General features: G+C 47.9%; 3 protein-coding genes across 8 annotated transcripts in view; all 3 read right to left on the bottom strand.

Annotated features, from left to right (window-relative positions):
* The window catches only part of RMND5B (required for meiotic nuclear division 5 homolog B), a 12,033-nt gene extending 9,427 nt beyond the window's left edge, over positions 1 to 2,606 (bottom strand). For 2 of the 6 annotated variants that reach the window (XM_063087054.1, XM_063087057.1), the window contains exon 1: positions 1,737 to 2,118. In XM_063087054.1, coding sequence (XP_062943124.1) covers positions 1,737 to 1,739 — 3 coding nt within the window. In that variant the 5' untranslated portion in view covers positions 1,740 to 2,118. Of the gene's footprint in view, positions 1 to 1,736; positions 2,119 to 2,551 lie in introns of those variants that run through there. The other 4 variants (XM_063087056.1, XM_063087058.1, XM_063087060.1 and 1 more) reach the window with 3 other exon arrangements.
* Positions 2,607 to 10,935: 8,329 nt separating this feature from the next.
* On the bottom strand, positions 10,936 to 19,321 carry N4BP3 (NEDD4 binding protein 3). Its single transcript, XM_063087269.1, has 5 exons — positions 19,116 to 19,321; positions 13,413 to 13,757; positions 12,656 to 13,177; positions 11,950 to 12,204; positions 10,936 to 11,822 (listed from the first exon to the last, which is right to left on the bottom strand). Exons 2-5 carry the CDS (start codon positions 13,725 to 13,727, stop codon positions 11,295 to 11,297), a joined length of 1,620 nt encoding a protein of 539 aa, XP_062943339.1. The 5' UTR covers positions 13,728 to 13,757; positions 19,116 to 19,321; the 3' UTR covers positions 10,936 to 11,294.
* A 40,804-nt stretch (positions 19,322 to 60,125) lies between these two features.
* Positions 60,126 to 60,467, bottom strand: LOC134366740 (pancreatic progenitor cell differentiation and proliferation factor-like). The gene has a single exon (XM_063083136.1). It carries the CDS (start codon positions 60,465 to 60,467, stop codon positions 60,126 to 60,128), a length of 342 nt encoding a protein of 113 aa, XP_062939206.1.
* Positions 60,468 to 70,933: the final 10,466 nt, after the last annotated feature.

Raw genomic sequence — 70,933 nt, 5'->3', positions numbered from 1 at the left:
GGCCTTACTATCTTTGCCTCCCTGTGGCCACTGTCTCCTTACTAAACAGGGAACAAGTGACAGGGAACTGGCACCCAGGGCCGAGGGATGTGTTTATGCCCTCACTCCTTATAGCTGATGCTATTACACTAGAATTTGTAATTACGGTGTCCAGAAGATGTGCTCTCCCTGCCATCCCCCCACTCGAACAAACATCCTATAACTGGATATGACACATGGGCAAAATATAACATGGATACCTGTCTAAAATGATACTGTAATTGTTATTGCTATTATTAATAGCTAACATTTCACAGAGGCTTATTATGTGCCAGGCACTGTTCTAATGACTTTGCATGCATTAATTCATTTACTTAATTCTCACGAAAACACTACAAGGTAAGCACAATTTTTTTTTTTTTTTTTTTGCAGTTGACCCGTGCAGGTCAACCCCTTGACCTTGATGCTATAACATTATGCTCTAACCAACTGAGCTAACTGGCCTGCCCTGGCACAATTATTAGACCCACTCTGCAGAAGAGAAAATGAGAAAAAGAAAGATTAAATAAGTTGCCCCAGGTCACGCAGCTGGGAAGTGGAGGAGCTGAGAACTGAAGCCAAGCAAGCAGTCTGGATCTAGGCTTCAGAGCCCTTATTAAGTACATTGCATTACAAGTACTCTCAAGACCAGCTTAACAGGCCACTATTTCACCAGGAAAGGAAAGCAGCAAATTTCTGTCGTTGGGATAAGTGTACAGCAACCAGTAGTCATGACAAGAAACACGAAATTGACCACAGGTTCTGTGAGAAGGATCAAATGGGGAAGATAGCAGCACAAAAGAATGTTTGCAAGAGTGTCTGGAAACCAGATCACAATTTACCAAAAATAAACATGGCTCAAGAAAGATCAGGACCTCAACAAGGTCAAATAGTCTAGCCCTCTCAGACACCAACAGATACCAGGATTATGAAAGGGAAATGCGAGTCAGCATCTTGATATCATATTTAAAAAGCTGAGGAAGGAGATGGGTGCAAGATTTTCACCCCAGTACTGTTTGTTGTGGCAAGGAGTTGGAAACAATCTGGGGACCTACACAGAGGAATCAATAAGTCAAGTAAGCACAATGTGGGGGATGCACCTATGGAAACCTGTGTAGAATTTTAGAAACTGTGTTCCAAATATAGCCACACAACATCAGTAAGATCCCAAAACATGGTATGGAAGAGGAAAAAAAGAAAGAAAATGAAGTCTACGCAGAATGTGAATCAAAATTATATGCATAAAAAGAAAGAAAAAAGAAACAAAAAATATGCATACAACCAAGGCAAATAATAGAGATACCCCAAATAAAAGGACATATATCAAACACATCAGAGAGGTTTCCCATGATGGAGAGGAGGAACGGGGAGAAAAGGGAATACGTAAATAAATACAAAGGAGAAATAAACAAACACAAAGGCCTTGTGTGGACCAAATAAAGGTACCAAAGCTGAGGAGTATGACTAACTCAAAAAATGTAAAAATAAAATAAATGAACTGGAAAAATAGAAATGTTTGTGGTTATTTAACCCAGAAAACCCAGGAGGCTATTCAGAGAAGCTCTTCCAGACCACAGTATTTAACACTGATCCCTCTGTCCCTCCCTCACACCAGTCATCCTATCATATCACCCTGTTCCTTTCCTTCACTGCACATCCCTATGTGAAATTTGACATCTTTTCTCATTAACCAAAACTGGAGGAAGGAAAAAACCCACCATTTTCCCTAGACAGTGGTCTCTACTGGGAGTTTCATCTGCATTAACATGCAAACGACTGGCAAACTCCTACTCATCCTTCAAAAAGATTTATATCCTTCGCTTATAAATGAAGAAAACTGCTCAAATGCCATGCCGGGCCCGGGTCAGCACCTGGTTACCTCCGACCCAGCCGCGTCGAACTAGGATGAGACTTCTTAGTCCGAGCGACGCCCCCGGCTGAGGCGGCTGTTCGAGGGCGGGACCCGGGTCCTATGAGTCTGTGGGACTCCAGCTCCTGGCCCGGGGCCGACGACTACGAAGAGAACAAGCCCAGGGGCGGCTCGGTGTGAGGGAGCCCACCCGCTCCCACCTAGTCCAGCAACCGCGGCCGCGGCTTCCGGAGCCGCCGTCGTCGGAACCGGAAGTCGCGGCGCTTGTAGCACCAGTACGGACTCGCCCACTCGCGGTTTCGCGGAGGGGTGGCCGTCCCGCGAGCCCGTGTCTTTCTGCCTGAGCGCCGAGCCCTTCCCCTCCCGCGCGCGCCAAGAGTGGAGTCGCCTACAGGAGTGGGGAGGTGACGGAGGGAGCTGTGCCTCCAGCAATCTGTGGGTTCTGCCCGAACGACCCTCAGGCGCCCAGTGCAGCCTGCCGGGCCCGAGCCTGCCGGGCCCGAGCCTCCCAGTTGGCGGGAAGGAATCGGATCGAACCATTCGCTCGCAGGCTGAGGCGCACCTCGGTGCCATCGCTGCGACTCCCCACTCTGAAGCCCCAAACCGCAAATGCTGATGCCTGCCTGCCCCGCACCCCGCCCTAATTCAAAGTAAAGACTATACCGCACAGGACTGTGCATGTAAGGGGTCCAACAGTTAGGCTTCTTCCGCCACGGGTCCGCGATGCTCTTTTCAAATACCAAGTGATGCTTAAAAGTCCTTTTTTTTTTTGTATACTCTAGCCTTGCTGGTCCCCTAAGCCCCTACTTAATCTTTTCACTGGGTAGGAGAATTAGATTCTGCTGGGGGTCGGGGGAACACACAGTCCCTGCCCTGCCACCCTCCATTGGTCGCTCTTCTTGGCGGGGGGTGGGGGGGTAAGGACGGTTGCATATCTGCCCTAAAGAGGAAGGGTGAGGATTAGAAAGGAGAGTGGAGGCGGTGACCCCAAGCCCAAGCCCGGACTGAATTTACGATCTTTACAGGCTCCCTTGCTCCGGAGGAAAGGGGTAGAGAAGCCCCTATACTTCCCTCCACAGGCCTCAGAGACTTGGACTAGAAACAACCCAAGAGAAAAGGCTCAGTTTCAGTTTCCCGACTTCCTGCTCCCTTTTCGGGCGGTCTCAATCCAGGGCACCCTCCCCTCGAACCCTCCACGCCTTTCCTCCCCCCACTCCACCCACAACACCCTTGCACAATCTTGTTTTGTTTTCTTTACAGCACTTGCACAATCCAGCTTTGTTTTTTTAATAGCATTTGACTTGAAATTATATTGCGTGTTTATTTTTATGTCTCCTGGCCCCTAACTCCGCTTCCCTCACTTTTGGGATAAAAGCTCCATTGGGGAGATTTTGGAACACAGTTGGTGCTCAAAGATGCTCTGAGAAGCCGGCGTCCCGGAGGAACCAGTCCCTGCGCCGGAAGCCTGGGTGGTCCCGCCCCACGCGCAAGCCGCGGGGGCGGACAGCTGCATGAACCTTGCCTGGGGACAAGCCAAGCGGACAGGACCTCACAGGCTTTCGAGAACGCCCCAACCTTCCCCACTTCCTCTCCAGGAGCACCAGCCTTCCTCACAGAGAACAACTGGTCATGAACAAAGCCCGGCTTCTCCAAAAACTTTGAACGCGCCGCTCACTCATCAGTCCTTTTCACCTTTGTCTATCATTCTTTTCCCCAGTATGGGGCTATCTTTGCATTACTCTAGGTACTGTTACTTTTCAGTGTGCGCAAAGTTTTATTACATATTTGATTTTGTCAGTCTTTCCTCATTGGGATTGTGTTTTTGTTTTGTTTTTTTGTTGGGGATGGGGATTACTTCAAAGCAGAGAAGTTTAGCTGTTCTCCACTAATTCAGTAATAATCTATGTAACTTGTTGCCATTGTGGGGGAGTTTTGAATTTTCCCTCTATTCTCTTAAAGTTAGATAATGAGTGTTTGGAATAAATTTAACAGTAGACAGATTAACAGGAGGAAAGGCATACAAATTTATCACATCCATGTGCACAGAAGTCCCACAAAATATGAGGCTCAAAGAAGGGCCTGGGCTAGCTGGTTAGCTCAGTTGGTTAGAGGGCAGTATTCTAACACCCAGGTCAAGGGTTCGGATGCCCACTCCGGCAAGCCGCCAATATCTATATATATCTATATATATCTTCAACCATCTTGCCGTGTGTGTGTGTGTGTGTGTGTGTGTGTGTGTGTGTGTGTGTGTGTGTATTTTTTTAAATTTTATGTATATATACACATACAGGGCAAGATGGTTGAAGCCTGTTAAATAAAAATTATAGGATGCCATTGTTTTGGACTAACTTCCTGCACTAGGTCCCAAAAGACCGTACTAAAGATCAAAATGGAGTCATTTCTGCTAAATTCTCTGTTACTTAGGCTGTGGTCTGACCTTCCCAGGGAGTCAGGAAGAAGATAACAGCAATTTCCCAAACAGGCCAGTTTAAATCTTCAGTAGGTATGATAATGAAGTTCCCTCTGCTTTAGTCCTTACACAAGAGATAGCCTAAAGTAACCTGATGTTTTTCTATTGTTCTGTGGTCCTGTCCCCACTTTACAAGGAAACTAATTTTGAAATAACCAACCCACTTTTTGTTCTTTGTTTCTGTTTTCTTTAGCCTTTTTCCTATCTATAAAACCAACCTCCTGAGCTGGCCGCTTAGCTCAGTAGGTTAGACCACAGCCTTACCATCTTATTATCTTATGGGTTCAGATCCTCAAACCAGCCCCCTCTCCCAGCTGCGCCCCCCAACCTCCTCTGCTTGGCTCATGTGAGCACTTATTCTATTTTATAGAATAAACTGCTGCCCTATTCAAGAATAGTAATAAAGCCAATTGAGATCGTCAACTAAATATGTTGTAATTTTGTTCTTTGACAAGCCAAAATAGCATTTTGAGCTACAAAGAGATATAGGGACTTGGAGTTTCTGGGCGGAAGTGTTGACTGGTTAAGGGAGGTTTGGGGGAGGGAAAAAAAAAAAAAGGTTGTCTTGTTATGCAGATAGTTTCTCAGGTAGAAGTCCTCAGAATAGGGTATCGACCTTTAGTCTCCTTCCCTATGAATCTGATGGGATTACAGGGACGGGGCTCCAGACAACTGTGTTCCTTCTTCGAACTTCCCTTAGTCACATAAAGGAACTTCAGAGAAGGAGGAGGTCAGAAAGACCTGATTCTCTAGTTTGAAGCACTCAGCTTGCCAAATTCTCATACTTTGGGGTATCGTCTTCTGGACGCCAGCATCAATTTCTCAGGATATGATTTTTAAACTTTAACTCAATAAATGTCCATTTTATTTTGGCAGGGGTGGTACAAAGTATGACATTTTTTCCACAAATTTTTGTCCAGTTATCCCACCACCTCTTGTTAAATAATCCTTCCTTACTCTTTCATTTTGAAGCTCTTTATACTGTAAGATTTTCTATGGAATGGAATCTATTTCTGGCTTTTCATTCTTTCCATCGAGATGTATATTTATTTTTACACCAATGTCATATTGTTTCTCTTGCTACTTGGTAATATGTTCTAATATTACATATTAGAGTGAAAGGACTAAACACTGCTTACCAAAAGGAAAAAAAAGAAAAAACACAAGGTTATTGAGGAAGCAGATCAAGAGGGGTTGACTTCTGAGGCGCACAGGGGAATTTTGGGAAAATATGGGGCTGTATTCTATATCTTGATTGTAGGGTTGGTTATACAATCCTGCATTTGTCAGAACTCTAAAAACTGTACCGTAGAATGGGTACAGTATGTAATATATGTAGAGTATATCTTAAAAATGGGGGAGGGGGGGACAGGCACACTAAGCGCACTATATATCTTAAAATAGCAAAATGAGGTTCTTGAACAGAGAGGACAAGTCCTCCAAAGTCAAGTGCTCACCTGAAAATACAACTTTCTGGGCTGGCCTGTGGCTCACTCGGGAAAGTGCAGTGTTGATAACACCAAGGCCACAGATTTGGATCCTATATAGGCAGGGCCCGTTAACTCACTGGCTGAGCATGGTGCTGATAACACCAAGTCAAGTAAGATCCCCTTACCGGTCATCTTTAAAAAAAAAAAAGAAAAAGAAAATACAACTTTCATCACCTCCCAGAGCAGGTCCTGGAGGGCTGAACTGAAAAAGATGGACCATCCTTGATAGCTGGTGGGGATGGGGGCTACAGTACTGCCTGCCCTCCCAAGAGCACCAGGGCTCTCCCCATCCAGGCCCAGGACCTGTTCAGGCTCTAATATCTTCCTTCCCCACTGCAGGTGACTCTAGAACAGTTCCCTGTCTCCTCTTGTTGGAGTGAGCAGGACTGAAACAATGTTGGGATCTAAAACCACCTGGGCTGCAGGAGATGTTAAAAGACACGTTTTTTCTTAGCATGCATTTCTCTGAGTTCCCTCTTTTCCCATGGTTATGATACTTTGAACCTTGGTTACGGGGCAAGATGACACTATTTGTGTAAATGTAAAGTTGTTTTCCAGTTAGCTTGGAGCTGCAGACTTACAATGACTATCTAGATCTTGAGAAACCAAGGAAGACATCAGTAAAGCTGTGCTGATTGCACCCCTCCAGCAGGACCCTAAGAAAACACCAAGAACAGGAACAGAAACCAGACTTGGTGAGACCTTGCACCTGGCTCCTTGCACGGAGCCCCCACAGCTCACGTCCCCCTCCCTCCTGCTTTTCACTTTCTATGTTCCATTCCCTCAATTTCCTCTTTAAGAAACCCTCAGTAGGCTGGCTGGTTAGCTCAGTTGGTTAGAGTACCACCTTCTAACATGAAGGTCTAGGGTTCGGATCCCCATACTGGCCAGCTGCTTTAAAAAAAAAAAAGAAGAAGAAGAAAAAGAAAACCCTTAGTAAATCTGAGTCTTTGAAATGGTTTTAGTCTGGCCATTCTCCGGTATTTCTGAATTAAAGCTGACTTCCATTTTCACCAACATGTGACTTTTGAGTTGTTTGTTTTTGTTTGGGGAAGGCAGCCAGACTTGGGCCCAGGAACAGTCTCCCTGTTCCTGTCCCTCCTTGCAAGTCTTTGGGTCAGGCCAGGACCACCTACATATTTTGCAGGGCCCAGAGCAAAATGAAAATGTAAGGCCACTTGTTCAGATATTCTTAAGAAATTCGAGATGGTGACAGCAGAGTATTACATCAAGTGCGGGGCCCTGGTGAGCGTGGGACCCTGTGTGATCACACAGGTTATGTACACATAAGCTGGTCCTAGTTCTGACCCTTCCCCTTTGCTGCTTCATGGACTCCTCTGCCAACTTACCAGGCTGTGCAGGATCTTCCTTGCCCCACTTTCAGCGAGGACTGTCCCTGGGAACTGCGCCACGCTTCCCTGTGTCCAAGTCTAGATCCATCTGAAATGCCTTCAGCCCACACTGTGGGCAGTTCCACCATCCCCTCCTCAGGGAAGCTTACCCCCTCACCCCACCACCTCTATTGACACATGAGCCAGCTCGCCTCTGAACTCCCACGACACTCGAGCCTCACCTGTTGTGACATACATCACTTTTGTTTTTGTTGCAAGAAACATCCCATTCTTTTCTTTTTGGAATCCAATATAAGGGGCCGGCCCATGGCTCACTCGGGAGAGTGCGGTACTGATAACACCAAGGCCACGGGTTTGGATCCTATATAGGGATGGCCGGTTAGCTCACTGGCTGAACGTGGTGCTGACACCACCAAGCCGAGGGTTAAGATCCCTTTACCAGTCATCTTCAAAAAAATAAAATAAAAAGGAATCCAATATAGAAGGCTAAGCCTCCACCCACTAGGATGGTAGGTTGTCTATCTGAATCGTCCCTGTGGGGCATGAACCTACTTTGGAGAAAGGTTCCATAATACCTACATCCCCCATCTTAGAGAAATTTTCTGTCATGCTCCCAGATAGGCTCCCTCTGTCCTCTCCAAGGTCTGCTGACCCAAGGCCATTGTGGAAGCCCCTCTGCTTTCCCCAGGTCTGTATGTTGGAGCTCTTTTGGATTTTCCTGTTTTCTTCATCTCCTGCCTGGCCCCCATCACTAACTGGAATGACCTTCCATATGTGGACATGTGTGTTGCCTCCCTCCCCCACTCATGGGTAAATGGGCCTTGGCCACCTTGGCTTCCTCACTTGAGAACCACACCTGGCCCTGAAGGAGAACCTTAATACATCACTGTCAAATGAATGGCACTGGCTCTGGAGCCCACGTGCTTGGCACAGACCTGGCACAAAGCAGGTACCCATGAATGGTAAATGAACATTCAGAGTTGGAGCCTTACGCCAACTCAAACCCATCCTATTCAGGGCAGGGGTGTAGTCACTCTTGACTCCACATCTCCTCAGTGCCCTCTGGGGCTGGAGCCAGAGGAGATTTGGGGATGAAAACAAAACAAACCACCCTGCCCTGGCAATGCCCACAGCCCAACGCAGACAGAAGCAAACCAACCATTACAGCAGTGTGGAAAGAGGGGATGGAGATGCACAGGCACTGTGGGCACAGGGAGGGAGTGCCCAGGCAGGGGAGGGGGTGAGTTCTGGGAAAGCTACCCCGAGGAGGAAAGATCTGAAGACCGGACCCTGAGGGGGCTGTGCCTAGAGGATGGGGGCTCAGAGGAATATGAAGAGCTGCTGAAGTTGGAAGAGGGCACCCTATCAGTGATCCTGGAGGACAGAGTGTCAGAGACCCCAAGTGACAGGTGAAGGGGCCCAGAGAGCTACTGGAAGGTATGACATTATCTGAGTAAACAGGAGACTAGAGACAGGGGGCCCTAGGCCCTATACGGGGAGCTCACCACATTTCTGGGCAGAACTGTCTGCCTGGACCTAGTCTGCTGGGGGAGGGGACTGCAGGGCAAGGTCAGGCACAAGAGCAGCTGGGGAGCTGAGGCGCAGCTAGGAGCAGGAGGGAGGAGCTGCCCTGAAGTAGTAGCCACCACAGTGACACCTGTGATCAGCTGGCCCCAGAGCCACCCAGCCGGCTTGGGGACCTGGGAACTGGTTTGCCCAGCATGGATGAGCTAACAGGGATCTGGTTCCCTCTGAGACGCCTCAGCTTCAGCTCTCCCGAGCCCTCTCTCTACATCTGGGCCTGGCCTTGGTTTCTGGCACAGCTGCCAAGTTTTGGTACCGCCCACCCACTCCCTGCTGGCTGTACTGGCCGGCCCAGATCCCTAATTGCTGGGTGGGGAGCTGTTCTGCAGAGCTGGTACACCAAAAGGTAGACCCTGGGCACATGAGTACCTGGCCTGACCAGCTCCTGGCCACAGAGAGGAAGTGATCCAGACTTCAGGCCAGCACCTGGCTCTGGGGGGGAGGTCCTCTGGAGGGGCCATTAGCTGAGAGACATTGGTTTGGAGGGGCTATGAAATGGGAATTGTAGGTACCAAGGTTTGTGGGGACTGGCCAACCTAAGCCTGGTACTCCTCCTCTCCCTCCAAGGCAGGGGACCCAAGCTCAGGTGTGAGCCTAGATGGGTCTCAGCTAGGCCAGGGGTCTGTCTGGGACACAGGCTCCACCCATACCTGGTCAGTTCTAAGAGGGATTGGGGCTTGGTGGGAAGGAATGGGGCAGAGGGAGGAGGCAGGAAACTGCCTTCCTGGCCTCCAACCTGGGAGCTGGCTTTTGGAGGCCCCAAACACACCCCCTCAGACACACCCACAAGCTCTACACACACCTACCATTCACAGGGCCATAAACACACCATCTTCATGGCAAACAACTCACATGCCCCACTCTGCACTCTAAAAAGGCGGAGTCCACTAGCTCCTGCTCCATAGTCTACAACCAGCCAACCCCTATCCACAGCCCAGCACACACCCCTGCTGCTGGGTCTGAGGGGCTGCCAGGCACCACCCAGGAGGACCCGAGCACAGCCAAAAGGAAGAACCTGGAGCTTTCTGCTACCTTTTGAGGCTCCCCGAGCTGCCCTAGCAGGAAAGGGACTGGAGCGCAGGTATCTCTGTGCTGGCCCCCCCCCAGATCAGGAAGCACATCTAACTTAATCTGTGCCCCCATGCCCACAAGGGCCCAACACAGCACCTGGCAGACTGTAAGCATCCAATGATGCATCCCTAAGGAAGCTGAGCTTTCCCTTGCATGAAGAGACACTACTGGCACGGCCAGACTGGGTCTCTGCTCCAGGCCACCCACTCAGGAGGGCAGCAAAGGCCCGGAAGGGAAGCCAGACCTCTGAGGCCAGGGGTGAGTGTGGGACCTGGGACCAGCCTTAGCTGAGAGCAGAGATCAACAGTCATGGAACTTGGTGCAAGATGGAACAGGGTGGGGACTGCTTTCTCTTGGGAGAGAGCTTTCCAGAATACAAATCAATCAAACCTCATCCCATGCTTGAAAATACCCCACAGTCCTCCATGGCTTCCAGGGAAATGTTCCCATTATTGCTGTGGTGAACATTATTGCTGTGGTGAATGCCCTCTACCATGTGACCTACAAGTTTTCCCGGCCTCTCCTCTTGCACCTTCCTATGGTCCCCCACCCCTACAGAGGGAACACACCAGAGCCAAACAGAAAAATAGGAGGTGGGTTCTGAGAGAGGCAGGGCCCCACTGGAACCTTTGGATGCTTCAGGGGAAGCTGTCAGGCTGGCCCCAAACCCAGCAATGAACTGAGCACCAGAGGCCCAGACTTCCTACCAAGAGAACATTTCATGTTCTCTAAATGCTTTGGTTGACTTACCCTTTTGTTTTCCTGGAGTTCCCTAGTATTGTTCTTTCTGAAAAACCTACTGGTACTGAAGAAAGAAATTTCAGCCTACACGACAGTTAAGGAACTATGGTGCTGGGGTAAGGAGGAAGATTCCTCACTCCAACACGCATGTCTGGCAGCTGAACAGTCAGGAGCAGGGCACACCCTTTCACCGACCATGACCAGGGGAGGAGCTACAGCCCAGGCTAGTGGCCCCCAACCTCAACCACCACTGATGCTCTGGACTCAGGCCAAGGAGAGGCTCAACATTATCACCAGGACCTCCTCAGAGAAAACGTGGTTTTATTCCGGAGGAGGCCACTGTTCCCATCTCAGCCTCCTTCCATCCAGTACAGCCTCAGCCCAGATCTCCAACCTCCCTCAGCCTGCCCTTCTGCATCATAGGGCTCTTGATTCCCCAACCTCCTTCCCTGGGCCACACCAACTCCAGGGAGCAGGGCTGGGCCCTGCCTGGTACTCCTCTGCCAGGAGGGCCTTGTCCTGGCTCCTGCCTCCAGCACCTTGTCCAGCCATGACCCCACTGGATCCCTCTTCTTGGCAGGCCTCTCCATCCCTGGGCTGGTCTATGCAGATTCTGCCTCAGACCAGTGTAAGGGAGGAGCTGGTTGTCTCAGGGAATCTTCTGACAGTGTTTCCACTGTCAGCTCCATCCACTGGCCTCAGATCTTGGAGGACTCCAGCCGAGGACTCCAGGGCGTGGGGGGCTCCTGCAGCGCTCTTAATTCCTGTTCTAGCGCCTGGTTGCGGCGGTACATGTCCATGTAGCCCCCCTGGATTTCCCGCTGGTAGCGCAGCACCCGCTCCTTCTCCTCCTGCCAAGTCCTCCGCTCCTGCTCAAAGCGTAGTGCCTGCTCCTGGCTCCGGAGCCGCTCTTGCAGCAGCTCAGCCCGCAGCTGCTCAGCACCTTCTCCAGCCTCACTACCTCCTGTTTCCCCCAGCAGCCCCCTGCTCTTGCAGTCATCAGTCTCACAGCTGCCTGGGGCTTCCTCCCGAGGGGCCTGTTCCTGTAGGCTGCGCACAGCTTCACGCAGCCGGGCCAGCTCTGCGTCCTGGGCCTGGGCTTGTGCCCGGCTGCCCCGAAGTTGCGTCTTCAGACTGAAGATCTCAGCCAGCTTCTGCGCCAGCTCCGACTGGGCTTCCCGCAGCTGCTGCTTCAAGAGGCTAATCTCCGCTGTCTTCTGGCACACCTGGGAGGGGGGAGTGCAGAAAGAGGGAACAGGATAAAAGCCAAGCAAAGCGGGGTATAGGGAGCTGGTTGGGGGGCAAGCAGAGGACGGGGATGGTAAAGTTTCTGAGCCCCTGGTCACATCTCACCTCCCATCGGGCTTCCTCCTCTGGTCGGGTGCTGGGATCACCCTCTGGGAGGGGGCCGGGGGGCCGAGGCTCGGGGGCCAGGCCCTGCTGGGCCCACAGCTCTTTGCGCAGGCGCCGCTGCTCCTGCTGAGCCATGAACAACTGCAGCTGGAGATTGCGCTCACTGCGTTCGGCCTTCTGGGCTACCTCATGCAGCCGTTCCACATACAGGCGCTTCAGTTCAGATAGCCACAGCCGCTGGCGCTCCTCTAGCATCTGCCAAGGGGAAGAGGCGTCTGATAGGGCCAGCATGGACTGTGCTCAGATATCCAAATGCGGCCCCACCTCCTGGAGCAAGCCACCTGCACTCCCACAGCTCTCCACCGGGACCACCCAGCCACAGTTCCAGTCCTGTGCCCCAACATCATAAGTCCCAGGGCCCAGCCACACATGAACTTTAACTGGGGACGCCCCCCAGAGGTCAAGCGTCCTCAACACATGGCCCTCCCATGGAACATCTCTCCCTCCTTCCCATACAACTGCCAAGCAAGGGCCACCAGTGACATGACATCCCTGCCAAGTGGGATGTGGGACAGAGAAGAGACTTTCCTCTTTCTTATTCTCTTGTGCCCAGAGCCATTTGGGTGAACTGGCTGGGGCCCCTCTGTCTGGGCCATGTCCCAATGCCACGGGACAGCACAGGACCGCAGCGCAGTAGCTCCCTCACCTGTGTGAAGGGGCTGGAGCTATCCTCATCACTGAGGCTCCTCTTGAAGTCCTCACAGGTCTCGGGCAGCATGGCCACCACCTCTTCAGCAGTGGGGCAGGAGAATTCGTAGGGGGGCGGTGGCTCTGGCAGACAGTTCAGCACAGCCAGAGGTCCAGCCTCCTTGGGGCTCCGAGCAGCCCGGTCCAGGGAGCCCCCAAGGTGATTAATGTGGCCCACGGAAGAACTGAAGGGGATGGGGCCGGTGCCAGGACTGCGGCCAAAACTGCCTCCACTGGAGGAGTCAGACAGGCTGGGCTCGGGCTCAGGGCCACCCTCATCCAGGCTGAGGGCGTGCAGCAGCTGTGCACGGGCCTGGCTGGCCTGGGGTCCTGGGCTCAGGGGCGGGTGGCAGGCCAGTGTGTGCAGGCTGCCATTGCTGCGCCACAGCTTCTGGCCCTTGTGGGCTGCCAGGCTCTGCATGGACAGGAAGGCTTTTCCAGTACCTGTTGCAGGCTTGAACACTGATGGGCGAATGCGGCACTGCCAGGAAGAGAGGGCAAGAGTGAGGCCCCAGCTGACTGCTCTGCTCTACCCTCCCGATGCTCCCACAGCCCCTTTGAAAGCACGGGGCACAGGCCACTAGCAGGCAGTGACCAAGCTTCAGGCCAGCCCATAGTAGGATTTTCACATCTCAGCCTGCCCTGTTCCCATCCCATCCCAGCATCAGGGTCTCCAATCTGCCCATGCCATGTGAAGGGCATGGCCAGAGGCACACCTTGTCAAAGCGACCACGCTCAGGCAGCGAAGTCTTGCTGAAGTCACCAGCCCGAGGGTGTTCACGGTAGTAGAGGGTGGCATAGTCGGCTGGCTCGTTCCGAGGGGCTCGCTTCGTGGCCTTGCTGTCCTTCTTGGGGAGGTGCAGGTAGCTGAGGAGCTCACGCTGGCCCAAACCCTTCCGGAGGAGCCCATCAGGCTGGCGGGAGCCCCGGGACCCGGCGAGTGCTGCCCGTAGCTCTTCAGGGGTGAAGTCTTGCCGTTCCAACAAGCTGCCCACGCTGCCCATGGCAATGCTAGCAGGGGCTGTGGCCATGAAGTTTCAACAGGGCACAGGCAGGTGCTTCTGGGAATTGGGAGGCTCCATCAGTGGCAGGTGGGCACTTGCTGCCCAACTCCCCTGATGCCCTAAAACCAGGTATTTGCTCTCTGTGTTAGCACCCTAACCTGGCCCAGGCCCAGGAGAGGCGAGCGTGGGTCCTTAGAGAGAATCCCAGGACTGGCAAAAGAAAGGGGTACAGGCCCCAAACCACCTGCCCATCTAACACTGTTGGCCAAATAAGTCTAAGGACAAGGGAATGGTGTTCTAGCTGGGGTGCCAAAGAGACAGCTCTAGCTAGGGGCCTGTGTGAGATTCAAAGGTATGGGGGTGGGTCAGCAAAAGACAGGGGCCCTCCTCCCAGGACAGGGCCAGCAAAGGGCTAAAGAGGACAGGCTCAGGTTATCTGACCCCAACCTTGTTCAATCTCCTGGCAGGCTCCCCACCAAATTTGTGGGGTGAGGAGGGGGCACGGCAAACCAGAGACAGTGGGACTCTATTCCTTCCCTTGGGAGAGGGATAACTCATTTCAGCCCCTCTTTCTGCAAAGGGTCAAAGCTCCCCAAGGGAAACATCTGGCACGGGTGGGGCTGGGGACTACAGTGGAAGGGATACAAACAGGAAGGGCCCAAGGGGAGGAAGGAAGGATGGCGTGAACAATGGCCACCATTTCCGGAACAGGTGTTCACGTCTGGGTAGTGGTGGGAGGCAGAGGGAGGGGGCAGCTGGACCCCGGCCAGCCCTTGCATATGCTGTTACTCCAAAGTCCCCCCTCTGGGCCTTAAATCTTCAACCGGGTGGGGCCAATTAGTATGTGACCTCTAACCAAGCCACTAACCCTGTGAGCCTTGGCTTCTTCACATTTATACCATGGCATTGATAACACTTATCACTCAGGGATGCTAGGAGGATGGGTGAGTTAACATGACAAAGCACCCAGTCCAGGGCCTGGCCTAAAGGCAGGGTCAACACAGGCTGACCCAAGCTGAGCTTAGTCAGACACATAAAGCCACCAAGTGCCCAGGGTATGCACTATCTCCCACCTGTGCTACACCCCCCACTTGGGAGGGAGGGCACAATGTACCTAGTCCCCAGTGGATCTGGTGCCCAGCCCACAGCAGGTGCTCAGAAAAGACCCATGGAATGGACAACTGCCACCTACTTTGCCTCCCACCCACCAGTGGCTGCTCCCATTCCCAGCAGATGCCCAGCAGGCAGGCTATAGTGGCGAGTCCCCCACCACCCACCCAATATGCTTCCGGGACACCTACTCCCACCCCAAACAATGGTTGTTAGGAAGCTCCATCTTCCTCAACCATTTCCAGGTTTTGTGTTTATGGAAGACAAAGCTCTCTAGAGTGGGAGGGAAGGTGGGGACCCGATCCCTCCTCCCCCACTCTACAGCCCTCAGCCTCACCCAGGGCAAAAATAACCTTCTTAGCTCTTCCCTCCCAGCCCCCAGTCCTGAGATAGGGAGAGCCTGGGTTTGTACACAACAGCCCAGCCCCGTTTGAACAGGTTCAAACCCTTCTGGGGGTGTGTGTCATAGTCTGCACAAGCTCAGAGGACTCATCCAAGTAAGGAATCACGATGCTGGGCTCCTGCAGTGATGTGGCCCCGCGAAGGGGTCTCACTGAGTCCTGTGACATAGTTACTATCCCCCCCCCCTTTTTTTTTTGTCTTTTTCGTGACCGGCGCTAGCCAGTGAGTGCACCGGCCATTCCTATATAGGATCCGAACCCGCGGCAGGAGCGTCTCTGTGCTCCCAGCGCTGCACTCTCCCGAGTGCGCCACGGGCTCGGCCCTACTATCCCCTTTTTAAGGTAAGGTCACTGGGGCTCAGAAAGGTAAACTGACTTGCCCAAGGTCACAGAACTTGTCAGGGTAAGGATGGCTGGGATCCCAAAGCCATGGCTGCCAATGTCTAGTGGGGACCCAGGATGTCATCACTCACAGCCAAAAGAATTGGAATTGGAGCATCTAGCCTGCCCCATCTGACATGCCTCACCAAGGCAAGCCCACTCAGCGAGACACCACTGGGTCTCAAAGTGCACTGAACTTCTGTCATTGCTTCTCAGGGAGGAGACAGCAGACAGCCTCGTCTCCAGCTTGCCCACATATCCCCTCTCTGCAGGACCTGGGACACTAATGCATTACCCTTATCTATGCCTCAGTTTCTACCTCTGAAGTGGGGTTGACTCTGTCTGCCCTGTCTTCCTTATAAGGTGATTGTGACAGTTAGAGAGACAATGGAGGTAAAAGGGCTTGTGGTAAATGGAGGTAAAAGGCAGTGTGGGCAGGGATGTTGGCAGTGGAGCTAAATACGCCCACCTCACCCCCCACACGCTGCCTCACCTTCCCTTGGGCAGATGCTCACTTCCTGTCTCTCTTCCAGGAGAGATAATCTGACACCTCATGTTTCCTATGAGGGGCCTCAGGTCCAGGGGAGAGTCCTTGAACTAGAGGTAGCCAGGGGCCACAACAGAGCATACAACTACACATGTAACACTGTGTGTTATGTGTCAGTCCCACCTATGTTAGAGGACACGGTGCAGATGGACAGTCATGTCCGATAGCAGACACAGTCATACAGTCATGCTCAAGGTCACCCACACAGCACTAAGCACCTTCCAGGATACACAGACATAACACAGGAACAACCCAGCATGAAGACCCAGGTGTCCTCCCTAGCTCCCAGTCCAGACACAGGTCCCAAGCATGTGCCTGAGCGTGTGCGCGCGTGTGTATTAACGGTGAGAGAAGTGTGGGACTGGCTACCAGCAACAGCTATGGAGCTTGTATGAAGGGAGCACAGGCAGCCCCTTTCCTTTGCTTTTCTTTAGGCCCCCACCCTCCACCTTTTGCCCCTCCTGAGTAACTTCTCTGGCAGTATTATCAGCTCCCCCTCCAGTGCAGAGGACCCCAGCTTTCAGGAGGCTCCTCCCTGCACAGGTCTCAGTCTGAGGACAGTCCCTTTTTCTAAAGGGGTCCGCCTCACCTCCACCCCCTCACCTCCACCCCCTCCCCAACACAAACATTCCTTCCTTCTTGTTGCTTGGAAGTCTGGGGACCGCCTGTGTCAGGCCAGGGCAGCTGTGCAGGCTGGGCCAGAGAGGATTTGGTGGGGGAGGAGAGACAAGTGCCTTGCAGCCTCACTGGGCCATCAGAGCAAAAAGCCAGGGCTCCCTCCAAAGGCCTAGGCTTCCCTGCCTGCCTTGGGGCCCAGAGCTCTGCACGGAGCTGAAACCCCCTACCATCCGCTGACTAGGCTTTGGCTGGGCCACTCAAGCACATTCTCTACAGGTCCCAGCTGGCCCCAACTGAGCTCCTTCACTCCTACTCCCCACATCCTCCCAAGCCAACCCCTCATTCCTGGCCCCCTAGATTAGTGTGGCACTAAAAGCCCTGAACACAGAAGGGTATCTCTTTTGGATCAACCCTTGGTGGAGACAGGAGAATGGGGCTGTCTGGGCACAAAGCAGAGAAAGAGAGGACACACGGGGGGCATTTCAGCATCTGTTATGGGTAGTGGGTGCCCTATTGGGTCAGGGCCAGACACAGAGCACTATCACATCTCACAACATACACAGAAGGTGAGTAGCCAGCCTAAGAGGTGAAATAACGTGCCTAAGGTCATGTTCAGCTGCATAGGAGAAAGGTTTAGAAGCCTTCCCAGACCCCAGCTTACATCTCCTCTGGAGTGGGACATCCCACCCCCCCCATGGGCAGGCTGTGATTAGCCCCTCCTGAGCCCTGGCCCTGGGGGAGGGTCCCACCACCTGCTGGAGGATCAGCTCTGCTGAGGGGTGTGTCTGCAGCTGCCTTGAGGAATGGGACTGGAATGTCCCAGCTCCAAAAGAAGGGGCAGTGGGAAAGCGGGGCCCAGAGAAGAGACAGAGAGGCTGACATATGTTACCCCCACTGTGTGACACTTGAGAAGGCAGATCCCGGCAGCTAATCCCTGCAGGAGCGGTTCTTTTTATCACTATATAGTCATTTCACAGTTGCAGAGCACTCTAGTTTTTCTCAGCCCTTCCACTACATTATCTCATTTCATCTCCACAACAGCCTTGTGGGGGCAGGCAGGACAGCAACTACCCTCTCTCCATTTTGGGGGGGGATTGAACCTTGGACCTTGGACCCTCACTCCATTTTGCAGACAGGGAAACTGAGGCATAGAAAGAGGAAGTGAGTTGTCCAAGATCCCAAGGTGAGGACAATCTCAACTCCATCCATAAGGCCCTCACTACTGCACTGGTTCCCCTCCATGGGCACTGTCCAGCCCCCCATGCCTATTTCTCCCAAGGGCATCTGCAGGGATGGCAGTCACCTCAGCCTAGAATCCCTGTTGCCTGTTCCCCGGGTCAGGAATAATGGAAACGCTTGCTCGCATGAAGACTGAAGCGGTGGCGGGAGCAGCCTGGCCACATTCATTCACAGTCTCGCACATACACACCCACACACAGCCAGTAGGCAGAGGAGCCCTGTCTGGGAGAGCCCCGGGAGGAGGCTGATTACCGGGCCCAGGATTGCCTCCTGCCTCTGCTCCCTTCCCAGGATAGCCCGGCCCAATCCTGGGGTGGGGGTGGGGGGTGTCCTGTGGGAGACGACGGGTCTCAGTTCTCTTTCTGGATACAGCCCTGATTTCGGCTTGACCCTAGGCTGCCCCTCACTTTAGCTAAAGGCTGTGGCCAGGATTGGAACGGTGCTCCAGCCACCAAGACGTAGGAGCAACCTATCCGCCGGACCGTAGCTGCAGCCTGGACCCTGCAGGGAGGTGCGGGAGGAAGTGGGTATTCAGGGAGAGGGCGGGAGAGAGCAACTGAGAGGTCTCACGGGGAAGGCTGAGGGGCAGGCGAGATTGACATCCCCACGGAATTTCCCCCCGGAAGGCAGTGGCAGAGGCGAGGAGGTCTCCCCAGAACTGCAGGAGGTCCTCGAGCTACCTGAGGAGCCGGGGTGGGTTGAGGGGGTGGGCGTCTCCTCCCGGCTCCTCCCTGGGGCCTGCCCAGAACGGCTGGGCGGGGGGCGGAGGCCGAGGTCAGATTCCCGCGCCAAGGACGCCTGCCCCACCCAGCCGTGGCGCTGGGGTCCCAAGCGAGGCTCCAAGGAAAGCGCTCTTGCAGGGATTGCGGAGGAGCGTAACCTGCCGCCTGTCCCTCTAGCAGGGCGTCGGGGTCGGTCCCTGATCCTGCTCCTGGGTGCCCGGGAACGGGGGACATCTGGACGCACACTGCACCCTGTCACTCCAGCCCACTTCAGACGGGAGCCTCGGTCAGCAAGGGTTGGGGCTGGGCCAAGAACGCCGGGAAAACGATACCTCCGCGACCCGCCCCACCCTCCGGGTGCAGCTCCCCCCACCGGCTCGTAGCGCTCCCCACTTACCATGCCGGCGTCGCTCTCGCCGGCCCGCCGCTCCGCAGCCCTCGCGCGCCGCAGTTCCTTCGTGCGGATTCGAACCCTCCTCCAAGGCACGGGGTCCGGCAGAGAATGCGAGCCGCGCCGGAGCGGCGGTGCGGCAGGCGCCGGGAAAACGCGGGCGGGCGGGCAGGCGCCGGAGCCGGATTGGCGAGGGAGGTACGAACGCTGCGGCGCTCGCTCGCCTGCCCCAGAGGCGGAGGGAAAACCCGGCCTGACTCACCGGCACGCGGCGAGCCCAGAGCCGGCCCCGGCCCCCGGATGTGGGGGGCGGGGGCGGAGAGCACCCCCCGCCCACCCGCAACCCAACCTGAGCCCCGCCCGGGCTCCGGACGCGCTGCTCGGCCGCGGCCCGCCGAGGTGCCGCGAGACCCCTGCAGGCTGCGTCCCGCGCCGCGGCAGCCCTGTGCGCACTGGCTCGGACCCCGGCGGGGTCGCAGCCCCGAGCGCGACCGAAGGCCCCAGAGGGCGCACAGCCCGCCCGCTCCTCCTGCTCCTCCTCCGGGCGTCGCCCGCCTATCTGTTTCCAGAACTAAACAGCTTCTGAAGAGAGGCGCGTTCGGTCCATCACCTCCCAGATCCTCGCCGCCTCCTGTCAGGTAAGCATTATTTCCCCCTTTTGATGCTGAGCCAAAGCAGTACTCTGAGAGGTGAAGAGATTTACCTGAGGTCTCGGCATAGTTAGAGACTGAATTGCGCACTAAGGTTTTGTTGGCTTTTTTTTTGTTTTGCTTTAGTTTTTTGTTTTTTCGCCTTCAGAGCCTTCTAGGGGCAGCAAATTTAGATGCCTTCGGGGCCAGACAAATAATGTAAATGAGTCAAACGGGCTGGGTGTCAGACAATAGGGAGAGATAAAAACAGAGGCAGAGGTGGACACCCAAAGGCATTCAAACTCAGAAAGTTAAAGTTTCTTCTTCAAGAAGTTAAACAAAGAGTTACCATATGACCCAGCAATGCCACTCCTAGGTATGAACTCAAAAGGACTGAAAACAGGTACTCAAACAAGTACTTGTATATCAGTGTTCGCAGCGGTACTGTTGAAACAGCTTACATTGTCCAAGACTAATGAACGGATAAACAAAATGGGGTATATCCACACAATGGAATATTATTCAGCCATAAAAAGGAATGAAGTGCTAATACATGCTCCAATGTAGATGAACCTCTATTATGCTATGTGAAAGAAACCAGACACGAAATGCCACAAGTGATATGGTTCCACGTGTATGAAATAGGTAAATCCATTCAAATAGAAAGCAGATTAGTGCCAGAGGCTGTGGGGAGGGAGAAATGAGGAGTGATTGCTTGATGAGTATGGAATTTCCTTTTGGGATAAGGAAAATGTTTTGGAACCAGACAGAGATGGTGTTTGCACAACATTGAGTGTACTAAATGCCATTGAATTGTAAGCTTTAAAATGGCTAATTTTAGGGCCGGGCCTGTGGCGCACTCGGGCGAGTGCAGCGCTGGGAGCGCAGCGACGCTCCCGCCGCACTCACTGGCTGAGTACCGATCACAAAAAAGACAAAAAAAAAAAAAGGCTAATTTTATGTTATGCAAATTTTACCTCAGTTAAAAAAAATCACATCATCTATGGACCAAATTTGGCTCATGGGCCACTGGTTTGCAACCCCTTGCCTTCTATGCTATTCTTACCAATTTCCTAACAATGAAAGTGTCAGACTTCAGACGACTTGTGTTGCACGCAGATCTTTATTGGTAGGCAAGGACCTCTCGAGACCAAGGTGTTGGATGCTCGAATCACATGGTTTATTGATCAAACATGTCACATATAACACACTTTCACTTTCAATTACTCTATGTCCTAGCCTACTTCTAACCTAACCTAAATGATCCCTTAAGGGCATACTGTACACAACTCCTATTCTTTATCCTGTTAGGAACAAGTCAGAAATTTTACATGTCCGGCACAAAGTTCTTTTCTTGCTCACAGCCACCAGGATCTGGATACCTCTGATGGAGTGCAATTACATGGCTTGAAAGCAGCATACATCTGGGACCCTCCTCAGTGCGGCAGAGGCAACGCTCAAGGGTCCTTACCCTCATGGGCTAAAGGTCCCGTGGGCTTCAACAAGACTGGCTTCCACCTCTGTGTGAGAGTAGCCCACACCAAGAAATGTCAATTACAATCTGTTCCCGTCCACTGGACCAAGGATCCAACCAACTGGCCAGCAACCTGCCACAGCTGACAGATTCAGTGAAGTAAGTCAGTCATGCTGCTGTTTAAGTACTCTTTTGGCTGTTCGGTGATGTAGTGTCCGAGGTCTGTTGTGATTGATGTGTCCTTATTCAAGAGTTGCAGTCAAGTCCTCCCAAGTCCAGAAGGTAATATCTCAAAAAGGTGTGATTAGTTAAGGCCTAGGGCTCTCACATCAATTGGATATGTCCTGCTTAGGCCTGCCAAGTTCATGACGCAAATTCCCTTGACCAAAGTTCCTCTATCTTAAATTAGCACAAGGCACTTATTTGGAACTCACAACTCTTAACTATTTAGGAAAACGCATTAATAGCTACTCTGGGTCTCAGCACTTGAGGAGCTCCCAATCTGGTAAAGTTCATTCATTAGGACAGATAAAGTTTCAGAGCAAGGACAAATTGGACCTTTTTGGGGACCTGAGGAAAGCCTTTACTGGAGAAGTGGCTTTTGAGATGGTACCTGAAGGATGGTACTTGTGCAGCATTTCCACTGAGGAGGGTGCTTCACATGGAGTCAAAGCCGAGGGCTGGAGAAGGCAGGGTGTGTTTAGGTGAAGACAAGCTTACTAGTGAGGCCGAAACCCTGGGGGTGGGAGAGGTAGTGGGAGAGAAGAATCAAAGGTGACACATTGCAGCAGACCCAGAAAAGCCTCTTGGAACAGGTTATGGGGTACTCTGAGGTGTTGAGGGAGGGAGACTGGGTTATAGGAGTCTCGGGGAAAGAAATGGGGTCAGGGAGGGCAGGGACAGTGGGGGGAAGACAAGATGGGGGTCATTCATGATATAGTTTGAAAGCGGAATTGACTTGGCATGAAATTGCATAAGGAGGAGAGGGAGGGGGTTAATGATAAGTTTTGATGAAATTCAGATTCAGGAGCCACAAGCCTGCCTTCCTTCTCTTCCTGGGAAGGTTCTGACTGAATGGAACGCTGAGAAAGTGACTGAACACCCGGAGAAGAGCAGCTGCAGGTGGGAGGCTGGGACGTAGAGCTGAGTGGCCTAGGACAGGGGTAGACCGCAGCCTGGCTACACCCTTCTAGTAAGATGTCATTCAAGGAAACAAAGCTCAGGCCTCCAGCCCCTTGACCTGCACCAGGCTCTGTGTCCCCACCTTCTGCACAGGCTGTGGGCTCCAGGCTGCAAAGAGCACCCTCCCTTCCAGAGGTTAGGGAGCTGGCCTGGCAGATACTCCTTCCTACCTGGCTTCTCAGAGCCCTTTGAGGTCTCCCTGGTTGCCTGGATGAGTAGGGCAAGGCCGAGGGGACCAGCTGCCCCAGGGGAGAGGCAGCTTCAGTCCCAATCCTGAAAGTGCCACCTCTTCCCTTCTTCATGCAGCTGTCACCCTCATGCCTTCCTCTGCACGTTCTTGAGCCAAAACCATAGAGCATTATGTTGAACCCTTGGGTATCCTCAGTCCAATCTCCTCTGATGCAAAACTGAGGTCCAGAGAAAGGACATGATCCACTGACCCCAAAACACATGTCAGAGCAAGTTACTGCAGCATTGGCCCTGGAAGCAGGGTCTCTTGCCACCTAGACAGGTGCCTTGGATTTAGTGTCCCTCCAAAACTTGTCCCCCTCTGTTACAGTGTTAAGAGGGTGGAAAATACTATTATGGTAATTGAAAGGTGGGGCCTTGAAGAGGTGATTAGATTGTAGGGCCATGCCAAAGTAAATGGATTAAAAATGGTGGGCACAGCGTGGTTTGGAGGGCTTTAAAAGGAGGGTGAATGAGGTTAGTCTCTCTCTGCTCTACCATTTTCTGCCATGTGAGATCCCTGGGTCACTGTCACCACCAAGACCCTCACCAGATTTGTTCCCTGGACTGTGGACTTATTTTGTTTTCTTTATAGAGTACCCAGTTCCAAGTATTTTGTTATGAGCAACAGAAACAGACTACAACAGGTCTCTGTTCAACCTCACTCCTTCTCACCATGCAGGCTACCTTTTGTTCTCACCCTTGTCCTCTTGGCCTTAGACTTCCATCTGCCTTTCTGAGGCCTTTGAGAAAAGAAGAGGGGCTGCACAGAGGTGGGAGTCAGAAGTCAGCAGGAGGTCAGGCCTCTTTCCTTTGTCCCCACACTTGCCTGAACAGCCCTGGAGAGGCAGCCTCCTGCAGGGGTGGGGCTTGTATTCAGTGAATTCTACTCACCCTCCTGGGCTTTCAGGGCACCCCTGCCTGGGGCTGCTTGCCATTCGTAAGGAGTTGGCGTGGGAGCCATGCTGCCCAGATGCCAAGGGGCGAGGCACTTAGGGCCCCGAGCCAGGGGAAGTGAAACCAAGCTCCCTGGATGCACCCACTTCCTGAATCGGCTGACCTTGGACAGTTCGATTTCTCTCTGAGCCTGTTTCCTCATCTCCAAAAGGGGAACACAATTTGGATGGGAGGATGAAGTGAACTAGCATCCATAAAGCACCCAACACAGTGCCTGGCAAATGGTAGGTGTCTGTAAATGTTAGTTGGTCCTTCTCCCTTCTCTGTACAGGGAAAGTTTGTCAGAAGGACAAAGTGCTTGGCATGAAGCCTTTCTTGAAGTGGCTGGGAGAGCGGTGTGCTGCCCATGTCCAGCATACATGCTCATTGTCCTGTGTCTGTTTTCCTGTTCTGCATAGTATATACATCCAAGCTGTCTGTGAGTGGCCAGGACTGAAATCCTGGAGCGACCCACGGTGAGTAGGAATTTCCCCCGTCTCTCTGGCCACCACCTCTGGCCTCATCACCTTTCTTCTTGACTATTGCAACAGGCTGCCTGGGTTCCCTACCGCCCAGCTTTCCCCTGCTCTGCCCCAGAAGGAGCCTTCTAGCTCGTGCATTCTGTCCCCACTCTCCTCTGCCTGAGAGTTGGAGTCCCAGCTTCAAGACTAGTCCTGAAACTTCTTCAGGCTCAGCCATCTGCCTCGCTCTGGGGACTGCCTCTGTGTCCTCATCTGTAAAGTCTGGTTGTTGGGACAATCCATCAAAAGCCCCCACTGTCTGCAAGGCCCCTTCTCCCACCCTCAAGGCAAATTTTTTTTTTATTTTGGTACCGCAGGTGGGACATGAACCTCAAGGCAAAATTAATCACTCCATCCTCTATTGCTGCTCTGGGCTTTTTCAGTTTCTTCACTGCACTGGCACTTGTCACAGTGGATCATTATTTGCGGGTCACCTGTCTGTCCCCCCAGGAAACAGTGATCCCTGAGTGCATAGAGTCCAGTCCATGTCCAGACTCCCCTATCCTTTTCCTGGATGGCCATGCTCAGCTCCAACCCACCATCTGCAAGAATGCAAGTTCATGGCTGTTTTCTAACCAGGAAGAGAATGAAGAAAGGCAGCCCTGATTCTCAATCCCAGGTCCATAACTTCCTGGTGACCTTTCTGAGCCTTGGATTCTTCATTTGTAAAATAGGGAGAATCTCTGGGAAGATTAAATGGCATAACCCAGGTAAAGAAATGTCCCATACAGGGACTTGACAGCTATGTGTTCCCTGCCTGCCCTTCACTCTTTACCCTCCCTTGTCCTCTCTTGACCCCCTGGAGCTGGGTGAGGCTTCAGCCTAAGGGAGGAGAGCTGTGTATTCCTAGAGAGGCAGCATCCAAAGATTTCAGACCTTGCAAAGAGCAGGCTAACAGGTAGCTCCTGCTGCCTACCCTAGCTTCTGCCAGTTACTTCAAAATTGTTCTAAACCTGAGAGCTGTGTCATGGAGGGGGTATTGTGACTCTTGTGGCCACGGCAGTAGGACCCTGCACCCGGGCTCTCCTGCCCTCACACCCTGGGGTCAAAGTGGACTCCAGGACCTGGACTACCCTCCCTGGGTCACAAGAGCTGGGGAGGATCTTTTGTTCACCTCTCCTGCCCCCCCTACCCTCGGCCCTCCCTCTCAGGGGTGACCAGGGTGGCCCCAGGCAGGAGGCGGGGATGAAACCTGAGACCTGCCAGGACTTGCTCAGGTGCCTGCCCTGGAGCAGAGAGCTCAGACCTGCAGGAGCCAGCCAGGACTCCAGCATGAAACCTGCCCCAGAAGTCCAAAAAGCTCAGCTGGTCACCACAAACCTGGACCAGCCCCATAGTCAAGTCCAGGATGAGCTGCTACTCAGGCTGCTAACAGGGTTCCTTGCTCTGGAACTCAGCTGCAATTATTTATGGCCAGGGGTGGGGAGTCAGGGCATCGGGGGCAGGTGGGAGAAGTCTGGGGAAAATCACTGCAGAACTGTATCACGGCGAAATGAAAAGAGTTCTGGAGGGGGCTGCACAACGTGAATGTGCTTAACACCACTCAGCTGCACACTTAAAGGTGGTTAAGATGATAAGTTTTATGTTATGTATATTTTACCACAATTAAAAATGTTTTTAAAAAGAAGGAAATAAAAACTGGAATGAAGTGAGCTTGGATTGTGATATTACAGTGTTGTCCCAAAAGTGCTGGTAGTGGGGCAGTCATTTTTTTTAACAAGGACTTTACTTTTAAAGCTTAAATATGGAAATTTTCAAATATACATAATGGTAGAGAGAAGAGAATAAAAGAAATTTGTATGTACCCATCACCTGTCTTTAACAGTTAACCACTAGCGGTTGATTTTATTTATTTTTGTTTTGTTTTGGTGGCTGGTTGTTGCAGGGATCCGATCCTGTGATCTTGGGACTATAAGGCTGCACTGTAACCAGCTGAGCTAACGGGCTAGCCCAGAGGCTGGGTCTGATTTTATCTACCTCCATATAAACCTGCCCCCACTCCCAGGTTATTTTAAAGTAAATTCCAGACATTATGATATTTCATCCATAAATATTTCAGCATAGATGAACATTTTAAATTGTAATAATTATGCATTTATTTGAGAGGGGATGATTTCACAGATACAAAATGAGACTGAGGAGACACTTCTCCATGGCATGTGGAAACCACAGGCCTGACCCATTAGGTCCTGGTCTTGGGAGTCTCAGCTCCTGGCCACCCATGACCCCCTCACTTAGGTATCCACCCAGTGAGCCCCTCACCCCCTCTTCCATCTGTCTATTCCAGCCAGTCAGCCAAGCCAGGGGCATAGCCCTCCCTGCCCTGGACCCTAGCTCCATGAAGCGCCACAGGCCTTGGAAGTCCTTTGAAAATCAGCCCTCTCTCCCCAGTATCTTCTGCCAAAGCACAGGGTTCCCTGGGCTCCAGCTCTATTCCACTTTCTTAATGCAATCAGTAGATGTACCTGACACAGCCCGCCTAACTGGCTTTCATCCCAAGCCCGCAGCCAGGCCATGTGACAGTTGCCACCTGTACCCAAACATTCATCAAGCCGCACCCAGGCGAGCCAGGCATGCACACACCCTCACCCACCTGGCACTCCATGCCCCTCTGAACCTACCAGAGCAGCAGCTTCCTCCACCTCCTCTGAGAGCCAGGGCACACACAGATCCTCACATGGTCCTCAAGGTACTTGAAGCATGAGTTTGTCACACTCTTGGCAGGTCTGATAGCTGGATGGACAGAGGATTGTGTGTGCCACGTAGAAAGACCAGGTAGGGAGTGCAGGCCCTGGACAGCCTTTTACTCCGTCCACAGCCTCCAGCCCCTTGGGGGCTTACCAGGCTGAGGTAGACAAAGAGGACCCCAGAGTGGACAGTTACCATTGTCCCTGGGTTGAGGCCACCCACATGAACTGATGGGAAGTTCACACTCACTTACCGAACGCCTTGTTGCAGGTTGGTCCTCTGGGAAGCAGATGCTGAGATGGAGTTAGGAGTGCAAAAGGGAAGGAAGTGGGATTAGGTAAAGGGCGCCACCAAACCACGAAGCGGATTTGATACTTGCCCAGCAAGGAGCTCCAGATCTAACTGCCTGTTAGAGGAGTTATCTGTTGGGTGGAAGAGGTCCTTTTTTTTTTTTGTCATTTTTTCGTGACCAGCACTCAGCCAGTGAGTGCACTGGTCACTCCTATATAGGATCCGAACCCGCGGCGGGAGTGTCGCCGCGCTCCCAGCGCAGCACTCTACCGAGTGCGCCACGGGCTCGGCCCGGAAGAGGTCCTTATACCACTGCCTTGCTTAGTTACTGTCCACCGGAGAAGTGTGACCTCAATCTGAAAGCTGAGATGGACCCTAAAAGCGCTAACAACCAGTCAGTGTCAGCCAGTACACTTCTTGCAGCTGAGCAGTGAGTCTTTTCTTAAAGGGGCACATCACCTTGTCCCATCCAGCCATGCTAGGCCAGGTTGTGTGCTGGGCCCCCGGGCTGCAGATGTAAAACCTTTAGAATGGAAGCTGGTTGATGGTGGGGCCATAGCCTTTTAAACTCTCTGCCCCCTGGTCTGTCAAAGGGCTGGCACCCAGAAGGCACTTGGCATGCTTGAATGAATGCATGCATGAACAACTGTATGAACTTAGTATGAACTTAGTCTTAAAGAACTGAGTGTTAAGTGAGAGTCTAGACTTTGGTATCAGGGGACCGCATTCACATTCAGTCCTGGCCTTTATTGACCTGCTCTATGCCTTAATTTCTTTACTGATGAAATGAGGGCGATGATGCCTGTCATGATATTTAAATGTAGTGATGTCTCTGAAACCTCATTGTGGAGTAGAATCCATAGGTGGAGCATAAAACGATACCCTGTGCAAGACAACGGCCAGGAGGAAAATATGCCAGGAATGTTAACAGTCAACGTCTTGGTGATTTTTTGTGTGTTTCAGATTTAGAGAAAAGTTGCAAAAATAGTAGAGTTCCCTTATAACCTTCACTTGACCTCACTCAGTGTTAGCATCTTACATAACCATAGTACAGTGATCAAAAGGAAGAAGTTAACATCAGTACAGTACTATAAACACCATGTGGTGCTATTAATGCCAAGGTCAAGGGTTCAGATACCCATACTGGCCAGCTGCCAAAAAAAAAAAAAAAACCCAAAAAACTAAACTCTGGGCTTTATTTGGATTTGACCAGTTTTTCCACTAAAGTTCATTTTCTGGTTCAGGATCCAACCCTGCATCCCACATTTGCATTTACTTCACGTGTTTCCTTAGTCTCCTCTAGTCCCTGATGGTTCCACAGTCTTTCCTTGTCTTTTGCGACCTCACTTTTTGGGGAGTACTGGTCACGTATTTTATAGACCACCACTCAACTTGGGTTCGTCTGAGAGTGTGCAGTGTGGTGAAGAATGCCTCAGAGATGTGCCCATCAGTGCACATCAGGACTACATATTAGTCCGTTTATGTTGCTTATAACAAAATACCTCAAACTGAGTGATTTATGAAGAAAACGAAATTTATTGCTTACATTTTCTGAGGCTGGGAAGTCCAAAGTCCATCTGGTGGTGGTTACAGTGACCCAGGGGTCTCACATTGCAGGATGGTGGAAGCAGAAAGAGCAGAGAGAAAGACAGACCCTCCTTCTCTTTCAAAGCCCTCAGAACCGTGCCCCTGACCCCCTTTTTTAATTCATTCACTACTGCACAGTCCTATAATCCAGTCAGCTCTTTAAGGCTCCACCTTTCAATTACCATAATAGGATTTCCCCCAGTGGGGGTTATGTTTCTAATACATGAAACTTGGGAGACACAATTCAAGCTTCAATGAGTTTTGGGGGACATAATTCAGTCCACTACATTCTGCCCCTGGCCTCCCCAAACTCATGTATTTTCACATGCAAATACATTCATTTCATCCCCCAAATCTTAACTTGTTTCAACTCAAAAGTCCAAAGTTCAAAGACCCATCTGTGAAATCAATACAAGTTATTTACTTCCAAGATACACTGGTGGGACAAACGTAGGGTATATATTCCCGTTCCAAAAGGGAGAAATAGGCCAAAAGAAAGGAGAAACAGGTACCAAACAAGTCCAAAACCCAGCAGGGCAGGCATTAAATCTCAAAGCTGGCGAATCAAGTAACTTGACTCCATGTTCAACATCATCTGCACGCTGGTTGGGTTAGGTCCCCATACCCTCAGGCAGCTCCGCTTCTATGGCTTTCCTGGTCTCAGGTGATGCTTTAGCTCTCCCAGGCTGGCATTCCACTCTGGTAGCTCCACAGGTCTATGATCTCCATGATAGTCCCGCTCTCACAGCTCCACTAGACATGGCACTGATGGGGTTTCTGCATTGCAACTCTGACCCCACATTTCCGCTTGGCATTGCTCTGTGTGCAGTGACTCTGCCCTGTGACAGATCTTTTCCTGGGCTCCCAGACTTTTCCATACATCCTTTGAAATCTGGGTGGAGGCTCGCAAGCCTTCACAGCTCTGGCATTCTGTGAGCCTGTAGACCTAACACCACGTGTATGCTGCCAAGACTTCCAGCTTACATCTTCCAAAGCTGCACATCCAGCCGCACCTGGGGCCAAGTTAACCATGGCTGGAGCAGCCAAAGCAGCTGGGGTGCTGGAAGCAGCTTCTTGAAGTGGCCCCAGGCATTGAGCCCGTGGAGGGCACCTCAGGCCTGTTCCCCAAGACCATTTTGTCTCCCTAGGCCTTTGGGCCTGAAATGGAAGTTTTTATTATTTTTATCCTTCTCTTGATAATTCCTTTCCTTTGTACTGATCTTCTTAACTAATGGTCGCTGGGTGGCACCACTGCATGCTCTCTACTTCTCTACCACATGGCCAGGTTGCAAATTTTCCAAATCTTTACGCTCTGCTTCCCTTTTAAATTCTGGCTTTATGTTATGTCTTTTGCTGCCATAACTCAGTGAAGGCTATTGCAAGTAGCCATGCAGCTTCCTTAATGCTTTGCTGCTTAGAAATTTCTTCTGCCAGATACTCTGGTTCACAGCTCCTAAGTTCCAACTTCCACAAAGCCCTAGGGTGTGGACATGATGCAGCCAAATTCCTTGCCAGTTCATGGCAAGGGTGATCTTTGTCCCAGTTTCCAATAAACTCCTTATTTCTATCTGAGACCTCCTTAGAATGGTCTTTACAGTCCATATTTCTATCAGCATTCTGCTCACCACCACGTAACCAGTCAGTAAGACATTCCAAACTTTCCCTCATCTTTTTGTCTTCTGAGTCCTCCAAACTCCTTCAACATTTGCCTAACACCCAGCTCCAAAGCCGCTTCCACATTTTCCACTATTTGTTATAAGCAACACTCCACTTCTCTGGTACCAATTTTCTGTATTAGTCTGTTTTTGTTGCTATAAAAGAATACCTGGAACTGGGTGATTTATAAAGAAAAACAACATTTATTGCTTATAGTTTCTGAGGCTAGGAAATCCATAGTCCATCTGGTGGTGGTGACAGTGACCCAGGGGTCTCACATTGCAAGGTGGTGGAAGCAGAGAGAGCAAGAAAGACAGACTCTCCTCTTCTTTTAAAGTCCTCAGAACCATTCCCCTGACCATCATTTTTAATCCATTCAGTACTGCACGGTCCTATAATCCAATCACCTCTTCAAGGGTCCACCTTTCAATTACCATAATTGGATTTCCCACCCTCTTAACAGTCACAGTGGGGGCTAAGATTCTAATACATAAACTTGGGGGACACAATTCAAGCTTCAGTGAGTTTGGGGGGAACATAATTCAGTCCACTACAGGCTACAACATAATATATTTTACTAGGGGTGGTGGCCACCTTAATACCTTGGTTAGGTTGGTGTCTGCCAGGTTTCTCCACTGCAATATTACTCTTCCCTTTTTGATTAATAAATATCTTGGGTTGGGGGCAGGGGATACCACAGGGAGATAGTTTGAGATTATGCAAATCTTCTTTCTCCTCAAACTTTCACCCACTGTTTTGCATCCATTGATGGATCTTGCCTGCAGCAATTTTAACTCTGCTGTTGTTGTGATGGTGATTTTTCTATTTCTCTCATTCTTTCTACATTTATTAATTAAAATACTTCTCTGAGGAAGGGCTGTCCAGTCTCCCTCATTTGCTTATTTATTCAATCACTTGCTTATATTCTTATGGACTCATGGATATTTATTTCATTCTATGGGTCATAATCCAATACTACCATTATTTAAAAATTTTACACATAATAAAATTCATTCTTTGTGGTTGTACAGTTCTGTTGGTTTCAGCAAATGGATAGAATCATGTAATTATCACCCTAGTCCTGATAAAGAACTCTGGGTGGTTTTCATCTTATTTTAATTTTAATTTAATTTAATTTTTTTTTTAAAAGATGATTGGTAAGGGGATCTTAACCCTTGACTTGGTGCTGTCAGCACCATGCTCTCCCAAGTGAGCCACAGGCCGGCCCTCTGGGTGGTTTTTAAAAGCTATGATTATTTTCCAACTTTTTCTTTATGAACATGTACTATTTTTGCCTTACTTTTTAAAAAATTAATTTATTAATTTTTGCACTAGATAATATATTTGTACAATTTAAAATCCAAAAGGTGTCAAACGGTATATAGTAAAATGTCATCTCCCAGTCCTCTAGTTCCTTTTTTTCTGTAGGAACCAATGTTACTAACTTCTGTTTGTCCTTCCAGAGCAAACAGGTGTATCTGCTCAGCCTGCATGCCTTTTGTATACAGACAGCAGCACACTGTAGGCAGGACTTCTGCAGTTTGTTTTTGTTACTTGTAAAATATCTTGGACCACACCAGCCAGCCGCTAAAACAAAACAAAACCAAAAATAAATAAAATAAAATATCTTGGAGGTTTTCAATATTGATCCCTAAAGAGTTTCCTCTTTTTTTTTTTTTTTTTTTTAAAGGTCTGCTGCATGCATTCCACTATGGGGACACACCATAATTTATTTACCCAGTCCCCTACTGATGGAAATTTAAATCATTTCCAGTCTTACATTTTAATAAACAGTGCCACAAAGAAAAACTCTGTACATATATCATTTCATACATGTGTGAGGAGCTAATTGAGTCAGAAGCTATGTGGATTTGTAATTCTGGTAGCAGTTGCAAACCTCCACAAAAGCCATACCAGTTGACATTCCTGCCAGCCACGTATGAGAGCGGTGTGTACAGGAGATTGTTCTGGGGGCTGGTCAGATGGGTGCATTCAGTCTGTGATAATTCATGGAGGTGTATACTCAGGTATACTTATGCTTCGGACACTTTTCTGTGTGTATGTTATACTTCAGTAAAAAGTTTTTTAAAAAACTCAATAAAGGGCTGGCCCGTGGCTCACTCGGGAGAGTATGATGCTGAGAACACGAAGACCATGGGTTTGGATCCCTATATAGGGATGGCTGGTTAGCTCACTTGGGAGAGTGTGGTGCTGACAACACCAAGTCAAGGGTTAAGAGCCCCTTACTGGTCATCTTTAAAAAAAAAAACAAAAAACCCAAAAAACCCAATAAAAATTCAAATTAAAATAACCATAAAATCATGCCCTTTAGTAGTTGGAGGAGGCAAGCATGGGGGAAAGGGCCGGTTACATCTAATCCACACCTGGATGTCCCTGAGGCCTGTCACTCCATTGAAGCTGAGAATGGCTGCGTCAGAGTGAGGTCTTCTGATACCCGGAGCAGGAGCCCAGTCAGGGCGGCTCCGCTCCCACTGTTAGGAGGCGTTCCTCTCTCGTTACTGTCCTGCTGTTCCTGGTCCTGCTTTCTCATGCCTTGACAAGCATCACAGCAACACGTTATTAACAACCCCCTGCAAAGGGCCCCTGCAGGAGAATGTGCTGTGGGAGAGCAGTGGTTCCCAGGTCCTCGCTCCCCATCCCCCCCAGCTGTGCTTCTGCTCTTTGCGGACCTATTTGGTTCACCTGCTGCCCTTCCAGGAATCAGAGAGTTCAAATGCAGAGACTTGGTGCCCCTGGAGATTCAGCCTGTCCATTCTACCCAGACTGGTTCCTTCCAGGTACTTCCTCTGAAATTGCACTGGCTTGGGCCACTCCCCAGCATGAGAAATTGAGACAGAACAGGGCTAGGCCTGTGAACCAAACTGACTCCATTTTCCCTGCAGAGGACACTTTGTTACTTTTTCACTCCTCAGTCATGAGACCCCCAAAGCGCATAATTACCTCATGACCCACCCTGATAAAATAAACTGAGGTAAGAAGGGAACAGATAGTCACTGAGTTGCAAAACCCCTCCCCAAGGCTTGTGACAGTATAACTGTTAGCTTTGTTTAAAACTTATTATTCACCTATTATTTCTTTTCCTGTAATTGTAAAAATTGTTACTGATTAAACTTTAGGAATTCCCGCATGCACACAAAGCTTCAAGGTGACCATTACAATGACACTCCTGGGGTGATGAAAATGAACACCACCACCATCTTGGACCTCCTGAGCAGGCTCAAGGACGAAAGCCCTAACTGAGCACATGCCCAGGAAGAACAGAATGGACCACCTCCAAAGGTGCAGATTGATGACACTGGCCTGCACCCCTTAACCCCTTTCCCTGTAAAGGACCCTGAAGAGCTCCCCTCAAGGGGCTAGCTTCTCTGTAGCTGCCCCACTTATGCATAAGTCGACCTTTTTTAATAATGCGTTGCTTGCTTTACTAGTGGGTGCCTTGTTTGTTTCTATGCCTTTGAGACCCAAGAGCCTAATAAGGTAACAAAATGACAGTCCTCTTCAAATTACTACCTGTTCTTCCCCAGTTCCCTTCCCTTGTCCTTCCAGAAACTTGACCAGAAATCACTCGTCACTGGACAGTTTAGTGAGAGTCCCTTGCATCTGAGGGGAAGATTTCAGCCCCTGGTCTCCTCAGCTTTGAGATGTGTTTTATTTTTATTTTTATTTTGGCAGCTGGCCAGTATGGGGAATGAGGTGTGTTTTAAAAGTCCTGAAAGAAAATATACATAAATGTTAGAACCAAAGGGATGGAGTGTGAAGATCAGGGGCTCATATGTCAGTTTGTTCTGGGCTTGAATTCCAGCTGTGACCCTCAGCCTCAGTTTGCTCACCTCTTAGGTGGGGATGATGAGTTTACCCCACAAGGTTATAAGGAATCAATGAAATAGTGTATGTACAAGGACTGGCATAGTGCCAGAATAGCCTGGTATGGGATGGTTGTTATTGGTGTTGCTGGTGACACTGTTCAAGTCACAGATGGTAGGGATGTGACAAAAGCGATAGAGATGTGTATAAATTGTAAATGTTCAATTGTTTTAAACATAAAGGAGGAGCCTTTCTATATTCAGCCAGACCTATCTGATGATGGAAGTTTTCAAACTGAAAGAGATTCAGGAAATAAAGATCAGGATAGGATAGTGAGGGACCTAGAAAATGCCCTGTGAGAGAAGAGAAAGGGACCCAGTGCTGTGTGGGCAGTAAAAGAGACAATGTGGGGCCAGGAGGTGAGGGACGTGACCCCTGTCTCCAAGTCTTTGCAGAGTGGCCAAGGAGGAGAGAGGACAGACATGAGGCCAGTGTGGGAGCCCAGATGATGACACATCAAGAACCAGCTGGTGGAAGGTCCGGGGGAACTGATTTCTCCACCTAAGGTCTTTCGGCAGAGTTGTCTAAAGCTCAATACCATACTCTACTGCGGAGTGTCTCCCCCGCTGGGATGGTTGAGTTCATTTACTCAGTCAACAAACACAACCTGTTGGCTATCCCCATTTGGATGTCAGCTAGACTCCTCAACTTAATAGGTCCTAAACAGAATGCTTGATTTCACCTTTCAAACCTGTCTTTTTTCTGGTCTTTCTCATTGTGATCCATGCTATAGCCATCCATTCCATTGCTGAAGACCAAACCTGGTAGTAAACCTCAATTTCTTCCCTGACCTTATCTCACACTCCTGCCATCCAGTCCATGAGCAGAATCTGTAGATTCCACTTCCAAATATGTCTCCCATCCATCCACTTCTTTATGTCTCTGCAGCCCCCAGTCCAAGCCACCACCCTGTTTCCCCTGGTTTACAGCAGGAACCACCTGACTTGCCTCTCTGCTTCCTGTCTTACCCCAACCTAGTTCATTCTGTACACAGCTGCCATAGTGACTTTCTAAAATGAATCCAGTCATGATCCTTCTCTGCTTAAACCCTTCCACTGGCTTCCTATGCTCCCTCCTTACCACATCCTATCAGGCCATAGATGCCGTGGCTCTAGCCTGGCTGTGACTTCATCTTCTACCACTTTTACCTCATTCACCGAGCTCCAGTCACACTGGCCCACCTCAGAGCCTGTGAACTTGCTGTTTCTCTGTCATTCTCACCCAGGTTTATTTTTCTCCAGAGTACACTTACCATCATGATACTTAGTGTAAATCAGTGTTTCCCAACCATTTTAACATCAGTGCTTACAGAAAATTTACTTTATTTATATATTAAGAGGCCATGTTAATAAGTGACGATAAATTTAGAAATGTTTTGCCATCCTGAGAATTGAACCTCTATAATTGTTGTGATGTGCTAGTATTTTGTTATTTTTTACTTAAAGTTTATCTATTTTGTCTGATAATAATTTAGCTGTAACAGTATCCATTTGGTTAGGCCTACATGGTACATTATTTTACGTCCTTTTATTTTAACTTTTCTAGTCCTTGTTTCGTATGTATCCTTTTAAAACATTATATAGTTGGGTTTGAGTTTTTTGGTTTTTTTTAAGCCTGCTAAGTATTTTTACCTTTGAAATGGAGAATTTAGTCCATTTATAATTAATGTTATTACTGACATGTTTGGGTTCACATCTGCCATCTTACTGTGTGTTTTCTATTTGCCCTCCTTGTTCTATGTTCTTTTTTTTCCTCTTTTTTGCATTTTTAAAAACTGATTGAATACTTTTTATCATTCCATTTTTTTCCCTCTATATTAGTTTGGAAGTTCTATACTCTTTTCTATTTTTGTTCATGTTTTTTTCCCACTAGAAATTACCACCTGAATTTACACCTTGTTAAAATCCAAGGATCTCTGTTTATTCCACCTTTGATTGCCATGCTGCAGTTGTCCATATAACTCCACAGACATTATTGTTGTTTTATACAGTCTTCAGTGAGACTGACCTGTATAGACATCACCATTGTTCTTTACTCTTTCCTGTGCCCATGATCTTCTGTCGGAGATGATTTTCTTTCTCTCTGCTTTTAGAATTTCCCTTGATGTATAGTAATCTACTGATGTCATATTCTCTCAGTTTTGTCTGAAAATACCTTTATTTAAATTTTCTTTCTTTCTTTCTTTCTTTTTTTTTTTGGTTGCTGGCCAGTGCGAGGATCCGAACTCTTGACCTTGGTGTTATAACACCACACTCTAACCAGCTGAGCCAATCGGCCAGCCCTGTTTATTTAGATTTTCATCCTGAAGCATATTTTCTCTGAGTATAGAATTCCAGGTTGGAGGGCTGGCCCGTGGCTCACTTGGGAGAGTGGGGTGCTGATAACACCAACGCCATGGGTTCGGATCCCTATATAGGGATGGCCGGTTAGCTCACTTGGGAGAGTGTGGTGCTGACAACACCAAGTCAAGGTTAAGATCCCCTTACTGGTCATCTTTTATTTAAAAAAAAAAAAAAAAAAAGAATTCCAGGTTGGCAGTAATTTTCTTTAAGTATATTGAAGCTATTGTTCAGCTGTCTGCTGGCTTCCTTTTTTGCTGTTGAGGAGTCAGATATAGTCTAATTTTGTGAATCAGTCAGGTTCGCTACATTGTTTCTCAATAAACATCTCCTAAATCACCTTGGTTTGCAACAATAAGTGTTTATTTCGAGTTCATTTTTTGTGTCCTGTATGGGTCAGTTGCAGCTTCTGCCAGGGACATGCCAGTCTCCTGGTGGAGGGAAAAGAGCAATGGAAAAATCATGTAACGGTTCTTAAAGCTTTTGCTGAGAAGTGGAAGACATCACTTACTATCACGTCATTGGCCAAAGCCTGATGTCAGCAGGGTGGGAAAGTACTAGCCTCCCACAGATATTGACAGCAAATAATTTGGAACAATAATGTAGTCTACCACACTGTGCCTTCTTTGAAGAGTTCTGTATCACACAGGGTCCACTCAGGAAAATATGAACCATGCTAGTTTTTTTCAAACAAAGGGTATATAATACATAAGGTGGATTGTGTACAGATTTTGGAAGGCTGAAAGAGCAAAAGAGGATGCTGCGGTTACTCAGATATTAGTAAGTACAGGAAGCAGTACCACCCGTAGGCCTGGGAAGATAAAAGAGAAGAGGTAGAATTAGCTAGAAGACAGGATTTTGAGTGCTTCCAACACAAAGAACTGATAAATGCTTGCGGTAATGGGGATAATATGAGGGGGTTGGGCCGTGAGAGAAGTGGATGTGGATAATAAAAGGGAGCTATTAGGGATCCTTGTGGAGATGGAAATGTTCTGTATCCTGACAGTATCAATGTTAATATCCTGGTTTTGATATTGTATTATCATTATTTAAGAGGCTACAGTGGGGGAAACTGGGTAAATGGTATATGAGATCTCTGTGTTATTGTTTACAACTGCATGTGAATCTACAATTATTCCAAAATATAAAGTTTAATTTTAAAAAAGGGAATGGAAGGCTTAATAGGAGCTACGATCTTGAAGGAGGACCCCCAGCTTGGGCTGCCCCCCCCCCCCCCCCCCCCCGCCAAGAGAAGCCCTGCTGGCTTGGGCTATTACTTACAAGGGCATTCATTATGGCTGGTGCTGGGAATGTTAAAAGGAGCTGAAGTGAAGTAAAGCCAACAGGAAGTGGAGATGGGAAGCTACCCCCTTCTCCCACCTGCTAATCTCTCTGTAGTGTCTCCCATTGGCAGAACCTAACAGGAAGTCAGCAGGCAAGGGAGTGTGGGAAATGTGCAGACCCTAGCCCCAGCATCATGGAACAGATTATGGAAGGGTGGGCTTAGACTTGAGACAAGAGGTAAATAACCAGCACTATTATCTTTTTTCTTTTTCCATTTGTGGGGATCTTCATAATTCAACTTGATATCTATTGTTTTCCTCTGGCTGCTTTTATGATTTTTCTGTCTTTGGTTTTCTACATTTTCACCACGATGGGTTGAGGTGTGGGTTTCTTTTTATTTATTCTGCTTGGCATCCATCCATTCAGTTCTTTATTGATTGATATCTTCCATCCATTCTGGAAAATTCTCCATTCTCAACCATAATTTAAAATATTAACTGTTCCAGTCTCTCTTTCTCCTCTTCTTCTGAGACTGCCATTAAGCCTATGTAAGGTCTTCTCTTCGTAACTTCCATATCTGTAAACTTTTCTTCTGTATTTCCCATTCTTTTGTCTCTTCACACTTCTTGCTGGATCACTTTTGTTCTGTCTTCCAGTTTTCTAATTCATTTTTGAGCCAAGTCAAATCTGGTTTTTTGTTTTTTGTGGCTGGCCAGTATGGGGATCTGGACCCTTGACCCTGGTGTTATCAACGCCATGCTCTAACCAACTGATCTAACCGGCCAGCTCTTCAAATCTGCTGTTAAACCCATCTGTTGCTTTGTGTTGCTTTGCCCCCCATGGATTTGTCACTCCACTTCCCCTGGGTGATGGAGATGCAAAGGATTACTCAAAGCCCATCTCTTCCAAGCAGTGAGAGGCAGCCCTTCCTTGGGAAATTAACACTGAATTGGGGTTCTCTTCCTGCATTTATTTTCCAGACCAGGAAGTTACAGGAAGAGAACAAAGGTGGAGTTATAGTTTAACAGTACAGGCTGATAACTTTTAGTGAAACAAGCCAGATGACCTTCTAGTAGACAATTAAGTGGTCTTATCAACACAAGCTTGATCTTAGCAAACATTCCTTATAGCAGTTTCTCAGTATCTTCACATAACAATCAGTAACTAGTGTGTCTTTGAGCCAGCAACCTGCTGTGCTACAATTCTTATCTTGCAACAGAGACTTAGAGCCTGAGGAAAATTTCCTGTCCTTGCAAGATCAATATTTGAAACTGCAAGGCTTTGGAAAACCAGGCCCTGTGAAGTGCATATGCTTTATAGTATATTCCACATCTCCCCCGTTTTATTTATTTAAAAGAAAAAGAAAAAGCTATAGATCAGGTTGGCACAGTTAAGACAATAAAGCATTTTGTTAAAGCAAAGTTAGTATCATTTAGCAAGTCCTTTTAATTTACTTTAGGTGAGGACTGATGATGTCATCATCTCTCAGGGCAGCTGCAGTGGCATCATTCCAGGTGCTGTGAATTGGGTGTAATTAGCAATTGTTGAAACTCTGGAATGGTCTATAAAATAGTTGATTCTGAGTCCAGAGAGTTTGTTAATGTTAAAACTGTCTGGGACATTACTGGTTTTAGAGCGTCTAGTCTTCTGTTAAATCTTTGATCAATTATAAGTCTTTTGTTTAAGAACAGGATGTCTCATCCAAGTTACAAACACCCTCTTTAAGGCCAGGAAAATTTAGAGAACTGCTTTTGTAGAGAAGGCGTTATTTCCCCCTTTATGATCAAGGCATTCCTCATAAAAGCATTGATGATCAATATCTAGATTGAAAAGGTCTTACTTTTTGTTGCATAAATCTCTTGGTGTTGGGAAGGCTCTTTCCCAGGTGGTGATTGAAAGCAGCATCTTGGCTCACTTTCTTTCAGTGATCTGTACCACGTTGCTGGGAAGACTGTTTCCCAGGCTGTGTTTTGTCCCACGTTGGGGAGAAAGATGAATAGCAGGATGAAGCAGCAGTTTGGGCCAAATTTATGGCAAACATAAAAAGAGATCAGCAACTTGGAAATGAGACATGCTATCTTATAACCAAAGTTTTAAATTATAACCTGTTATAAAGAGAGAGAGTTAATTTTCATTGAACTTATAAAAATCGCCACATTGCCATAATAATTATAAGCACACTTAAAGTTACTAAATTTTGCGGGGGATCAAATAGGGTGAAAACAAATGCTTTTATCTCTGTTTTAAATGACATTTTTACCAAACTGTTGTTAGTTATAGATAGCTTAAGAGAGAAAGTTTTCTTACAACTGGAAAACATTAGGAGAACAAGCAGTGTTTTAAAATAAGGAAATTGTAAAGACCCATAATTCTTTTTAATTAGTTTACTAATTAACTTTTGTTGTTTTGACCTTTGTGAACAATTTCACAAACCCATCCGTTTCTTCATTATAATTTTGGGACTTCAGTTTAAAGCTATGAACTCAAAGTTTGTTGGGAAACTGTACCTATCAGAGTTTTTCATGAAACATTTGAAGACATAACATTTTAAAATTATAATTAAACCAAGATTATGACCAGTAGCATTTATGTCAAGAGACAGATACTTAAGAACCTTACAAGATTTTGGAACACATATCCATAACACCTTTAGTATTGACAATGTCTTCCCATATAGTCTAATTTATTAAATAAGCCAATTAGTTTTGATACATTTTTATATATCCTTTGAGAAACTACAGGGCCCTTGGAATTCCTCAAAGTTATTTTAAACTTTCAGAATTTAGTGTTGGAAAGCTGTGTTAAATAACAAAAGGCTTAAAACATTTAGTTGAATAAGACCACAAATTACTACAAAAAATAAAACCAAAGTGACAAAGGGTTTTAAAGGCAGAGAGCATACGAACTTATCATGAAATAAGTTTTTTAAACCAGTTATCTAAGGGACAAAGAAAACCTTTTATAATTTTGTATTAAGAGCAGTCAAGTGGTTTTTTTTTTTTTTTTTTTTTTTAATAGAAAATTTGGTTGTTCCATCTCAGGAGAGCAAATTCTAACCCTGTATGAGAATACTTTTGACATTAATTTTTAGAAAAAACTCACACATAATTTGTTTTTAAATCCAGTTAATTATTTTTACTGTAAAACCCTTTCAACAAACTTATCTACATAAGCCATCATCAAGACTTACTCAGACATTCTGTTTTTGTCCTATACTTCCTACTTTCTAAATAGCCAGTCACTTTACTCTAGGACAAAAATATACTGTACCAGGTGCTTTCTTACATAAAAATTATTTTTCTTTCTCTATAGCTCTTCCAACCATAACCATATCCCCACATCTGTAGCCTTCTTTAAATCACCTCCTTTTTACATACTTGTTTCTTTATTATCAGTGTTAAATTGGCCTAATTTTTCTAAAAACTATATATATAAAAAAGGTTTTTTTGTTGTTGTTTGTATTTAGTTTTTTTGGTTTTGGCAGAGTTTACAACTTAAAATCCTCTAGCAAAGACAAATGTAGTCCTGTTTGATTAGTAAACCCAGGCAACAATGTGTGTTGATAAGAACATTTTTATACATTCAGGTTAGTAAATAGGTTTCCATTTATCAGAGCAAATTATACAAAGCCCAGTTTGAGTTTTAGCTATATTTACCAAATACATATTTATGGTTTCCCAGTCAAAAACTTGGTGTATTAGATTTATACCCTTATCAGTTAATGTTAACTAGGGCCTATGAGATATTTGGCATAGGTTCCTTTTTACTAGCTATTTCAGGTCCCAGGTTTCCATGTGGCATTTGGAGCCATGTGGAATGTAGAGAGGCAGAGGGCAGTATTCTCTATCTATGTCTAAAAGATATTGTTTCTCCCAGCATGGCCAGGAGGCAGAGCTGAGATAACAAGGAGACATATTGACCTAAAGACAAATTTAGGTAAAAGGTTTGAATCAAATTTTGAAAATATATTTATCAAAACTTTAGAAGATTTAAGTCACGTGAACTTGAAAAGTATACTTATTTATTTAATGAGCACGCATTAATTATAAGCCAATTTGGTACCTTACACATAAAACAATTACACAAACAGACATGAACATATAGTCATACAGCTTACACAGGCATATATACAGACATAAACAACAAGAACAAAGATCTTATAGGTTTTGTTTAGAATGTAATAGAAAAGCTCACTAGTAAAAAGGACTGTCAGGTTTAGATTGTGTTGTTTCCCAAAGACTTATTGGTGAGCTCACCTTGCCTTAAAGAAAGCAAGATAACAAGTTTACATTGTAAAGCAAAGTATGTAAGCCTTTTCAAGAAGATTCAGAGATTTTCTTCTTTTTAGAAGATAGCATATGGGCCGGCCCGTGGCTCACTCGGGAGAGTGCGGTGCTGATAGAAGATAGCATAGAATTCTACCATGGGATCTTGTGAAGAAATACATAGATGAGACCAGAAGAGAATTTAGAAGTCTGTTTAAGATAACCAAGTGGATGCCAGGAAATTTGAGACCATCTAGTTAAACAGGTAGATTTTAGTCTAGTTATTGTTTCTCATATGGGTTACTGAACTCAAGAGCTGAGCCACCAATCAGAGATGAAACCATTTGACTCTTGAGGTTTTTAGGAGAAGAGCAGTAGACCCAAAAGGGGTCTGGTTGGCGCCATGGCTGCTTTTCTTCAAAAAACTCCAGAGTCTTCAGAGAAAAAGAGTTGCATGTGCAGTTAAGAAAAGAACCACTGCTTTTAAGAGAGGAGAGAAGCATTGTGCAGATAAGAAAGGAAAACATGCTCAAATAATACCAACACTGTAAAGAAATATTAACTTCTTTTACTTTAGATTGTCCAATTTAAAGTTTTCTCAGTCACTGACAAAGATTAAGTTTTATCCTTTTTTGGTGACATAAACATGTCTTAGTTTTTTGTTAAGGTCTTGGATAGGTCTCAGAGCGACTTGACATAGATTCCTAGTTGTTAGGTGGGAAGCCTTAACGAGACCCATTGCATAATTAACCAGTGACCAATTTGTTCCCAGATTTTTATGTTAAGGCTCCCTTCCTTGAGGTACCAAGGACATGGTTGTTTAATATCCACTAACAGTTTTACAAGCTGCCATTCAGTTACTTACAGCCCGCTGCTTTAAGGAGACATTGGAGTTGTAATGTATGTTCAGTCTCCCCTTTCGTTAACGAATTATCCATATTTTAAAAGTAAAGAAAACGAAAAAATGTCTCCGGGGTTGAAAAAGACCTAACTTTTATAAAAACGAATGAAATACTGCCATTTACAACAACATGGATGGACCTTGAGAGAATTATATTAAGTGAAACGAGTCAGGCACAGAAAGAGAAATACCACATGTTCTCACTTATTGGTGGGAGCTAAAAATTAATATATAAATTCACACACACACACACACACACACACACAAAACTGGGGGGGGGGAATATATAACAACCACAATTACTTGAAGTTGATATGACAAGCAAACAGAAAGGACATTGTTGGGGGGGAGGGAGGAGAGGGAGGAGGGAGGGAGGTTTTGGTAAGGGGCAACAATAATCAACCACAATGTATATCGACAAAATAAAATTTTTAAAAGAATCCAGAAAAAAAAAAAAAAGAAAAAGACCTAACTTTGACCTGCCGCAGGTGTGCAGTCGCTAATCGAAAGCCACCTGTGATTCCCTTACCGGGATGAGATGCATCTCTCTTATTAGGGACTCCCTTGCCGGGGATGAATCGTCGGACGTCCTATTCCTCTCTAATGCTTGGCAGGTCAGTCTCCGATCCGTGGAGAACTTCCTCACACGGGGCACCACTTGCTACACTTTCCTCTGTGTAACCGAGATGGAGAAAAGAGAAAGAATTCACTCAAAATACAATCAATGAGGCCTGGAGGGACTGCCACCCATCAGGGGAGCAGCCCCGATCTGAAATCAGCCTTTCTTTTTATTGACAAGACAAGGAAGTTTCACAAGAAAAATCAGTTGATTCAATCATCAAAGAAGGACATAAAGACAGGCAGTGTAAAGCTAGTAATAGCAGTAAATTAACAATGTGACATTCCAGAATGTAATTTGTAAAAAGCTAGGTTAATTCACCAACAGTTTGTCCTTAGTAAACATTTACTTTTCCACATACTTCCTACAACAATTTCCATAGCATATTTAAACAGCATTTAAGCAGTTTCCTTAACATATCTCAAGAACAATCAGTAGGTTAGTCAATAGTCATTCAAGCCTGAATCAAACCAGCAACCTAAAACAGTCAAAGTACACAATTCCATCACTAAACAGTGATTAGAATTGATTAGATGGCTTTTGCCAACCTTATCTGTGGACTTTTGTCCCCTATTCAAAAACCTTTTGGTTCATTCATTCATTACCTAAAAATCCTATTCTAAGGTCAAAGAAGAATCAAGATTTCTAACCCACTACACCCATTCATTGATTTTATAATTTGAATTTGAATGTTTAGTTATAGACTTTCTCTTAATTCTTTTTTTCACATATGCTATATAATTTTATAAAGTTTCCAGTTCCCTGCTGAAATTTCCAATTTGGCATTTAATTTCTTGAACACCATAAGTGTGATTTGTAATCTTAGTCTGGAGTTCTTCTGGCTCTATTTCTGTTGACTGTTATTTCTGATGGTTTTATAGCTCAGGGAGTCTTGCTTCTTCATGTGTCTGGTTATTTTTGTATGTTAAATATTGTGTTTGTGAAATTGTTTGTAGAAATAATTTGACATGGGGTGATTTTGTCATTCACCAAAGATAATTTTCTATTGCTTTTGCCAGGTGCTTGGAGGGATTAGCAAACTGAGATCATCTTAGTTCATACTTAGGGCATGATGTTTTTGGAACACCTGGATGACTCACAGCTGGACTACCATTAAGGTAAGGGCTAGTTTACTTTCAGTTTACCTTTACTTCTAGGGTGCAGTCTTACAGAAGCTGAGCCCAATGTGGGAGGTGGTTTATTAGTTCCCTACCCTTGGCAGGCCCTGGACTCTGATTTTTGTCTTTATCCATGCAAAGCCACCAAAAGTGAGCTTGGCCTCTCAGCCTCTTCTTTCCATTTGGCAAAAGCTTCCAGGGCAACTGCAGCCTCCAGTATCTGGGTCACCTCCTTGAAATCCTATCCTCTCTTGGACCTCAGCACAGCAATTCCTCACTATCTTGTTAGCAGTGTGTGTTTGTATGTATGTATGTATGTATGTATGTATGTATGTATGTATGTATGTATGTATGTATGTGTGTGTGTGTGTGTGTGTGTGTGTGTGTGTGTGTATACATTTTTAAAACATTTGACCAGCCTTTTTAGCTGTTTTCACCAAAGTAACTAGTCTGTCCACTGAAAAGAGAGGTCTCGGTTTGCTTTTTAAACTATCAAACTGAGGGTGTGGAGGATGGAGCAGAGGGTTCAAGAGTGGTCGTGGGGAGACCAGTTGTAGGGAGAGCATGGGGAAGATACCATGAGGTTGGATGACGGTGTTGGAGGTAGAGCTGGAAAAAGGACAGATTTGAGGACACTCTGGCTGTTCAGTTGATAGGACTTGGTATTATATTGTGTTTGGGTGGGTTAGGGAGGTGAGGAGGGGGATACTCTGAGTTCTGGCATGAGTAACCAAATGGGTGATGGTCCCAGTCTGAGACAAGGTTATGTGAGAGGAAGAATAAGTTGATGAGAGGTCAGCAGTTTGGCTGTGGGTCAGCAGTTTGGCTTATCACATATATATTTGATAAGGTTTTGGGATGTCCAAGTGAGAATGTTCCATGGGCAGTTGCATATTTGAGTCAGGAGTTCAGGCAGAAATATATAAAGCTGGGAGTCTTCAACAGGTAGAGAGCATTTTGACCCTGTTTTGACCCTTTGGTCATCTTGAATAGAAATATTTTAATTCGAATTTTTGACAACACTAATGATTTTTTTTTCTTTTGTCAATACAGAATTTTTGGAATAAATTGCATTTAGGCCAATTAATTTCTAGATAAAAATGTAAATACAGCACAGTTAAATCATTTATTTTGCTGAAATTATTTCCATGGGTATTACCTCTTTTCAATTTAATTTTATTGAATCTAATTTTTAGACAAAATCGATTTCTTTGTTAGTCAGTTTGCATTTCCTTTTGCGGCTCTTACCAAGCCCAATTTTCTGAGTCAGATTTTGAAGATCTAAGTTATGGCAAGAAGATTTGGCTTTTCTGGCTTCTTTAAGTCAATCGCAGGTTCAGCTGAGGTCAGTTTCATTTTGCGGCATTGGGTGGAAGTGTGATCATTTGTATGCATTTACTAGGGAATCCTGGAGAAATTTTTGAGCAGTTTTGTGAACAAGACAGAAATGGAGAGAAAAAATAATAGTTGATGAATACCAGGAAATGGTAAGAGAGGGAGGGAAAAGGAGGGACAGAGGGGAAGAGAAAGAGTAAGGGAGACAGGGAGGGAGGGGAGGAAAATGGAGGGGAGAGGGGCGGGCACGAGAGGATGCACAGTACGGCAGGTCAGAATACCCTCGGGTTTCCCACAGACAAGGGAAAAAATATTCTGCTTTAGTCCTCAGCATATTGATGGTCATTGAAGTCCCAGGCAAGGACCAGATCGTCCGTAGAGAATAGAGGACAGGGCTCAAGGTCAGAGCTGGCGGGACTGCCAGATGTGAAGGCAGGTGAAGGAAGAAGAGGGGCTGGCAGATGGGTTGGAGGAAACCGGGCGAGGACCCCCGCCCCCGTCCACCATGAGCCCTTGCCGGGGAGGGGGGTCCCCGCGGGGCGGGGCTGGGGCCGGCGCCACGTGCTGCCGCGAGGTCCTGGGGGTGCAGCGGGGGGCGGGGCGAGCCGTCCTCCCCTGCAGGAGGCAGAGGCCCCCGGGAAGCGACGAGATCCCGTCTTCTTCCTCTGTCCAGGCGCACAGGGTCCTCTCGTTGTTCCTGAGCCCAACCTAAGGGTCACCGGCAGAGAATGGCCTGGGGGAAGGAGGCAGAGTGGAGGCTTCTGTGATTCAGCCGGCTGGTTCGTCCGGGATGGCGGCGTCCATCTGGGACCGAGACCCAGGGAGACACTGCTGTCCTGTCTTGTCCCACCCCAGACGTTTATTGAGCCTGTGCTGCTCATGTGTTCAGTTCTTTGTCAAGTGCTCTCAGTTCCATGGCCATATGACCCCTTTCTAGGATGGCCAGATTTAGCAAAAATATAGGACATCTAGATAAACTGCAACTTCAAATAAACAATCAAGTTTTTTGTTTTGTTTTGTTTTGTTTTAAAGAGACAGAGTCTTGCTATGTTGCCCAGGCTGGATTGCAGCAGCAGTTCACAGGGGCCATCCCACTATGGATCAGCAGGGGAGTCTTGACCTGCTCCCTTTCAGACCTGGCGCGTTTCACCCTTCCCTAAGCAACCTGGTGGTCCCCTGCTCCTAGAGGTCACCATATTGATGCCGAACTTTTTGATACCGATTGACATAGGGTACTGAACGCCTGGGTTCAAGCGATCCTACAGCCTCAGCCTCCTCAGTAGCTGGGGCCACAGGCACCCACCACCATTCTGACTAACCAGTTATTTTATTATTATTATTATTTTCTTAAAGATGACGGGTAAGGGGATCTTAACCCTTGGCTTGGTGTTGTCAGCACCACGCTCAGCCAGTGAGCGAACCGGCCATCCCTATATGGTATCCAAACCCATGGCCTTGGTGTTATCAGCACTGCACTTTCCCAAGTGAGCCATGGGCTGGCCCCCAGTTATTTTTTATACTTAAAATTTTTGTTGTTTATCTGAAATCCAAATTTAACTGGAAGTTCTGTTTTGGTCTGGCAATCTTACCCCTCTCCCAGCTCTCCCCTCCTTTTTATCCCCAGTCCTGTCTCAGGCTCACCTGGACAACCTCAGCTCTGGCAGCCCCTTCTCAGGGGGCTGGGTGCTCCGCTCTGGCCCTCCCCAGCTATGGCCCTCCCCAGGCCATTTTCTACTTCAGTCACCAGGTTATCATCAGGCCAATGCATTATCTCTGATCTTGCCATCTAAAGCCCTGCCCCCAGAGGGTGCAAAGACCTGAGAACATGTTTCGTTTGGTGGTGGAGGTAGTGTTTTCAGTCAGGAAACTTGACTATAAAGACTGGGTTTCTGGCTTCTCTTTTTAAAAAACGTGATGCTGTGGCAGCCCCAAGCACAGTTTTCTACTTGGCCCCATCACCAGGAGCTAAGAGTGCCTTTCCTTTTTAGGAAGGTCTTATTCTTCACCCCTCCTCCCTTGCCTGGGCCTCATTCATCGCCATAACCTGTCCTGTCCCTATTGAAGTTTTGACCCCTAACCAGCTAGGGTCAGATTCCCCAGCTTGACATCCAGGGCCTTTCCCATTCAGGCAATAATTCCTCCCTGCCACTTTCTTCCCCTGTTCCCTTCCTTTTCTCACCTTCCTCTCCTGGCCTAGGGGACACTGGATGGCTCCTTAGCAGGTCCCATGCTTCTGGCCTCTCCGTCTCTGCACCCACTGTTCCGTCTGCCCAACAGGTAATTCTCCTTCCTGTGGTCATATCCTGATCATTCATCCAGGCTCAGGCTACAGGCTTGTCCTCCAGGAGACCCTGTCTGCTATCTCCCCTGCCTCTCTCCTCTGGCCATTCCCAAAACTATTTATATCCCTTACCAGCTCTTTTCTTAAAACACACACACACCCACCCATGGCTAAACATCCACTAAATAGATGCTGGGGAAACAACAAGGAAAATGACTTTGGGGAGTATTAAATTAAAAAAGTGTTATTTTATACTTATTAAAGTACCGTAAGGAAGACTTTATTCAGGACCATCACGATAGATGCAGGGACCACCGCAACAGGGTTTTGCAGTCGGGGAGAGAGACTGGGCTCAACTCTGAATGCAGCAAGGGCAAGTGGGAATGTATAGCCAAGGAGCAGGGTGCGGGTCAGTGGATGGAAAATGTCTAAGAGGAAACATTGAGGGTGAGGTTGATTCTGGCTAAAGTGACCTAACAGGATTCTTGCTGAACAGGCCAGGGTGACCGGACATCACCTGGGGGATGGCGGAGGATGAGGGACCTGAGCAGACATTGAGAGTGATCAGATATTGAGAGTGATCAGATATTGAGAGTGATCCGATATCATGGTGGAGGCTTCTGGCCAAACTGACTTAGCAGGATTCTTGCTAAAACTGGATTTTTACGAGGAAGTACACAGGTGGGCATAGGAGAAGGAGCCTGAGTAAAGTTTGGTCAAGCAAAGACTCTTTGCCAGGACCTCAGGTGAGTATCCACTGTCTGTCACAAGAGCTCCTGGGTGGGAGAGGACCCCAACCCATGCTGCAAGCTGGATTGAGAAAACATTCAGCTGCCTCTAACCTCTAAGAGGAGTTTCCAGACTGAGAAGATAACCTGAGCAAAGTCACTGCATCTGAGGGGGTGTAGCCCACTTGGAGCACCCAGGACCTTTCCTTCCTGGAAAGGGTGGGGGAGGGCTGAAAGAAGGTAGAGCCCAACTGGAGGCCACACTCAAGACTTCTGACTCTAGCATAAATAATTGAAAAACCAGTGTTGTTTTTAAAGCAAATAAGTACGTAATGAAATCTATATTTTACTAGAATGGAAAACCCATGAGGGCAGGGATTTTGGTCTGTTTTATTTCCAGAACACATGGAAATAACTGAACAAACAACTGTAATGCATGAATGAGTGAATGAATGAATGTGTTGCAGGAATATAGATCATGCAGCCAACAGTGAGAGGATTGACTGGAGTGGGCAGATCTGGGAAAGGAAGTCAGGAGGCCTGGGAATACCAGGTGAGGGTGAGAAGGGTCCACCTACATGGAGAGCAGCCAGGGACGGAGCGGTGGGGAGTGGTGGAGAGCGGTAGAGAGGTGTAGAGGTGACTTTACAAATGTACTTTACCACCTTCACTTTGAAGGCTAGGGCTTCATCTTTGCAGTAGCTGCACAATGCCTGGCAGAGAGTACCTGGTCAAGAATTATTTGTTGCATGCAACATTCTAGGTCTGATCAAAGACAGAACCACTTGGCCCTTGATCCCAGCAATGCAGTAGCTAGTCTGGAATTTCCTCTCCGGAAATTGTCGTTCTTACAGCATTTCTTCCCAGTTTACTTAGAGCTTTTGCAGACATTGCCTCATGTGATCGTTATCACAACCTGAAGAAGTGGGAATCATTAGCTCCATTTTACAGACACAGAAACAGAGGCCAAGAGAGGTTATATGACTTCACCAGCGTAAACCATGAGGGAGATGGAATTCAGAACCAGGTCTGCAGGCCTCCACGTCCAGGGTTACTTCTGTTTCATCACTTGGTTGGCAAGATATGATTAGCAAATGTGAAAGAACACACAAGACAGCATGTGGATTCAGTGCTAAATGGGATATTAATAGTAATAATATTAATAATTAATTGTGCTAATGTTCATCAAGCACTTCCTGTGTGCCGGGTTCTGCTCCAAGCACTTGACACGAGTCACCTCATTTATTCCTCAAACACTCTTTGAGGTTGGTCTACCATTTTCCACACTTTACAGATGTGGCATTGGCCAGGTAGGAGAGGAGAAACCACTGTGGGGTGATAAGCTGGGAAGTCCTCAGAGAGAGTTAAACCTGAGCCTGGGGAAAATGGGGTCAGGGAGGCACCCCCAGAGAACAGGCTTGGCTTGAGCAAAGGTATGCAGTAATTGTCAGGCTAGGAGGAACCCCACTTCTATCAGAAGAGAGGGGAGAAGCCAAGGGGGTGTTTAACCCAGGTCCTGGCCTGCTTGCTCTCCAGGAGGAGCTGGGTCTAGCTGATTGAAATCTGACTACAGTAGGTGCCTGGGGTAGGGGCTCGGGTTGTGGGAGTGCACCAGGCAGTGGTGAGGAGGAGGGGCTGAAGAGGAGGAGGGGCTGAAGAGGGAGAGAGTCAGGACGCTGCAGGCCTGAGCCTGGTGAGAGACAGTGAATACATGAAATAGTGGCCATCAAGAGGGAGGGATTAAGTTTTCCCAAGGAAGGATTGATGAGACAGGTCAACCACCACTTGTGAGTGTCACATCCAGTTTTAGGCAGCACATTTTGAGATACCTATAGACCAGAGGTTGCATACTGGTGCTCATAGGTTTTTGTTTGTCTGCACAGTGTCGATTCATATAGTGTTGTTTTTTAAAATTAATTACCAACTTAAAAAATCAGGACATTTCAATCCAAATTCAAATTTCTTGTTTTTACTTGAAAATGAGAAGATCTGGCAATGCTGGGGTTTCACTTCTGTGTGCCAGCAACTTGCTGAAACTCCTCTTTGCTGCAGTCCCCACTATTCCCCATTGTCATGCTCTACCCACCTCATTCACTCATATCACTTGCTTGATCCCCCATAGGCATTGGCCCATAGGCAACACTTGATTTAGATAAACTGGAGCATATTTGGAGGAGGGGCCAGACTGGCTATGGAGCAATAGGGGATGCTTACCCTCTGGGAGCCTGATCATAGCTTTCACATTTAAAGGGCTAAGATGGAGAAGGCGGCAGGTTGATTCTGTGCAACCCCAGGAAAAAAACTATGACCAGAAACAATACATGGTGGGGAGGAGAGTGAGGAGCAGAGGCAACAGGAAAGCAAATTTCAGCTCTACCTAAGCAGACTTTTGAACATCATAATCATTTCAAGATGTAACAAGTCATGTCAGGAAGTGGCGGGCTACCTGGCACGCAGGTGGGGGTTGTGTTTAGGCTGAGCCTGGGCAGCATCTTCACCAGGACCATTTAGAGGAAATCCAAGTGTTGCGTGGGCAGCTGTACTGGATGCCCTTTGCGGTTTCCTCCAGCCCTCCAGGGCTGGGTTCCGTGCCCACAGACCGGCTGCCAGTGTGAAGGAGAAGGAAGAGCTAAAAATGGATGCTAGGCTGCTGGCCTAGAAGCCTGAAAGACTGCTGCTGTTACTGCTGCTGCTACTGCTGCTGGTAAAAGTGAAGAATTTAGGATGGAACTCATTAGTAGGAGGGGCAGAAGAATGTTTTAGTGGTGCAGTGTAAAAAGCAAGGGTTTTGGGTCAGACCAGTCCGGTTTTTAAAGCTTTCCATGCCTCTGTGTCTTCCTTGGTAAAGTATCTCCCAAATGGTGTTGTTAGGGGGATTAGATGAAAACACGCTGCCCAGTGCTTGGCTGGTAAAAGCATCTGGGTTAAGGTGAGTGCCCCTACCCCACACTGCTCTCAGAAGTCTTACGGTTTCTGGATGGTGTAGGGCACAAAGCCTGGATTTGGTTCTGCCAGCATGGTCAGATTTCTGACAACCTGGGTTCTGTCTCTAAGAGGGAGTGTCATGTTGGATAACCTCTAGTGGCCCTGCTGGCTCTGGGCCACTTCATGTCTGACAGGAAGCCAGATGGCTGAGCTCTCTGTCCAAGAGGGGCAGGCTGGAGGCCAGAGCAATGGACACAGGAGGGCTCCTGGATGCAGCTGCTATAAATGTGCTTCCAAGATGGGAAAGGGTGAGACACTCTCTGAGTTCATCATTCATTATAGTTTTGTTGTTGTTGTTGTTGTTTGGTGGCTGGCCCATTTCCATGAACTTTTTGAAGATCCCTTGTATTCCACAAATGTCTTAGCCTGGGGAAGTCCTGACTTCATTGCATGGAGTTAATGAAAAGGTAGCTCTCAGGATGGGAGTGAGGATGAAATCAAATACGGGAAGAGGCTGAACCAACATGAGTTGGATTATAAAAGCAAGGGAGGGGGGCATGGGAGCCCGGGGAGGGATATAAATCCAAGGCAGCCAGGATGAGCTGTGGGGGTGGTTTCCACTGAGCATCTTGGTTAAACATGAGATAATCAGGCAAGGCAGGTCTAATCCCCATGCTTCTACTGAACAAGGCAGAGCGGTAACCCAGTGACTGTCTTAGGTCACTCAGTGGGTCAGGGAAGGGCCATGCTGGGTGCCCAGGTCTGCCTGACTCCAGATCTACCTGGATCTTCATGGGTAGCCAGAAGAGGCCCCGCTCTCCAGGGACTTCAGTCAGGCTAGGCAGACGGGAGGGGAGAGCCTGCCAGCCTCTTCCTCTGCTCTGAGCCTTTCTCTGCCCTTTCTTCATCAGATCTCAGCTTCCCATCGAGAGTGGGGGACTTGAGTGGCCACCCGGGATGACTGGCAGTCTCCCAGCCCACCCACCATGGACTCTCCCTTCCATCGCACAGTGGTGTCCTTGAGCAATCAGATGAGGGAGCGGGCACTGGGTCAGCCCAGGGCTGGTACGTGGTGTGTGCATATTTTCTGGGGGACTGGAGGCTCTAGCTCAGAGTCTCATCTTGTTAGCTCAGCAGCAGCAGTAACCAAGATACTAAACCCCTACATTTGAGCCTCAGAGCCGGACTGGAGTTCATGCATATCAAATGTGTCTGTTTAGATGGCTCACCTCTCATTTTAGCATTGACTGCCAGTCACTACACTAAGCACTTTACAGGTGAAACGGGGACTGGAGTTTTTGACTGTATCATTGTGGTTTTCTTCTCTTCCATTTCCTTGTATGTGACCTGCCAAAGGCATTCTTTGCTTTGATGCTACTTCTGGTATACAAAACTTTTACTCCAGACAAGAGCCATTAGGTTGAAAGGGAAAAAGGATTGTGTAAATTTCTTTAGTTGACAGGGCTCGTAGATAAGCTCAGAGGTCTTCAGACTAAGGCTACACAAACTCCTGGGGTGCACAGTCTTTCCGGGGGGTGCAGGACCAGAAAATAGGTCTTGCTACTTTATTGACTAATACATGGAATTTGAAAAAAATTTTGTAAAATGTTGATTCATGATTCTTAGCCAATGTATCTTGAAAATTTGGGTAGAGCCATAAAATATTCCAATGATATTGAATGTTGTGTTTCCATTCTAGTTATGTGGATAGTTTTAAGGGAGTCAGTTTCTGGAACTCAACCTCCTATGTCTTTTTGCCTAAAATTGACCTGCCTGGCACAGCATCTGAGGTGACAATCTCTCCACATAACACCCACCCCAGATCTCATTGTGGGGGGTTGCTCCTCCTTTGATGTTTACTCAGGGGTCCACAGGGCTCCTTCTGTTTTCTTCTCTTACACAAACATCTCATGAGAGTGAAGCAGGAACTTTGGCCATGTTGGGAAGTTCTGAAGGCAGATGTATGGGAGTGGTGTTGAGGGAGTCATGGTAGTTTTTATTAGTTAATTGCTCTGTCTTTCCCACCTCCCCTTTTGTCTAGAAATGCATTGATCTTGAGGGAATGCCCCAGGAGCAAAGCAAAAAAAAGCATCGTTGATTGTGCATATCTATGGGGTACAGAGTTGAATATCAATACCTGTGTGCAATATGTGATGCCCAAAATCAGGACAATTAGTACATTCAACAATATACAATGTAATCTTTTTTTGTGGCCCTTTACCAATTCCTCCCTTACCCCCTCCCCCACTTCTAGTAACCTCAGTTCTGTTCTCTCCTTTTGCTTACAAGTATGTTACTTCTGGGACTCCCACAATGTGTATGTTAGTCCACTTGATGTTGTCTCACAGGTCCCTTAAATGCTTTATTCACTTTTGTTCAACCTTTTTTCTTTTTCTCAGGCTCAATAGTGTCCATGTCCTATCTTCAAGTTTGCTGGTTCTTTCTTCTGCCTACTCATATCTGCCTTTGAATACTTGTGGTGAATTTTTAATTTCAGTTATTATACTTTTCAGCCCCAGAATTTCTTTCTGGCTTCCTTTTTGGTTTCCTATCCCTTTATTGATATTTCCATTTTGTTCATATATCTTTAAGATGGTTGTTTTAAAGTCTTTGTCTAATAGATCCTCCATCAGGTCTTTTTCAGGGACAAAGATTTTTTTCTCTTGGTTTACTTTTTTCCTTTGAATAGACCATACTTTCCTATTTCTTTGTATGCCTTGCGATTTTTTGTTGTTGTTGTTGAAAACTGGACACTTGGTAATTCTGGAAATCAGATCCTCCCCAGTCCCCAGGGTTTTCTGGTTTTTTCATTTTACTTTTTAGTGTTTTTAAAAATTGTTGTAGTCAGTGATCAGCATGAATATAAATTTAAGTTTTCTTGGGTCTCTTCTGAGCCTGCACCTTTTCCTGGGCATGCATGGTGACTTTCTAATTTCCCCCTGTATATTCAGGTGCTTTTGAGTGTTCTAGTCTTCAATGTCTAGCTCCCAAAAGGGGGAAAAGAGAAAAATGAGAGGAGAAAAAAAGACCCCAACTCTCTAAACCCACTGGAAGTCACTTAAGCCAGAGTGGGAGGGGCTTGCAATAATGGGGTGATAGTGCCACAGCAGTGGCCACCACTTCTTTGTGTGTACCTCTGTGATCAGAAGCAGCAATCAGTGATCAGACTGAAGATACCAATATTTGCAGGACTGGGTCCTTTTTGCCCACCCTGGCTCCAATAAGCCACCTGCAAGCTACTCCAGGAACATGTGCACAGCTCCCTGCCATGGGTTGGGGCAAGAGTAGCTGCTACTTTGCTAGCTGAAATTGACCAAAATTAACCAGCCATGCTTTCCCCTGGAAGCTGGAACCCTTCAATAGACTCCTGAATTCCAAAATAGTTACATCAGACATATCCTACCCCTGCAATTGTTGTCTAGGTGGGGAGACAGCTTTCTGGTGCTTCCTACTCCACCATCTTCCTAGAATCCTCCTCTCCCTATCTTTTTATTTTGAAAAATTGTAACTAGTAAAGTTTTTTTTGTTGTTGTTCTTTTTTGTTTGTGTTTTCTGAGACTGCATCTCAGTTGATCATCCAGTGAGGTTTTTTTTGTTTTTTTTTTTAAAGAAATTGGCTGGAAGATACTCATATACGAATATGCTTTGGGAGGAAGTTTTCTCACTACTGAGCAAAATGTCTCCCTCTCAGTAAAGGCTAGCCTAATGCAAGGTTTGGAGGTGACCAACTCTTTCACCAACCATGTGGGGGTTGGGTGGGAAACCTGTTTCTTGGGAGCTTCTAGGAGAAGCAAATGACCACAGGGAGGCAGTAAAAGCTGGAGGATGAGTAAGCAGCTCTTGATCTACGGAATGGGAAAAGACAGCTCCCATCAGCACCTGGCATCTTGCTGACTGCTTCCCTTACTCGTAACATGGAGACCCATGGGCTCTCAACTGAGATAGGAGGTTCCCTGGGTTTGGGTTTCAGGCTACTCTCCTGGGTCTCAAACCACTCTGCTAGGACTCAAGCCCTCCTCCAGGCCCTGAGTTACTATTGCATGTAGCACCTATTTTCAGCACCAATACAGGGAGATTGAGACCTCAGGAGGCAGACTTATGTAATTTCAGTGGTTGAGCATGCTCAATAAAACAGAGTTTATCCTTGAATGACCTTCCATTGGAGGCGCTAGAGAGCACTGAATATATTCTGAATATTTTGTGGTGAATATGTTGGAATTTGGCCCCTGGGAATGCTCCAAAGAAGAAAACAGCATGCGCAAGGCTAGATCACATAACCAGTTACATAACTGGAAATCATCCCCTTAGTTAAATACTCATTAGACAGCATGAATATGTATAGAATAGCCTATTATAAAAACAAAATCCAGGAAGGTAGGGCTGTGCTCACTCTCAAGCCAGCCTGCACTTTGCCTGTGAAGTGTGTATTTCTTATTCTTTACTTTAAACCTGTTCTTGTTTTTTGCTCTGACTCTGCTCTTGAATTCTTTCTGGCAGCAGAATCAAGAACCTGGTAGAGGATGGGGTTGAGGTCAGGTATCTGACCTCCGCAGACTCCAGTAACATCTGTTGTCAAGACAGAGCTTTTGGCCAGAGCTTTTCCCGAACACAGTCACGTTCTTGGGAGTCACATTGTGCTACCAGGGGTCCAGCTGCCCTGCCTGATCCCAGACCATTGGTCGGGGTAAGTGGCTTTCTCATTTTCTGTTTCAGGTTAGAGTCCTGGTTTCAGCAGGACACCATTGCTTTGGGGTTAGAGTCCATGTTTCAAGTTAAAGTCCTGGGTTTGGCAAGATGCTGCCACCAGATGGTAGGATGCTACCACCCTAAGCTTGGTCCTAGGATCTTGGGACCTGAGAAAGCCACCTGAGCCATGGCAGAATTAGCCATTCTGTAAGTGGATCTCAAATTATGCCACCTGCTATCATATCAGGCCATTGGGACAGATAATGATTTAATATAGCAAATCAGGCCGCATGCTCTGGGGAAGCCAGGATTTTATTTCAGTACCCCCTCTTTTTAAAAATTTATTATTATTTTTTTATTTATAAAGAAAAGAGGTTTATTTCTTACAGTTTTGGGGGCTGAGAAGTCCAAGGTTGAGGGACACATTTGGTGAGGGCCTTCTTAGTAAGGGTTTTCTAGAGTTCCAGCCGACACAGGTTATCACATAGTGAAGGGCTTATAAAGCCACCAGTCCACACCCATTCATGATGGCAGGGCCCTCATGATCCAATCACCTCCTAAGGGCCCCACCTTTCAACACTGCTACACTGGGGATCCAGCTCCCACATGAGCTTTGGAGACGACAAACGTTCAGACCACAGCACACGCCAGTTGCAGTCTGGGGCAGAGGCTGCCCCCTTACTCCCATCTGCGCCTTTGGAGACACCAGCTCTTGGAAGGTGCCAACCCTCCCCAGCTGACTCCAACTCCAGAAAACTCCAGGCACCAGAGCTGCTCCTCTTTCTAAACAGGGTGGACTCATCTTTGGCCCATCAGCTCAATCAGGATGAATGCTGAGCCTTCCCTGGGACCATGCATGGTGGGACCTGAGCTTTGGCTGGGCTCTCCCTTCACTACCAGGCCCCTGCGTGCTCTCCAGACTTCACAGTTGTGTCAGGAGTCTCTGCATGGAGACAGATAGGGTGGGGCCCAAGGGCAGTGAAGCTCTGCTGCTGGTGCCCAGGACCCTGGTGGGGGTCCCTGGCCTCCCACCACAATCATCGGCAGCTGCCGCCAGGGGTTCTACAGATCTTGTCTGGACACTGTGGCCAGAAAGACTGAGGGTGCTCAGGTCACCCTTTGGAACACCCTCCCTGTCCTGGGCCCATCTGAGGTGGGAAAGAGCCTCCCCACCCAGCCTCAGCACTGGCTGCCTGGCTTGGGAGCCTGAGTGAGGCTGCCCCCACCCTGCAGGCTGTCCAGACAACCCGAGGCCAAACAGGACAGGGGCTCAGCCATCAGGGGCCACAAGCCACACAGATGCCTACCAGTGGACTCTTATGGCTATTTATAGCACAGAGTAGAGGTGGGGTGGCAGGAGTAGAGTCCCCTCCACCCACTGTGTCCCTGACCTCACACCAAACCATCACCCACCATTTTGATTCCCACTCCTTGCCAAGCTGCCCCCCAAGAGACCTGGGTCAATCCCAGCTGGCCACTTGTATGAGGTGTGTGGACACAGTGAGTTGACCTGCCAGCCTCTGCCTTGGTTAAGGACACCTAGCCCAGAGGACCAACTGAGCTCACAACCCCACGTGCTCACTGTGTGGGCCCCTACCCCTGCTGACCCTGCACCAGACACTAGACCCACGCCATCCCCAACCCTGGGCTCCAAGCCTGCCTGCGCGAGGCCAGGAGGATGGAACCACCCTTCCCAGTGCCTGTGCCCTCTGACTTTTAAGCTGGACCACCTGTGGCAGGAAGGCCCCTCCTGAGTGCCCTGCAGCCCCTACCCCTCAGCCTGTCTTGGCCCTCCCCGGGGTTGGGGGTGCAACACCCCTCTGGGAGGTGTTGCCCCACACCAGCTGGGAGGGCCAGTCTTGGTCCTGTCCACTCCACCACACTCCCTGGTGATGAGAGGGCCTCATCAGAGGGCAGCAGGTCCCTCCAGTTAAGGGATTCCAAAGCCACAGCCAGAGGCTTAGCACCCCCCAGTGGCCATAGGGGCCAGAGCCGAGTCTCAGAGGCCCAGCCTCCCTTTGCTCAGGCGAGGTAGGGAGCTGGGCTGGTGAGCAGCTGCCCTGGAGGTCTCTTTGTCTAGCTCCAGGACTGCCCACTGGCTCAGGCTCCCTAGAGGCAGCAAGGCACCCCACCATTCTTGGGCCTGGCTATGTTGGCACAGAACAGCTCGACCCTTGTAAACCTGGGCCAGATCCCAGAGGTGGCCTGGGAGCAGGGCCAGTCCCCCACCAGGAAGGAAGGAGGTTGAGGGGGGTTCACTAATTTTTTGGACAGACCCTTGGGGCCATATAATGCACCCACACACCATCAGAGTGCTGCTGGCTGCTTGGAGTTTATTTTCTACTTGGTGCAAGGCAGTCTAGGAGTGTTAGGAAAGCTTGCATGTGGCTTGGAGCATAGACAGTGGGGCTCTTTCCACTTCCTTTTTGGTGTTTGCTGTTTTGATATAAAGAACTTACTGCAGGGCCAGCCTGTGGCTCACTTGGGAGAGTGTGGTGCTGATAACACCAAGGCCATGGGTTCAGATCCCTATATAGGGATGGCCGGTTAGCTCACTTCGGAGAGCGTGGTGCTGACAACACCAAGTCAAGGGTTAAGATCCCCTTACTGGTCATCTTTTTTTAAAAAAAAGAACCTACTGCGGGCCGAGGCATGGAGCTGGGTACCGGACCCGCCCCCCCTCACACCCAGGCACACCGTGCCAGCACCTTGGGGCTGGCCTGGGGATCTGAGGCATAGAGCCAGGGACCGCCCCCGCCCCCCCACAACCAGGCACACCACCAATGCCAAGGGGCATGCCAAAAACATAACCTCCACATGGGTGGCCCACCACAATAAATAACCACAGCTGCCGCGAAAGCGGCTAGACGTCACAACCACCACGCAGATGGTCCACCAGCCACTGGAGTGCATCGACACAAGGAGAGTCACCAGCACAGACTAAAGAAAAGAAGAGATGTCTCTCTCCACAAAGCCCATTTCAGAGTGACAGAAGAAGCATCTGCTCTATGATAATATTGGGGGACCTAAACACACTTCTCAGCATTGGACAGATCATCTAGGCAACCAATCAACAGAGTAACCATTACTCTTTCAGAAGGAGAGAAGAAATCTAGGGTAATTAGAGGGGAGGGAGAGGGGGATGGGGAGAGATTGGACAAGGGGCATAAAGAATAAATACAATTTGTAACAATATGTATACTAATAATATTGATTTGATCAACATATGTCAACATTGAACCCCAAAAATATGTATAATGAATTATCATTCAATAAACTAAACTAAACTAAACTAAACTAAACTAAACTAAACTAAACTAAAATAAAATAAAATAAAATAAAAAAGAACCCACTGCTTCTTCATGTGCTGTAGCCTGCCTAGCCTACAAGGTGGGGCTGGGGCTGGGAGGGGAGGGGAGGGTTTCTGATGGCCTAGCACTCCAGAAGCCTGCAGCTGGTCAGGATAGGGGCCTGGTGCTGGCTGTGCTGGGCTGGCCACACTGTGTCCTCGTGGCTTCATGAGCCAGGCCACAAGTGATCATGCTGCTGGAGGCCTGGGGGCATTCCAGGTGCTCTGGGGTCTTCAACACCATGGCCATGAATGGGAGCATGGACTTCCTGAAAAAGAAGCTCACCCACCAGTGAGCAGGGTTGACTATGGGGAGACCCGGGTGGAGGGGGAGGGCTTCCCCAGAGTAGTCGGCACTTCCACAGGAGCTGTTGCTGGAAGTGGAACTCAGGCGGTGCCAGTAGTAGTTGTGGGTGGCCATGAGCGAGCCACTGGAAGGAATGGCTGCCATGCTCTTGCTTGTGGGTTGCTGAAAACCTCAGTGGTGACCCCTCAAAGGCCTCAGTGCAAGATTACGTGTGACGGGGATGGAGATGGAGACGCTAGGGCATGGAGCCCATTTTCAGAGGAGACCGTGGGAGGCTGCTTCATGACGGAGATGCGCCTGGGAGGCAATACCCCTCTTTAGATTTCTCCTCCTATTGATCGTGACTGTCAGATTTGTATTTCTTCTCATGTTTGTTGTGTCTGCAATACTTCTGCTTCTCAAAAACCTACGATTGTCTGTCTTCATAGTAAATATTATTATTGCCCAGTTAACCCTCAAGATTTTCACCCATTGGGCTGTTTAATAAGACACGTTATATGGCGTTGTTGGAGCAAGTCAGAAAGGAAAAATTATACCTTATTTAAAGCCTATCAGCATTTTTTATCTTAAGATTTGGATAACAACTGTAAGTCTTTTGTATTTAGTAAAATTTAAGTACCTAGAATGGGTCCTAATCAGGATGAGGACCTGCCAATTGAGTGCTTCCAAGGTCCCTGCTCACTATAATGACCAGCGCTTTTCAAACTCCAGACAATATTTCTTAGATGTGCTGGGAATGCTAACAACTAACCCAGTTTCCTTGTCAGCTTTTATGTCCAGAACAGAGAGGCAATGCTCTTGATCCTTTCTTTGCTGTTTGTGTGGTGAAAAAGAATAGAGACGTGAGGGGCAACCCTCTCCCTTCTTTGTTCCTTGACCTTATGCTTCACCTCCTGACTAGACTGAACCTCATGCATTTTGCATCCTTCCTCACTTTTTCTGTCATGTCCCTTTCCCAGGAGTAGGAGGATGCTACGGGTCTGCTCAACTTCACACCATTGAACACTTAGAGGAAGCAATACGCACCTCCCTTCAAGGACAAAAGGGAATCCCATCCCTTGCCAGTTTAGCTTTAATATCTCTGTTATCTTTTCTAGGAGGCTTGGGTTTCTGGCAGTAGACCAGGAATACCTTGCATGCCTGTCCCCTCCCAGCAACCTAATCAGGAGGAAACACTGTCCTAAAGACGAATCCATGGTGGGACTGTCTGAAGGGATCTACAGATTTTGTTTTTGCTTTTTAGAAGATGACCGGTAAGAGGATCTTACCCTTGACTTGGTGTTGTCAGCACCACGCTCACCCAAGTGAGCCACGGGCAGGCCCTGGATCTGCAGACTTTGAATGCAGGGATCACATGGTGTAATAGAGGGTGTGATAGAGGGTGTGAGAAATGCTGTTTGTTTGTTAAAAGGTACCGTTTTGATGTGAGAAATGACTCAAAGATGTAAAAGCTGGCATTTTGTTTGTTTGGGAGAGCTCTGTCTGTTTGGGTTTGAGTAACTAAGTTTCTATCTTTTTGGTCATTAAAGGCCTGAGGACCAAAAAGAAAATTTTTTTCCCTGACTTTCTCTAGGCAAGCTTGAGAAGCAGAAACTGATCCAGAAAGTTACAAGTCATTAAGTCTCTGGACAAAATTTGTTTACCTGTGCACAGAGTTCTGCAAGTGTTAAAGCAGAAGACTGTTAGGGAAAGGATCAAGGTCACTTGGAGATTTTATGTTTCTTATGCAATTTTTAGATAAATGAGATGAATTTAGTATTGTTGATAGGGAGTATATAGGAGATGAGAGGAGATAGGGAGAAAGCTATGAATATGATGTAGTTGTGGGGAGGAAGGTTAAAAAGAAGGAAAAAAGTACTTTTGCGTGAGAAAGCACCTGGTGCAGTGAATTTTTGTCCTAGAGTGAAATAACTGGTTATTCGAGAGAGAGGAAGTGTAGGACAAAACAGAATGTCTAAAGCAAGTTGTGGAACAAGTGGTAATAATGGTTTATGAAGGGTGAATTTATGAAAGAATTCTGCATGTGTGATTAAGATGGCTATAACTAAAAGAAAATTGTTTCTAGGTCTAAGTAACGAGCTTTGGTATTGAGGGGACACTGTAAGAACCGAAATGCCCCAAGGGATCACACCGAGGAATGTAAGAACCCAAATGCCCCAAGGGATCACACCCTGATCCTTCTCGGCCACACCTACCCCAAGCCCCATGTGGTATGCTAAGTAGGGATTGTATTTTAAGCCAATCAGCCTTCCCTAAAAGCCCTATATATATGTGTGTGTGCTGCCTAATAAAGGAGCTCTCTCCGGTGGATCGTCAACTGGTGTCGACTCGTCCTTTCATTTGGTGCCGAAACCCGGGATGGAGTTTCTCTCAAGTGGCGACACTTTTCGGATCGCAGCGGCAACACTTTCCGAGCCGCCCCTCGGGGCTCCCTCGAGCTGTAACACTTTTCAAATCGCAGCGGCAGCACTTTTCGAGTCACCCCTCGGGAACTCCATCCCGCCAGGACCGGCCTCCCTTCCACCGCTCACCATTGATGGTACACCCTCGTCCATTCTTTTCGGCGCTGGCTCCTTCCACTCACCACCGGCTCATCATTAGGTAAGCCCCCTTTCCTAAAGGGCACCAGCCCTTTTTCAGGCTACCACAGGGAGTCTAGATCGTCCGGTAGCCCCTAACGCCCATACCCCACCCCACCACGGTCTTCACGACCACCATAAATTCCCAAACTATAACAGGTTCCAAAGCCCCGGTAAACTTTTACTTTCATTTTTGGAGGTTAAAAGCCCCATTCTGTTCTCTCCTTCTCTCTTTCACCCTCCTGTCCACCACTCTTTTCTCTCCACTTCCCGGGTCTGGAACCCAACCAGAAAATCCTGGTGCTAGGTTCCTTCAGGCACCAGGCTTTTGCCCTAGAGAAGTGGAGGTCTGAGTGACGACCCACACCTCCCTTCTCTCCTCCTGGTTCGTACCTGAACCTGCCGGGACTGACGTGACCTACTGGGGATGCCCTCTAGGATCCCGCCTTTCCCAACCTGCCGAAGGATCTGTCCTATCACTAAATCTCTGTCCGATTTCTGTCTAAATTCCCATTAAGAGACCAGAATGGGCGCTTCCTCCTCCTCCCTAGGGGACTCTCCACTTCCTTCTGAAAAACCTCACCAACCTTTCCCTCAGGCCGGATATTGAGCCCAAACTCCTCACCAAATTCTGTACACAAGATTGGCCTTATTATCCTTTAGATAATCAAAACACATGGCCCCCTGAGGGCACACTAGATCCTAACATTCTACGAGACCTCTTTAACTACTGCCAGCGCCTAAAAAATGGAAGGAGATCCCCTACATCGAGGCTTTTTGCCTCTTGGCTCAGAACCCCGCCAGAACCCCGCCCTCTGCTCCTCCTGTGCTCCCTCTCAAGTTCTTTTAGCCTGTAAACCCTCTTCACAGTCACCCCTCGATTCTTCCACCTTCGACCCTGCTGATGAACCCCCACCCTACCGACCTCCTCCTCCCCCAGTGCCTCCGGCGCCCGCTCCTCCTCCCCTGTCATCTGCGTCACCTTCTGCACCTCCTGCGCCATCTACTCCTCCGTCTTTACCCTCACCTACTCCTGACCCACTAAGCCCCCCTTTCACCCGTTCCTGAGGACCACCCCCCGCCCCTTTAACAATCGCCCCACTACGTGAGGTAGCTGGGGCTGAAGGAGTAGTTAGGGTCCATGTTCCCTTTTCCCTAGCTGACCTTACAGAATTAGAAAAAAGACTAGGCTCTTTCTGTACCGACCCTACCACCTACATTAAAGAATTCCAATGGATCCTGCAGGCCTACAGCCTCACACATCATGACATCTTCATGCTCCTAGCCAATACCCTCCTCCCCGAGGAATGCTGCAGGGTCTGGGATACAGCCCAAACCCATGCCACTGACACCCATCGTACCAATCCAGATCACCCGCCAGGCCCCCAAGCAGTCCCAGAACAGGAACCTAATTGGGATTATAACACAGCCCAGGGAATCCAGGCTCGAGACCGTTTTGCCTCTTGCTTAATAATTGGCCTCAAGAAATCGGCTCACAAGGTCGTCAATTTCCAAAAAATTCAAGAAATTGTCCAAAAAAAGGAGGAAACTCCCTCCGAGTTCCTCAATAGATTAACTCAGGCCTTTCAACAATTCACTAACTTAGACCCCAACTCAGAAGACGGCCGGCATGTCCTTATGAACTATTTCCTGGCCCAATCCTACCCCGACATTAAAACTAAACTTAAAAAATTAGAGCAGGGTCCTGCAACCCCTCAGACCGAAATCCTGTCAGTGGCCTTCAAGGTTTTTCATAATCGGGAGGAGGAAAAAGAATGTCGAAAACAAAATGCCAACCACGCCAACTTCCAGATGTTGGCCCGGCTTATCAAACCCCCTGGGCGCCCTCCCACAGCCTCCACCTCTAAGCCTCCACCTGGAGCCTGCTTTAAATGTGGAAAGGAAGGGCATTGGGCAAAGGCTTGCCCCACCCCCAGGCCACCCACCACTCCTTGTCCAAAATGCAAAAAGAAGGGACATTGGGGATCTGATTGCCCCCTTGCCCGAAGGGGTGAGGGACCAACTGCCCCACAGTCCCCCGAAACCATGGACACCACCTATGGTGGGCCTCGCTGAGGAGGACTGAAGGAGACTTGGGCCCTTCCCGACCATCTCTATAACAAAGCAAGAGCCCAGGGTATCCATGGTTGTGGACGGCCACCCAATATCTTTCTTCCTGGACACTGGAGCCACCTTTTCGGTCTTAAGGGAATATAAAGGCCCCACCACCTCCAGCAGCTCTCCTATAGTCGGGGTAGGAGGTCAACAAATCTTTCCCCAAAAAGCCCCTCTTTTCCACCCCTCCAAAGAAGTCCTTACCCATGCTAACACACCCTGTTAACCCCACAGTTTGGGACACTGCCAGCCCCGCTCTGGCCCAGTGTTCCCCTGTACACATAAAACTAAAAGGCCCCTCCAAATATATTTGTCAGGTTCAGTATCCGTTAACCACAACAGCCCTCCTCGGGTTAAGCCCCATCATTCAGGACCTATTAAAAAAGGGGTATCTCCGTCCCACTCTCTCCCCTTTCAATACTCCCATACTCGCTGTAAAAAAACCTAATGGTGCCTTTCGTCTCTATAATATGAGTAAGGGTCCTCCTGAAGAACCTTTGCTCTCCTCACCTCAGCTCCCTTTTCTCAAGCTTCGACAGGCCCTTCTAACAGCCCCTGCACTTCATCTCCCTGATCTAACTAAACCCTTTTTCCTCTATGTTCATGAAAATACGAGACAAGCTCTGGGCATTCTAGGACAGAATTATGGCCCCTCCTTTGCCCCTGTAGCATACCTATCAAAACAGTTGGGCCCCACTGTACGAGGCTAGGCACCCTGTCTAAGAGCCCTAGCAGCGGGGCAGTTGCTGCATAAGGAGGCATCCAAATTAACATTTGGGGCACCTCTTACCATTCTCTCACCACATCACCTTAAAGACCTCCTTACCTATAAGGCTCTCCACTCCCTCCCACCTTCCAGAATTCTAACCCTCCTATCCTCGTTTCTGGAAAATCCTGCCCTATCCTTCAATACCTGCCCACCCCTAAACCCGGCTACTCTACTGCCTATACCAGATTCCCCCAACACCCCTTTGCACAGCTGCATAGAAAGCCTTCAGAATTTCATACCTTACCGCTCTTCCATCACTGAGGGGCCCCTGTCTCACGCTGATCTCGCATGGTTCACGGATGGATCCTCATTCAAGGAAGGAAACACTCATTAAGCAGGTTATGCCATAGTCTCCCTTGATTCGGTTATAGAAGCCCAACATTTACCCAGGGGTACTACCAACCAGCAGGCCGAACTTATCGCTGCCACATGAGCCTGCGTTCTAGCTGAAGGAAAAACTCTTAACTTATACACGGACTCCAAATATGTCTTTCATATACTTCTCTCTCATGCCGCCATATGGAAAGAACGCGGTCTGCTTAACACCAAGGGTAACACAATCACCAACTCAGCTTTAATCTCCACATTAATCGATGCATCCCATTTACCTTGTAAATTAGGAGTCATTCATTGCAGATCCCACCAGAGGGACAATTCCCCAATCACTCGCGGGAATTGTAAGGCTGACCTCGCTGCATGCACTGTGGCACGGCACCCACAGACACAAAACCAACTTCACATTCTTCCTTACGGCCCCCAGGGTTCACAGACACTCTCTCAGCCCAACCGCCTAATGATGATTAAGTCCTCTCTCTTTCGCTTGCTCCATGACCTGTTTCACTCTAGCCCCCAAGCTTTATCCCAGTTTATACAGGCCTTCTTCTCAATCACCCCATCTGACAAAGCCCTTTTACGAAAAATCTCCTCCTCATGCACAATCTGCCAGCGTACCAATCCTAACACCCCTCTCAAACCTGGGCCATACCCCTCCCACCAGGCCAGAGGTCTCACACCCGCAGCCGACTGGCAAGTCGATTTTACACACATGCCTTCTGTCCAGCGCCTCAAATACCTCTTGGTGTTTGTTGATACCTTTTCAGGGTGGGTGGAGGCATTCCCAACATCCAATAAAAAGGCCTCCACCATAGCCCAGACTCTCCTTTCCCAAATCATCCCACGATTTGGGATGCCCACTTCCATTCAATCTGACAATGGACCTGAATTTACCGCCCAGATAATACAAAAACTCTCCCAGTCACTCTCTCTCCCCTGGCACTTACATTGCCCTTACTGACCTCAGGCATCCGGAAAGGTAGAGAGGACAATACTAACTAAATTATCTCTGGAATTACACCTTGATTGGGTCCGTCTTCTACCTCTCGCTCTACTCAAGACCAGAGCTCTCCCAAAAAAGCCCTCCAATCTTTCCCCTTTTGAAGTCATGTATGGTAGGCCCCTCCTACCCCCGGGGATCACAGCAACTGAAGGACCCATACCACCCACCATGGCCTTACCCTTGCTCTCCCACCTTCGCACCGAATTATGGAAGTACCAGGACTGGCTACTTCCAGATCCATCACTTTCCAAAAATAACCTTTCACTCAGCCCAGGCCAATTAGTATTCTACACTTCCACGGAACCCAAAACCCCCCTAACCCCTAAGTGGGAAGGCCCATGTCCTGTCATCCTTTGCACTCCAACTGCTTCTAAACTTGCCCTGCCAGGTAATCATGTTACTCCATGGATTCTCCTGTTCTTTTCATTTCACCCAGGGAGCTTTCAGTCCCCTCTGCTAGCTCCCCAGGGTCACCCATTTACACCTGGCAACAGATCATTTCTGAAACACTCATCTTTCTCTCTGTCTCCCGGAAATTGTTTTCTCTCATGTGACCGCTCCTGGCGGCTGTCCCCTTAAATGGCTTCCCTTCCTCAACCATTTATAACCATACCTACGCCCCACCAGGCACTTTCTTTTGGTGCAATGGAACCCTCTCTACCTCCATCCTGCCTAATCTTACTGCCCCATGCCTTCTTGTCACCATCGTCCCTCAACTCACTCTGTACACCAGTTCAGATCTGTTCCATCTTCTTCATCCCCCCTCAAGGCAAAAAAAGGGCTGCCTTCCTCCCGATCATGGTTGGTATTTCCCTAACAACATCAGCGTCGGAGCTGGCCTGTCGGGAGGAGCCTTAGGACACAGTTTATGGGCGGTCAAAGACATCAATGCTAAACTTGAAGGGGCTCTGACTTCCACTGCCGAATCTCTTTCCTCTCTACAGAGACAGATCACCTCTCTAGCTCAGGTAACCCTCCAAAACCGCAGAGCACTAGACCTCCTCACTGCAGAAAAAGGAGGTACTTGCATCTTCCTTAGGGAAGAATGCTGTTATTATATCAATGAATCCGGTCTAGTAGAAACAAACATCATCAAACTCACCGACTTAGCTTCCAGCCTACGAACCACATCCAGTTCTAACCGCTTTTCTTCTTTTATCTTAAACCCTATCCTAACTTGGATTTGGCCCATTTTGGGACCTCTAATCATTATCCTCATAACCTGCCTTTTCTTGCCCTGCATCATTAGGTTTCTTCAAACCCAAGTGGGAAAAATCTCTAATCAGGCCTTTAACCAGCTTTTGCTTAGAAACTACCAGCTTCTAGGTACCGATGAACCCCCCACCTCATCTCGTGAGCACCTCAGCTGATGCTGAAGAGACACCACCTTACAGAGGAAACGCATTCCTACACGCCCTCGCCACCAACGCCTGGCTGCTCCCTCCAGTCTCCAACTATGAACAGTGGAACCGGTGGTATTCTACTTGTGGCTTCAAGGAACGTTTATGGACTTTTCCCCTTTTGAAATTACTTGTTTTTCCACCCTCCTTTGGGGTTTCATAATGGGTATTTATGTACCTTCCTCCCTTTGCCCCCCCCACAATGCCCCAGTTCAGCAGGAAGTAGCTCGATGACTTCAGCGTCCCCTTTCCTAAAACAAGAAAAAGGGAGGAATGTAAGAACCCAAATGCCCCAAGGGATCACACCGAGGAATGTAAGAACCCAAATGCCCCAAGGGATCACACCCTGATCCTTCTCGGCCACACCCACCCCAAGCCCCATGCAGTATGCTAAGTAGGGATTGTATTTTAAGCCAATCAGCCTTCCCTAAAAGCCCTATATATATATGTGTGTGTGTGCTGCCTAATAAAGGCGCTCTCTCCGGTGGATCGTCAACTGGTGTTGACTCGTCCTTTCAGACACTGGTACAGAACTGAATCCCCACCCACCCATACTAGAGCCAAGATTTTCTCAAAGTGTTGATCTGCTCTTAGAAAAATTGCAGGAGGTTTTGATTTTGTTTCTCAAAAGACATTTACAATTAAATTCATGGGAAAGACTGTAACAAGTACTCTTAAACACAGGTTTCAAATGACTTTAAAATTAATGGACCGAGTAAAAATTTTTCAGAGCTCTAATAAGAAATCTGATGGGCATATGAAACTGGTAATCAAGATCAAGCAAAGTGAAAATTGACTGCGTGGTTAGGTAACTGATAAATGTAATGTTTTGTAACTTTCATTCTTGACTCTTTACTTAAATATTCTGTTTTCCAGATTTAAGGAAATTTTTCTCTTAAGCTATCTATAACCTACAGCAATTTGGTAAAATATAGTTTATGAATAGAGATGGAAACCATTGCTTTTTTTTCTATTTGATTCCTCCAAGTTTTGAAAACTTTTTGTGAGTATCTTTATGGATTTTATGGCAATATGGTTATTTGCATAAGAGCAATAGGAATCTGTTCTCTCTTTATAACAGTATAGAGTTGAAAGTGTTGGTATAAAATAGCATGTCTGTTCTAAATTCTTGACCCCACTGCACGTTACCTTAATTTGGCCTGACTGCTGTTTCATCTCTCCCTCACCCCAAGTGGGATCGGTCTACCTGGGAATGAGCCTTTCCAGCACCAACAGATCCATACAAAGAAAAGTAAGACCTTTTCAACCAGAAAATTGATCATTAATGCTTCCTTGAGGAATGTTTTGATCGAAAAAGGGGAGATAGTGTCTTCCTGCTGACTGAGCTCAGAGTAGTAAGATGAGTCATCTGTCCTGTTCCATAGGAATGGAAGGAACTATTGACAGTGGGGAAACTGTTGGAATGAGCAGGACTGAAGCCATGTTGGGATCTAAAACCACATAAACTGTGGGCAATTATTATTTTTTTTTTTAAAGATGACTGGTAAGGGGATCTTAACCCTTGACTTGGTGTTATCAGCACCACACTCTTCCGAGTGAGCTACGAGCCGGCCCACTGTGGGCAAATTTTAAAAGGACATAGTTTTTTTCCCTTGGCATGCATTCTCTGAGTTCCCTCTTTTCCCATGCTTATTTGACATTTTGAACCTTAGTTATGGGGCAAGATGACATTATATACATGAATGTAAAGTTGTTTTCCAGCCAGCCTAAAGCTGCAAACTTGCAGACCCTGGGAAACCAAGGAAGACATCAATAAAGCTAAGCTGATTCCACCCCTCCAGCAGGACCATGAGATGACAGCAAGGATAGGTGCAAGGTGCCCTCTGCAAGAAGTAGCTAACAAAAATGGAAGTGAATACTGATTGGTTCATTCTCTTTCTGTCCAAGGGTCACTAAGCTTTGGGGCAGTCACTGGTACTTTGGGGATTGGCCAGGGCAGCTGGAGGGAACAGGGGGCAGTTTGTACCTGGACGGACAATTGCCTGGTGTACAAGGTAGGGGGCGTCTCTGAGGCTGGGTTTCTGCTTCAACAGAATATGGCCGGTCTGGAGTGGGTGGCAGTGGAAGATCTCAAAGTTTGGGAGGTATTGGCAATGGTTTACCCTTACAAAAGGAGCCAGATGCAACCTAAGAAGCAGTTCCAAGACCAGGAGCACCTGAAGGACTAGGTACTCACTGTTGCAGAAGGTCACATCATGGTGGCACTGGGGGAAGGGAAGGGGACCATGGAGAATGGGAACTGAAAGGCAGGATATGAAGTATCAGAGGTCATAGAGACAAAGGCCCTACCTCTGAACTCCTCAGTCCAGAAGGCAGAGCTGATTGCCTTAATCGGAGCCCTTCGTTTAGGTAAGGGCCTCAGACTGAACATATTTACTGACTCTAAGTAT

This window comes from Cynocephalus volans, chromosome 2 (genome assembly GCF_027409185.1).
Source record: "Cynocephalus volans isolate mCynVol1 chromosome 2, mCynVol1.pri, whole genome shotgun sequence".
NCBI lineage: Eukaryota > Metazoa > Chordata > Mammalia > Dermoptera > Cynocephalidae > Cynocephalus > Cynocephalus volans.
The sequence above is the reverse complement of the archived record's forward strand: the minus strand, read 5'-3'. Positions and strand labels throughout refer to the sequence as shown.

Coding starts and splice junctions, on each gene's coding strand:
- LOC134366740 (XM_063083136.1), bottom strand. CDS start 60,467: ATGGCAGCCATTCCTTCCAGTGGCTCGCTCATGGCCACCCACAACTAC.
- N4BP3 (XM_063087269.1), bottom strand. CDS start 13,727: ATGGCCACAGCCCCTGCTAGCATTGCCATGGGCAGCGTGGGCAGCTTG. Junction 13,178..13,412: donor AGCGTGGTCGCTTTGACAAG/GTGTGCCTCTGG, acceptor TCTTCCTGGCAG/TGCCGCATTCGCCCATCAGT. Junction 12,205..12,655: donor GCTCCAGCCCCTTCACACAG/GTGAGGGAGCTA, acceptor TCCCCTTGGCAG/ATGCTAGAGGAGCGCCAGCG.